Below are 72,089 nucleotides of genomic sequence, written 5' to 3' on the forward strand. Positions count from 1 at the left end.
TTTATTTCCTTGCAAACAGGACATGATGTAAAATGTGCCTGTGTTGTGTAAAAGGACAGCTCTTTGGTTCTTTTCTTTGGCTTTTATTCACATATAGCTGTCATTTCTGTGCCCATTACTCTTTTCAGTGCTTGCTTTGCGCCACCCATTACCACAGGCCTCATCTGTGAAGTGGACTCCTTTCAGAAGGGGAATCTTGCATGACAGTGTTCTCTCCCCACTAACATGCATCATTATCTGTATTACTAGTACATGTCTGGGACAGGTGGCCCTATATCAGAGATCACAAACCTTTCTATGTTGTCTCTTGCGTGTCTCACCAAGTAATGTTTCCTTCCAGGTACTATCCGATAGTAATAGCCATCTGAGGGCGGCACGACTCTTGGAACAGAAGCACAGTGGTTTAGGTAAGTATACTGTTAATTGTATTTATTACCTTTAGGGCTGGGGCAATGCTAACAGGCTGATGAGATGCCGGCAGCTTTCCTTTAACCTGTTACTTTATTAAAAAGTGCATCCAAGCATGGCAGCAATGAGCAACACTTAATAGTTACTGGTAATCTGCTGTGATGTTGATGATGGCATTGTATAATGTAGCTGCTGATTGAGAGGAAGCTCACTCCACCAGTAGCACGTTCTCCAAACTCGCAAAATGCAAATGCCGATATGTTGGAAAAATTTCAAATATCAGTCGGGGTCCTAGAAGAATATTTATAGTAACCTGATTCTGATTTTAACAATTTTTGTAGATTAAAAATTCCAGTGTTCCTGATATGTGCCCTGTAAATGGCCTTGTGTATACAGTCCTTCTTTATACCCATTTTATCCCTCCATTCTGGATCTTGACAATCGAATAGAAAGGGGACCATTAGTTAATTAGAGATAACTGATCTCTTTGAGGCGGGAAGAAACTACACACAGGTACTTTATAGGCGGATGTTGACGTAGGGATAGAGGAAAGTAGATCATAGGTTTTTATTTATTCCCCTTCTTCCTTCATCATTTATCCCCTTTTTATCTTTCCTGTGTGTAATAATGTCTCCATTCCACTGTTTTTGTTATTACCTTGCAAACACAAGACGACATACTAGCATAGAGACACAGACCATGAGCATAGGTAGAATCTCACAAAGGTGAATGATGGAGTAAGGAAGACAGAATCGTGCAGGTTTTACCATCAGTGTCTGTTTTATCAAAATCTGAAGCATAGGGAGACTGATATATAATGATGTGACTGCATGATCTGAAATCATTTTGGCTTTGGTTTTTACTGAAACAAATAAAAAAGTTGGTCTACATCAGTGGTGTCAAACTCGAGCCCTCCAGCTGCTGTGGTTCTACATATCCCAGCATGCCCTGCCACAGTTTAAACATGCCCTGATAGCAAAACTCTGTCAGTGCATGTTGGGATGTGTAGTGCGACTGCACCTGAAGGGCCCGAGTTTGACACCACTGGTCTACATGAAGGGAATTACTGGATAGAGAGCAGGGAAAGCATAGTTGGCCAGGTATACTGGTAGGCACAATGCATAAATTAGTTCAAGGTTTTTATAATGCATAACTGGCCTATAATGCAGTAAGTGCAGCGTCAATTCCATTAACACCTAAGGCATTCTGGGTTTTGAGAATGTTTTATTGGTCCTGGAGCATTTTTAAGTATTTTACAGATTTTTGCTTATTTGATTAATACAATTAAACTATAATACTGTATGTTTACATTAACAGCTATAAATGTTCATTGTCCTGAATATTACAGTTCTCACATAGATTTGTGGGTGTATTTTTTTTTTCTATATGTATTCACAGGTTGTATATATGTTAAGTTTGGGAATCATTTAGAATGTCCCACTTGGTGGTAATCACAGGAGATCACAAAGCATTTTGCATGCACTGACTGTACTACATGCATGTTGTGGTAGTGATAGCCACACTTTGGGTGTGTTGTGTCACAGGAAGCAAAGCTTCATTACAGCACTGCTGTTTCACATAGAGACTTAGGGGTAAATGTACTAAAGGTCGATTTAGATTGTTTAAAATTTGTTCAGATCGATCAACAACTTTGGGCTTTCCGACTGTAAAATAAACATATTTGTCATCCATGTGGTTTCAACTTCAATTGAATTGACCTTTAGCAAATTTTACCCTTTTTTTTTTATAGCTTTTTTCTTTTTTTCTTTTTAATACAGCCATTTTAATCTAATATTCAGTCATTGGTGCCACGAGAGAGATGCCATCTTCTTTTTTTTGTTTTGTCATCTTGTACACTCCATCCCCTTCCCCCTTTTGAAATACTTAAATTGAGCCATTTTGATAATTATTGTGGACTTTTTTTTTTTTTTTTTTTCATCCTTTTACACTTTCATAGGAGTGTCAGTTATTAGTCAGTTCTGTGCTTTAGGTGCCTCTTTTCTCTGCCTTTCTACATGAGAATATTGTATAATAATGCTGAGATGTCATTTTGTGCACATCCTGTCAAGGGTTTTCTTTATTTTATTGTGTAACTTGTGTAGAATTCTGTGCCACCTTCTGCTTTTCACTTGCCTACCTCAACACAACACTAAATACCATTTCACGATCAAGTTACACATTACACAAATGTAGGAGGCATCACCTACACCTAATGGAGGCAGCCATTTTGTGCCAATCTTCACATAATGGCCAATTTCTGCTGTTAGCCTCAGTAATACCTCCAGTTCCTAGTCTCTTCATGGCACATAATAGAGCATGTTTTACTTATTTGATATTGGTTTGGCCAGCAAATTGGCTCCCTTTACTTTGTGAGAATTATGGAATACATTTAGAGGAGTTCTTAAGGTGACTCAGGGCAGGGAATGGGAAAAAGCAGTCACTATGAAACTTTTCCATCTCCTAATAATTGGCATTTTTTTCCATTTTCTCTGGGTTACTACGATTTTGTTAGTTACATAATTCATGACATTCAAGTCTGAACCCATGCTTTTAGTGACTGCAAAAGAGGCGTTTTAATCTTGTTCATCATTCCTGGAACGACGCTGATCCTGTGTAGAGTACACGGGTCAGAATTTTATCCAGTACACCACAATTCGTTTCCTTTAGGGCTGACATCAGATGTGAAAGCAGCACCTACATGTTGGTTCTGGATACACATTCGGGTATTTACAATCTGAATATTGACCATGAAAACCAACATGAACTTGCTTTTTTTTTTTTTTTTTTTAAATACTCTTATGAATGCTCAGGTGCAACAATACAAAATTTGCACAGAGCCTATGAATAAAAATGAACTTATCTATGAGTATTTGTCCAGAAGTATTAAATATAAAATTGTGCTTATTAAGCAGAATGCTAGACTCCTCCTTATTGACTGAGGGGTCTATTTACTAAACCTTGGATGGAGATGAAGTGAACGGAAATAAGGTACCAGCCAATCGGCTCCTAACTGCCATTTTTCAAACACAGCTTGTGACATGGCAGTTAGGAGCTGATTGGCTGATACTTTATTTCCATCCAAGGCTTAGTAAATAGACCCCTGAAATTGCTGACAGATCATTTCTAGCTGAAGAAAAGAATGCAGTGGTTGGATTAGGTCTGGGTCTGTAGAATGGGTATACGATTTATAAATGATGGGGGCTAATGAAAGGGTTTGCTGATATATCAGGACAAGGGGACAAGTATTGGCTTCTTTTAGGAATGACAGAGGAGTGTTTTAGGGGAGATATATTAACATATCGCTTTTCTCTGCCTAAGAAACATTCTGCATAATGTCTTAGTATAGCAGATAGAGTAACTGGAGAGGTGTTACTCCTGGCTTTCTCTGCTTGGCTGTATTACATCAGAATGGTACTGATGCAATATGGATTGGCTCTTTTGTAACCCCTATGCATATATGTGAGGATGTCCAGAGGGGGTTGCAGTGGCCCTCATACTTCTCCGCCATAGCTGGTTGGCGGCATTGTTGCTAAAAGAAGGCAAAGGTGCATAGCGCGCTGGGATATCTGACAGCTTTCAGCCCATTGGCTCTGTATGAAATTGGTGACACAGGACATAAGAGTGAAATACTCTACTTGGTCTGACTCAGATGCAAAATTATTCCCTTAGTCACTTACAACAATGTATTTTACAGAAATTGTGTTTTTCTAAATACACTTGCATATCAGTGTTAGATCTAAACACAGCAGGAGTGGTCACCTTACATATATTCCCCTTGTGCCCCCTGATAGTGGTCCTGACCTGTATATTGTTTCACATGATTTTACTTTCCCTACAAAAACTTAGAGGGTCTATGTACTAAGCAGTGTTAGGAGACAGAGTGAAAAGTGATGAGGTGCCAGCCAATCAGCTCCCAACTGTCATCTCACAGGCTGTTTTGAAAAATGACAGTTGGGAGATGATTGGCTGGCACCTTATCACTTTTCACTCTGTCTCCTAACACTGCTTAGTAAATAGACCCCTATATCTGAAGTGCCAAATACCCTCTTACAGTATATTGCGTCCTCATAGACTTCCCTGAGCAGACTTACACCTTCCCAAGTAGCTGGTCATACATGAATGTGTCTTCCTGCAGACCCTCACTCACAGAAAAAAGAAACCAGGAAGTATTCACATTCTGGGAAGTGTAAAACCAGAAGTCACTATTGGAGCTCTCTACTACGAGGTAAGGAATCTAGTGGTATTCCATCCTGCCTGCAGTAGAGTAGCTGTGTCTTCTCAACCAATTCTTATGTGCACTTACGCCTTTCTCCAGAGTGCTGATTAAACTCCACTACCCTACGCATTTACCTATTGCTTATTACTGCAGTAGCTTTGGTTTTAAATTATTAGCAGTATTATATTTTAGGAAAAATTCCTCCCCTAGATAAATGCTGTTATATCCTTTTACAAGTAAATATTGAAATATCTGCAAAAAAAATACAAAAAAATAAATAAATATATAATAAAAAAATATCTCTCTCCCTCTCAACTCCGGATGTTAATTTTACCAGAATGGAACATGTGGTGATGTCACATCCAGTGGCATCCCATGCGATTTCTTAGACTGGTAGAGTGTTACTGTTATATTAGGTTAGACACACGAAGGTGTACGTTTCTGTTATGCTTCTCGTTGGTGTGTGTTAAGTCCTGAGGAAGATCAGTCCTTGACCAATATGTCCACTATACCTTGATGTGAGTAATGAACTCTTCATAAAAAAAAAGACCCTGGTGAGAGCGTTCCATTGATGTTGCTCCATTATTTTTATTAAATACTACAAATCATACGCTCCCTACTTTCACAGAAAAAAAAAAAAAATATATATATATATATATATTTTGATAGGATCACTGGTAAAGTGGTCTGTGGCTGGGACATTTATCCCAGATTCCTGTCCTATGTGTTTAAAATCCCCAGGAGAAAGTCTGCAGTGTAGCAGGCTTGAGTTTCGGCTTTTTGAAAAGCCGGTTTGGGACCTGGGGGTTGTGGGTGAGAGGAGAGGGAGGGCTCCACCCACGGCCACTCCAGGTTTTGGTTCTCGCAGCCTGGTAACAGGCTTGTTAAGGTTTCCACCTGAGTGGCCAATATAAGCCTAGTGTGTTGAGGGCTGATTGTCTCACCTGGGAGAGCAGACAGGGAGTTTGCTCAGAGACACTTGAAAACCTAACTGTAAGTGTTGTGCTGTGCTTTTGTTGCTGGTGAGGGCATTAGGCCCTGCCAGGTTCTGGTAGTGAGGGAACTACCTGTGAAGTTAGTGCCCCGACAGGGCTAGGATTTACGTTTGTTTTCTTTGTTATTGCTGACATTGTACAATAAAGACTGGCGCCGACCAGCTTGTACTTGCATCCAGTCTGGCGTACTGTTTCCCAGCTGCTGTGTGTGAAAGGAAGGCGTCCCCTACCCAGGAGAGGGACCCCCTAACCTAACTGTCACTATATATATATATATATATATATATATATGATCAAGCTTCAAACTTTGTTTCTAGCCAAAACAATATAAAGACCACGATATAAATGGACGATAACGACTTTGTAATCGTGCAGTGAATATGCCAGCAACTACCAGCTATGCGCACCCCCGCTTGTCATTGTTGGCATTTGTCATTGTCTGAACATACTGCCCAACATGACGATATCGTCATACTGTGAATGTTCGGGGATGAGGGAGGGTGCCTGCACTGAACGATATATCGTCCAGTGTGGGCACATTATCAACTGCACAGTTTAATGAACAATAACTGTGTCATTATCGTTCAATCGTTCTTTCATCGTGTAGTGGATATGCACCTTAAGCCTTGATCGCCATTCCGCTGCCAATCCGACATTTGTATTTAATGGGCACCCGGTCAGGTGCGGGCAATGCAGTCCGGTTAACGCATTCCTGACCGGACGGCCATTAATTACATTGATAGAAAATGTCGAATCTGACCTTTTGCTCTAGCCCCCCTGCGTACACCAATGGGATCCAGCAGATGTAGCTGCGGGTGCTATGTGACGTCACTTGCTCTGCTCCTGCATTGCTGTTGAGTAGGGATGGCCATCGATATGGTTACTATTGATGGTTACAATCTATGGCAAAATAGAAACGGGCCATCGATGCTAACCAACCATGCAATGGATGACCATCGATGGCTTCACCGACTGATGGTCATCCCTGTTCTGTGACTGACTGGCCTGTGGGCCAATCAGTACTGGGGAGTTTGGCTTCATGGGTGTCTAGTTAGGGAGACTGACCATAGCTCTGCCCCCAAAGTTGCTTCAAGCACATGGGAAAGGGAAGACACTTTTTTCAGATCTAAGGGGAGTGTGAACAGAATTCCAGTCAACTACTTCAGGATCTGTTTAAATAACAGATATTGGCGATTATCCTCTTTTGACTATGTTTTTTGTGTGCTTCTGCACGGGTGAAGCATGTACCACTGATTTTCATGTGAATGTGTCCAATAGGGAGTGCTGTGTATTGGTGTAACAACTCTTTTTTGGTTTTATCTTTAAGCATTGTTTGGGTGTTTGCTCCTTTTTGTACCTAATCAGCAGCACCTTTGGATTATTGCGCACATAGCCTATACAATATATTCTACTTTATTTATATCGCCACAAGGGTTCCACAGAGCCTTACAAAGTACATAGACAAATGAGCACACAAGACAACAGTTAACAGTACAAACAATGCAGGACAAGGACATGGTTTATAAACATTGCTGCATAACGCTTAAATAAGCAGCAGGGTGTCAGCAACCAAGTGTTAGGTGTCGTTGTGGGGAGTTAGCAGTAGATAAAAGTATAAGTAATACAAGGAGGTAGAGGGCCCTGCTCGTGAGAGCTTACATTCTAAGGGGGAGGGGCAGACAAACAGGTGTGACACAGATTGGGCAATAGTGAGGAAGCAGTAGTGGGTTAGATTGAGCGCTAGAAAGCTTTGAGGAAGAAATGGGTCTTGAGGGGCCCATTTGAAGATTAGGAGCCAGGAAGCAGTTATCAGGGAATTTTGAGCTAAGGTCAGGCGGACGAAAAAAGGCATGACCTACATGACCTCTAAATCCTAGAATGTTACTTACAACAACTCTAACACAAAGTAAACTTATGCCTAGAAGGTATTTGTGCAGGGGAGTAGGATGTCTCTAAAACAGGGGTGGGTAATAAGTGGCTTTCCAGCTGCTGTTGACCTACACATCCCAGAATGCCCTGCAACAGCTGGGGCGCCACTTATTGACCATCCCTGCTTTAAAAGCAAGTGAGCAGACTAAGGCCCTCATTCAGAGGCGGTCGCTAGAAGCGATCGCTCTCTCTGAATTAGGGATGTGCAGGCTCTGTTTTACTTGGATTTACTCGGTTCTTATCGCCACTTTACTGCAAATTCGGATTTATTATATTGGGTATCCAAAACACATGATAGGCGATAGCCAATAAAATGCCGTTTAAAGATCCGAGTAAAACCGAACCCGCTCACCCCTACTCTGAATAAGGGCGGCCGCTTTTTTATTTTTTTGTGCGGCCTCCTGGTCGCTAGCTAAGCTGTGGGTTAGCGACCGACCAGGGTGATGGTCGCGATGGTCAAGACCATCGGGGCTTGCGATGAGACCCGCCTACAAAAAGGGCCGAGCTGTCGATCAACATCGACAGCCGTCCCTTTTGTAGTGAGCTCCGGAGCGAGAGAGTTTCCAAAACATCGATCCGGTCGCAAGCACTCAGTGCTTGCGACTGGGTCTGAATGAGGTCCTAAGATTCTTCAGCGATCTAAGTGGTTTTTCTTTGCATTATATACATCCCAATATGAATATTTCCTGATATTGTGATTTTAGCCGGTCAATCCTGAAATTCAGCATTTGCATTTTATCTTTCCTAATGGTACACAGTGCCCTGAATTCTATTCTACTTAAGTGCATGACAAGTCTCCACTTTACTTTACTTTTAAGTGAAGTTGTATCGTTGCTATTTTATCTAATATTTTAGTTCTGTTTTGTTTTTCTATTCTATTGAGTGTAAGCAGTGCACATGACTTGCGTGTGTGTGTGTGTGTGTGTAAGCAGTGCACATGACTTGCGTGTGTGTGTGTAAGCAGTGCACATGACTTGCGTATGTGTGTGTAAGCAGTGCACATGACTTGCGTATGTGTGTGTAAGCAGTGCACATGACTTGCGTATGTGTGTGTAAGCAGTGCACATGACTTGCGTATGTGTGTGTAAGCAGTGCACATGACTTGCGTATGTGTGTGTAAGCAGTGCACATGACTTGCGTATGTGTGTGTAAGCAGTGCACATGACTTGCGTATGTGTGTGTAAGCAGTGCACATGACTTGCGTGTGTGTGTGTAAGCAGTGCACATGACGTGTGTGTGTGTGTAAGCAGTGCACATGACTTGCGTATGTGTGTGTAAGCAGTGCACATGACTTGCGTATGTGTGTGTAAGCAGTGCACATGACTTGCGTATGTGTGTGTAAGCAGTGCACATGACTTGCGTGTGTGTGTGTAAGCAGTGCACATGACGTGTGTGTGTGTGTGTAAGCAGTGCACATGACGTGCGTGTGTGTGTAAGCAGTGCACATGACTTGCGTATGTGTGTGTAAGCAGTGCACATGACTTGCGTGTGTGTGTGTAAGCAGTGCACATGACGTGCGTGTGTGTGTGTAAGCAGTGCACATGACGTGCGTGTGTGTGTAAGCAGTGCACATGACGTGCGTGTGTGTGTAAGCAGTGCACATGACGTGCGTGTGTGTGTAAGCAGTGCACATGATGTGCGTGTGTGTGTAAGCAGTGCACATGACTTGCGTGTGTGTGTAAGCAGTGCACATGACTTGCGTGTGTGTGTAAGCAGTGCACATGACTTGCGTGTGTGTGTAAGCAGTGCACATGACTTGCGTGTGTGTGTAAGCAGTGCACATGACTTGCGTGTGTGTGTAAGCAGTGCACATGACTTGCGTGCGTGTAAGCAGTGCACATGACTTGCGTGCGTGTAAGCAGTGCACATGACTTGCGTGCGTGTAAGCAGTGCACATGACTTGCGTGCGTGTAAGCAGTGCACATGACTTGCGTGCGTGTAAGCAGTGCACATGGCGTGCGTGCGTGTAAGCAGTGCACATGACTTGCGTGCGTGTAAGCAGTGCACATGACTTGCGTGCGTGTAAGCAGTGCACATGACTTGCGTGCGTGTAAGCAGTGCACATGACTTGCGTGCGTGTAAGCAGTGCACATGACTTGCGTGCGTGTAAGCAGTGCACATGACTTGCGTGCGTGTAAGCAGTGCACATGACTTGCGTGCGTGTAAGCAGTGCACATGACTTGCGTGCGTGTAAGCAGTGCACATGACTTGCGTGCGTGTAAGCAGTGCACATGACTTGCGTGCGTGTAAGCAGTGCACATGACTTGCGTGCGTGTAAGCAGTGCACATGACTTGCGTGCGTGTAAGCAGTGCACATGACTTGCGTGCGTGTAAGCAGTGCACATGACTTGCGTGCGTGTAAGCAGTGCACATGACTTGCGTGCGTGTAAGCAGTGCACATGACTTGCGTGCGTGTAAGCAGTGCACATGACTTGCGTGCGTGTAAGCAGTGCACATGACTTGCGTGCGTGTAAGCAGTGCACATGACTTGCGTGCGTGTAAGCAGTGCACATGACTTGCGTGCGTGTAAGCAGTGCACATGACTTGCGTGCGTGTAAGCAGTGCACATGACTTGCGTGCGTGTAAGCAGTGCACATGACTTGCGTGCGTGTAAGCAGTGCACATGACTTGCGTGCGTGTAAGCAGTGCACATGACTTGCGTGCGTGTAAGCAGTGCACATGACTTGCGTGCGTGTAAGCAGTGCACATGACTTGCGTGCGTGTAAGCAGTGCACATGACTTGCGTGCGTGTAAGCAGTGCACATGACTTGCGTGCGTGTAAGCAGTGCACATGACTTGCGTGCGTGTAAGCAGTGCACATGACTTGCGTGCGTGTAAGCAGTGCACATGACTTGCGTGCGTGTAAGCAGTGCACATGACTTGCGTGCGTGTAAGCAGTGCACATGACTTGCGTGCGTGTAAGCAGTGCACATGACTTGCGTGCGTGTAAGCAGTGCACATGACTTGCGTGCGTGTAAGCAGTGCACATGACTTGCGTGCGTGTAAGCAGTGCACATGACTTGCGTGCGTGTAAGCAGTGCACATGGCGTGCGTGCGTGTAAGCAGTGCACATGGCGTGCGTGTAAGCAGTGCACATGGCGTGCGTGCGTGTAAGCAGTGCACATGGCGTGCGTGCGTGTAAGCAGTGCACATGGCGTGCGTGCGTGTAAGCAGTGCACATGGCGTGCGTGCGTGTAAGCAGTGCACATGGCGTGCGTGCGTGTAAGCAGTGCACATGGCGTGCGTGCGTGTAAGCAGTGCACATGGCGTGCGTGCGTGTAAGCAGTGCACATGGCGTGCGTGCGTGTAAGCAGTGCACATGGCGTGCGTGCGTGTAAGCAGTGCACATGGCGTGCGTGTAAGCAGTGCACATGGCGTGCGTGTAAGCAGTGCACATGGCGTGCGTGTAAGCAGTGCACATGGCGTGCGTGTAAGCAGTGCACATGGCGTGCGTGTAAGCAGTGCACATGGCGTGCGTGTAAGCAGTGCACATGGCGTGCGTGTAAGCAGTGCACATGGCGTGCGTGTAAGCAGTGCACATGGCGTGCGTGTAAGCAGTGCACATGGCGTGCGTGTAAGCAGTGCACATGGCGTGCGTGTAAGCAGTGCACATGGCGTGCGTGTAAGCAGTGCACATGGCGTGCGTGTAAGCAGTGCACATGGCGTGCGTGTAAGCAGTGCACATGGCGTGCGTGTAAGCAGTGCACATGGCGTGCGTGTAAGCAGTGCACATGGCGTGCGTGTAAGCAGTGCACATGGCGTGCGTGTAAGCAGTGCACATGGCGTGCGTGTAAGCAGTGCACATGGCGTGCGTGTAAGCAGTGCACATGGCGTGCGTGTAAGCAGTGCACATGGCGTGCGTGTAAGCAGTGCACATGGCGTGCGTGTAAGCAGTGCACATGGCGTGCGTGTAAGCAGTGCACATGGCGTGCGTGTAAGCAGTGCACATGGCGTGCGTGCGTGTAAGCAGTGCACATGGCGTGCGTGCGTGTAAGCAGTGCACATGGCGTGCGTGCGTGTAAGCAGTGCACATGGCGTGCGTGCGTGTAAGCAGTGCACATGGCGTGCGTGCGTGTAAGCAGTGCACATGGCGTGCGTGCGTGTAAGCAGTGCACATGGCGTGCGTGCGTGTAAGCAGTGCACATGGCGTGCGTGCGTGTAAGCAGTGCACATGGCGTGCGTGCGTGTAAGCAGTGCACATGGCGTGCGTGCGTGTAAGCAGTGCACATGGCGTGCGTGCGTGTAAGCAGTGCACATGGCGTGCGTGTAAGCAGTGCACATGGCGTGCGTGTAAGCAGTGCACATGGCGTGCGTGTAAGCAGTGCACATGGCGTGCGTGTAAGCAGTGCACATGGCGTGCGTGTAAGCAGTGCACATGGCGTGCGTGTAAGCAGTGCACATGGCGTGCGTGTAAGCAGTGCACATGGCGTGCGTGTAAGCAGTGCACATGGCGTGCGTGCGTGTAAGCAGTGCACATGGCGTGCGTGCGTGTAAGCAGTGCACATGGCGTGCGTGCGTGTAAGCAGTGCACATGGCGTGCGTGCGTGTAAGCAGTGCACATGGCGTGCGTGCGTGTAAGCAGTGCACATGGCGTGCGTGCGTGTAAGCAGTGCACATGGCGTGCGTGCGTGTAAGCAGTGCACATGGCGTGCGTGCGTGTAAGCAGTGCACATGGCGTGCGTGCGTGTAAGCAGTGCACATGGCGTGCGTGCGTGTAAGCAGTGCACATGGCGTGCGTGCGTGTAAGCAGTGCACATGGCGTGCGTGCGTGTAAGCAGTGCACATGGCGTGCGTGCGTGTAAGCAGTGCACATGGCGTGCGTGCGTGTAAGCAGTGCACATGGCGTGCGTGCGTGTAAGCAGTGCACATGGCGTGCGTGCGTGTAAGCAGTGCACATGGCGTGCGTGCGTGTAAGCAGTGCACATGGCGTGCGTGCGTGTAAGCAGTGCACATGGCGTGCGTGCGTGTAAGCAGTGCACATGGCGTGCGTGCGTGTAAGCAGTGCACATGGCGTGCGTGCGTGTAAGCAGTGCACATGGCGTGCGTGCGTGTAAGCAGTGCACATGGCGTGCGTGCGTGTAAGCAGTGCACATGGCGTGCGTGCGTGTAAGCAGTGCACATGGCGTGCGTGCGTGTAAGCAGTGCACATGGCGTGCGTGCGTGTAAGCAGTGCACATGGCGTGCGTGCGTGTAAGCAGTGCACATGGCGTGCGTGCGTGTAAGCAGTGCACATGGCGTGCGTGCGTGTAAGCAGTGCACATGGCGTGCGTGCGTGTAAGCAGTGCACATGGCGTGCGTGCGTGTAAGCAGTGCACATGGCGTGCGTGCGTGTAAGCAGTGCACATGGCGTGCGTGCGTGTAAGCAGTGCACATGGCGTGCGTGCGTGTAAGCAGTGCACATGGCGTGCGTGCGTGTAAGCAGTGCACATGGCGTGCGTGCGTGTAAGCAGTGCACATGGCGTGCGTGCGTGTAAGCAGTGCACATGGCGTGCGTGCGTGTAAGCAGTGCACATGGCGTGCGTGCGTGTAAGCAGTGCACATGGCGTGCGTGCGTGTAAGCAGTGCACATGGCGTGCGTGCGTGTAAGCAGTGCACATGGCGTGCGTGCGTGTAAGCAGTGCACATGGCGTGCGTGCGTGTAAGCAGTGCACATGGCGTGCGTGCGTGTAAGCAGTGCACATGGCGTGCGTGCGTGTAAGCAGTGCACATGGCGTGCGTGCGTGTAAGCAGTGCACATGGCGTGCGTGCGTGTAAGCAGTGCACATGGCGTGCGTGCGTGTAAGCAGTGCACATGGCGTGCGTGCGTGTAAGCAGTGCACATGGCGTGCGTGCGTGTAAGCAGTGCACATGGCGTGCGTGCGTGTAAGCAGTGCACATGGCGTGCGTGCGTGTAAGCAGTGCACATGGCGTGCGTGCGTGTAAGCAGTGCACATGGCGTGCGTGCGTGTAAGCAGTGCACATGGCGTGCGTGCGTGTAAGCAGTGCACATGGCGTGCGTGCGTGTAAGCAGTGCACATGGCGTGCGTGCGTGTAAGCAGTGCACATGGCGTGCGTGCGTGTAAGCAGTGCACATGGCGTGCGTGCGTGTAAGCAGTGCACATGGCGTGCGTGCGTGTAAGCAGTGCACATGGCGTGCGTGCGTGTAAGCAGTGCACATGGCGTGCGTGCGTGTAAGCAGTGCACATGGCGTGCGTGCGTGTAAGCAGTGCACATGGCGTGCGTGCGTGTAAGCAGTGCACATGGCGTGCGTGCGTGTAAGCAGTGCACATGGCGTGCGTGCGTGTAAGCAGTGCACATGGCGTGCGTGCGTGTAAGCAGTGCACATGGCGTGCGTGCGTGTAAGCAGTGCACATGGCGTGCGTGCGTGTAAGCAGTGCACATGGCGTGCGTGCGTGTAAGCAGTGCACATGGCGTGCGTGCGTGTAAGCAGTGCACATGGCGTGCGTGCGTGTAAGCAGTGCACATGGCGTGCGTGCGTGTAAGCAGTGCACATGGCGTGCGTGCGTGTAAGCAGTGCACATGGCGTGCGTGCGTGTAAGCAGTGCACATGGCGTGCGTGCGTGTAAGCAGTGCACATGGCGTGCGTGCGTGTAAGCAGTGCACATGGCGTGCGTGCGTGTAAGCAGTGCACATGGCGTGCGTGCGTGTAAGCAGTGCACATGGCGTGCGTGCGTGTAAGCAGTGCACATGGCGTGCGTGCGTGTAAGCAGTGCACATGGCGTGCGTGCGTGTAAGCAGTGCACATGGCGTGCGTGCGTGTAAGCAGTGCACATGGCGTGCGTGCGTGTAAGCAGTGCACATGGCGTGCGTGCGTGTAAGCAGTGCACATGGCGTGCGTGCGTGTAAGCAGTGCACATGGCGTGCGTGCGTGTAAGCAGTGCACATGGCGTGCGTGCGTGTAAGCAGTGCACATGGCGTGCGTGCGTGTAAGCAGTGCACATGGCGTGCGTGCGTGTAAGCAGTGCACATGGCGTGCGTGCGTGTAAGCAGTGCACATGGCGTGCGTGCGTGTAAGCAGTGCACATGGCGTGCGTGCGTGTAAGCAGTGCACATGGCGTGCGTGCGTGTAAGCAGTGCACATGGCGTGCGTGCGTGTAAGCAGTGCACATGGCGTGCGTGCGTGTAAGCAGTGCACATGGCGTGCGTGCGTGTAAGCAGTGCACATGGCGTGCGTGCGTGTAAGCAGTGCACATGGCGTGCGTGCGTGTAAGCAGTGCACATGGCGTGCGTGCGTGTAAGCAGTGCACATGGCGTGCGTGCGTGTAAGCAGTGCACATGGCGTGCGTGCGTGTAAGCAGTGCACATGGCGTGCGTGCGTGTAAGCAGTGCACATGGCGTGCGTGCGTGTAAGCAGTGCACATGGCGTGCGTGCGTGTAAGCAGTGCACATGGCGTGCGTGCGTGTAAGCAGTGCACATGGCGTGCGTGCGTGTAAGCAGTGCACATGGCGTGCGTGCGTGTAAGCAGTGCACATGGCGTGCGTGCGTGTAAGCAGTGCACATGGCGTGCGTGCGTGTAAGCAGTGCACATGGCGTGCGTGCGTGTAAGCAGTGCACATGGCGTGCGTGCGTGTAAGCAGTGCACATGGCGTGCGTGCGTGTAAGCAGTGCACATGGCGTGCGTGCGTGTAAGCAGTGCACATGGCGTGCGTGCGTGTAAGCAGTGCACATGGCGTGCGTGCGTGTAAGCAGTGCACATGACACGTGTGTGCCTGTGTTCAAAATCCTTTTTCTTCTTCAGTTTGGATAAATTAGAAGTGTTTTATGAAAATTACACCCTCCAATGGTGAGCAGAAGATGGCACAGGATGCTTTATACTGGAAGGATGCTTATTAAATCATCTCTTTATGTAATGCCTTCCATATAGTGACCACAGTTATATTGCATGTTGCATGCAGCTCTTCTGTGTATAGAGGAACACTAGGTTGCTTTATTTTTTCTAACTCCCACTAGGCTCTCACTGCGCTGGTCTGTTTAGTACTACAGTGCTCGGGGCCTCTTCAAGTGCACCTAACCTACTGGACTATGCTCGTGCTCATCGTAAAAAGCTGACTACTTCTGGCTGCATAGATGGTATGTGCACACACTCATGCAACGCATTTGCGAACCCATGCCCCTCATCAGAGGGTGGCACAAAGATCTGACTTTTATTTTTTTAAAACTCAACATCTTATTAAATAAATACTATAACCATAAGTACAATTGAATATGGATTTTTTTTTTTTTAACTAGCACAGGGTTTTTTTTTTGTTTTTTTTTCATGAAATCATTTTTATAGCTTTCATGATTATCATAATTCAGTATATAATACGTACTAAATGTACCCATAATTATTTTTTTTCTGTTTGGTAATTTTTTTTTTTTTTTTTTTTAATTGTATCAAGTCAAGATTAAGGGTTTACACACACACTTGTGCTGAAACAATGGGTGTAAATCTATTATTTGGCGTGTTGTGTCTTTACAGTACAATTTCTTGTACTGGTAACATGCATTAGCACTTTTGAAGTAGGTTAAGCCACATTCTAAAATTTTAAAATCCGTTCTGGGAACGAGCCCATAAGAAATCCATACATCCCATTTAGAAGTCTCTTTACAGGGTGTTATCCGCTAGAAAGCGCATTAACACCGGGTAGGTGTGAATAAGCCCTAGAACCAGAGTAGCCAGCTTTCTTTTTCCTAATTTCAAAATCTTTGGGAAATGTTTTTTAATGGGCATCCAAAATGTTTTCTTTTTTCACCCAAGTTTATACCTTTGCTGTGGAGTGCACTGCATGCTGCTGGATTCTAACACGTTCCAACACGCGGGGAGTTGTTCTTCCTCTCTCTCCTTCCATTTTTACTTTTTTTTTATTTTTTTATTTGGTAGCTGTTATGAATTTCAGGTACCTCTTTTTCTCTTTCTTAGACGCCACACGCAGCTCTGCTGTTAAAAGGTTTTCTATCTCATTTGCCCGACACCCAACAAATGGTATGTTTTGTTTATTTTAAATAATACCCCATGCTTCATTTTTTTTTATTTCACATTTGGTTTTCAACATGGGATACAGGTCCACTTTCCCTCTTTTTTATTGATCATAATCTCCTTGGCTTACACATTTCACAAAAAAATTATATATTTTAGTTTATTTTTGTATGTGCTCAAGTATCAAGCCTTCTCTTCTCATTCATACAATGTATTGTGAAATGCAGTATAACTTATTTAAAAATGTTGTGTATTAGTAAATCAGCTCGAACACGATTTTCTAAGTCATGGTTCTATCTTGATTATGTTTTGGATGATCTGAATTAATTGATAACATTATTAAGTAAAATTTCTCAGCTAATCTTCTGCTTCAGATGTAAAGGTAAACCAAATCAATGCTTATTACTTAGTAATGTAGTGCAACTTTTAATCGTTGTTAAACACAGTAGTTAGAACTATTATGTATGTGTGTATAATATATATATAATATATATTTGTATATGTATGTATAATGTCTGTGTACAGTATGTGTTTTATGTGTGTGTGTGTGTGTATGTATGTATGTATGTATATATATATAATATATATATTCACACCTATACCGATCAGCCATAACATTAAAACATCCTGCCTAATATTGTGGAGGTGCACCACTGCACCCGCTGCCAGTGTCCTCCAGCCCGGCGCCACAGGGAGACTCAAAGCTGGACGCCTGCTGAGACTTTATTACCAGCGGGCGCCCGGCTCCTTCCGTGCAGCGTCACGGTAGCCGGAGGCTGGAGTTCTCTCCTGAACTCCAGCTTTCGGCTCTCCCCATGGCCCGGGCACTATGGGAGAGACGTCATGACGTCTTTCCCATAGTTCTGAGGAGCAGCCGGGCAGACCGGACGGTGGCGAATGCAAGGTAAGTATTGCTTTATGTTTGTTTGTTTTTTTTTTTGTTTTTTTTTAATGTAAGCGGTACTACAAGGGCATTACCATATGGGCACTAGAGGGGCATTACCATATGGGCACTACAGGGGCATTACTACGGGGACATTACCATATGGGCACTACAGGGGCATTACCATATGGGCAATACAGGGGCATTACTATGGGGACATTACCATATGGGCAATACAGGGGCATTACTATGGGGACATTACCATATGGGCACTACTACAGGGGCATTACTATATGGGCACTAGTACAGTGGCATTACTATAGGGGCATTGCTATAGGTTCCCTGCTGAAAAGCACATTCCTATAGGGGCACTGCTGCAGGGGGCATTACTATGTGGGAATTACTAGGGGGGGAGCGCCAAATTACTGTCTTGCCTCGGGTGACAAAAATCCTAGTTTCGGCCCTGTCCTAGTGCCACCAAAACGGCTCTGACCCATCGAGACTCCGCAAGTCCTCTGAAGGTGTCCTGTGGTATCCAACACCAAGATGTTGGCAGCAAATCCTTTAAGTCCTGTAAGTTGCAAATTGGGGCCTCCATGGCTCGGACTTGTTTTTCTACCACATCCCACAGATGCTTGATCAGATTGAGATCTGGAGAATTTGGAGTCCATGGCAACACTTTGATCTGTCATGTTCCTCAAACAAATTCCTGAACATTATTTGTTGTGTGACAAGGCCCATTATCCTGCTGAAAGAGGATCCTGCCATCAGGGAATATAATTGCCAGGGTGTACATGGTCTGCAACAATGTTTAGGTAGGTAGTACGTGCCAAAGTAACATAAATGGCAGGACCCAAGGTTTCCCAGCAGAACATTACCCAGAGCATCACATTGCTTATGCCAGCTTGCCTTCGAAGAGAAGAGAGACAGGGACGGGGGAAAAAAGTTTAAAGTAAAGGGCAAAGATTATGTTGAGCATTTAAGTTTTTTTTTTTTTAACGTTAAATTTGGTTCAAATGAATTAAACTCAAGAGGGAAATTGTTTACTTTTTCTGTTATGACTGTTTCTGTAAAATTGGAATGTAAATATATATATATATATATATATATATATATATATATATATTTTTTTTTTAATGTCAATTTTTTGTTTAATATTTTATGCAAAATGGCTGCAAGTTTTAATTAAAAAAAACATGTCCGGCTTGCCTTCTCTTCATAGTGCATCCTGTGCCCTTTCGTCCCCAGGTAAACGGTGCACACATTTGGGCGTCTACATGATATAAAAGAAAAGGTGATTCATCAGGTCAGGCTTCCTTCTTCCATTGCTCCATGGTCCAGTTCTGAAGCTTATGTGCCCATTGTAGGTGCTTTTGGAGCTGGACAGGGGCCAACATGGGCACTCTGACCAGTCTGCAGCTACGTAGCCCCATACGCAGTATGCTGCGATGCACAGTGTGTTTTGACACCTTTCTATCATTGGCAGCATTTCATTTTTCAGCAATTTGTGCTACGGTAGCTCTTCTGTGAGATTGGACCCGGCGGGCTAGCTTTCGCTCCCCACACGCAACAGTGAGCCTGTCGCCGGTTCATTGGTTGTCCATCCTTCGGGAACTTTTGATAGGTACTAACCACTGCAAATACCCCACAAGATCTGCCATTTTGGAGATGCTCTGACCCAGTCCTCTATCCATCACAAGTTGGCCATTGTCAGAGTTGCTCAGATCCTTACACTTGCCCATTTTAACGGCTTGCCAAAGCATCAACCTGCCCAATATACCCCACCCCTTGCCATTTGCTATTGTAACGAGATGGTCAATGGTATTCACTTTACTTCACTTCTCATCAATGGTTTTAATGTTATGGCTGGTCATGTGTATGGCTGGTTATGTACGTATGCTTGTGTATATTATATATAGCCAACGTTTCAGGGCCATGCAAGACCCTTTTCTCAAGGCTGGTACTGCAACATTGTAACTATCAAAGACAAAAAGAAACACACTTGTTTCTTACCTTTTAAATAGAAGAGTCCTTCCTGCACATTGTAGCAGACCGGGGCAGGCAGGCGGAGGGGATGACGTGCACACGGCAAATCTGTCCCCGTCTGATGATGTCACTCCGATGCTGGTGGGCTGTCATGGAAACCGCACACGAGTCGGGTATGCGGTCTCCCTGGCCCACTGACAGCTGCACACAAGGAGAAGGAGAACACATTAGAAACATAACAACAGATTAAGGGAAAATCAATAAACACAGTTAGTTTGATGCAGGTTGAAATATCATAACTTGAATGCTGTGGCTCCAATCTGACAGTGTATATTACCGTGATAGGATACTGAAATGAATAAATGGTTACACTTTAGAATGTGAATTCCCTATGTGTATAACAGATCATCCAGATGCGCCTGTAGATGCCCTAGATATACATCAATAAGGGGTACTATAGACTGAGAAATCAGATTGTAACTATCAAATACAAAAAGAAATTTACTATGTTGCAGTGCCAGCTTCGAGAAAAGGGTCTTGCATGGCCCTGAAACGTCAGCTGTTAGGCATGCATTACGATCAACGATTGTGTTATACAAGTCCGAGAGTGCCGCTGTCGTCTTGTTAGTGAGTGTATGTATGTATGTGTGTATATATATATATATATGTATGTGTGTGTATGTGTGCATACACTTATCTTAATAAGACACTAACATGCAGGAATTTAATGAATGAGCTTAAATATTACTGACCTAATTAGTCTTGACTCGCATTTTTTTTTTTAAATAATAAAGAATTTTTAATTTAACAGTAATTGGAACATATGGCGACATAAACAATTTATCTTAAGGAGTTTGATGTTTTTTTGGAGGTGACATAGTCCTAGCTTTGATAGATAATGAAGGTAAGTATACTGCAGCAGTAACAGACACCTGTGAGTGGTTGGCTAGAGATTTAGAATATGCCATTGTTGCACAAGGTTTCACCCTTAGTAATGTTGATTGGTGCTACAAGTTGTTTAAGCATCATGAAAACCAATATGATGTGACTTTTTTTGTTTGATTAGTGTTGTATTCAGAAATTGCTTTAGGTTTCATATGTATTAAAGTGTAACAGTGTATATACATATTATATGTATGTCTTTCAGGGTTTGAGCTGTACTCCATGGTACCTTCCATATGCCCCTTAGAGACTCTCCACAACTCCTTGTCTTTAAAGCAGGTGGATGAATTCCTTTCTGCAATTGCGGCTCCTTCGAATGACTGTCTTCTGGATACCCCAACAGCGTCTCCTTGTAGGGTGGCTTTGTATATTCTTATCTGTGGCTTGTAGTACTAGTACTGCGTGGCTGTTCACACTTACTGTATGGAAGGAACACCTTCAATAATTTTCACATGTTTTACTATAATGTATATAAACCATAGAAACACATTTGTGGGAGGGCAGGGGCCAACCTCTGACTATATAAATTGTTACGCCTTGAGAAGTGGTTATCAGTAACTGTACGTTGATATGCAAAATATAATGTACTTAATGTTAATAATGGATCATTTATTCTGAGCTTTTCTTTACAGCTACTCCTGGATATCACAGTTATGTTGGCAGGAAAGTATCATTAAATACATATTCTCCCACGAAAATACTTCCAACTCCGTTTTTCCTTGGTACGGACAATTCCATATCTGACACCGCTGTTCCGGGTAAGTGAACTCTTCTATGGCTGGGAAAATAGCACATTTCTGTTTGTAACCCATAATATCCTGAATCAGCCGCTTTAAACTTTTATTCAATGAGACATATCCAGTTGGTGGAAAGATTTCCTATTGAAAGATCACCCTCTATGGGGGCGCAATGATAAAATTATGAAGTGCGTTTGAGGAGTAAAATAGGCGTTGCTGCCACCAGCTGAACAGGGAGCATGCCTATAACTGTTCTCTGTCCAGCTCTCATCCCTGTAAGAGACTTCTCTATGCTCATGTGCTGCAGTCTGTACAATCTGTATTAGTGCATTTAATACAGGGAAATTCCAAATTCATTCAGTTCCTCCCATGAAAACCTCCATTTTGTAACGCCACAGGATACACCATCTACACCCACTAATCCATGCACAGTTCTATATAAATGGATGCATTTTTAGTCAAATTACCTCGAAACATGTCATTCTGTGATTTGTACTGTTTGCATTTTCAAAGCTTCATAATTACTTTTCTACTTCAATACACCATGGCAACCCCTACTATGGATCAACTCCTTTTCAGATAGGCAGAGACAGGTAATGACCCCTTGGATGGCATATAACGGAAACACTCTTCCCTGGTGTCTCTTCCTCTCTCTAGATAGACAGACAGTTTATTTTTTCTCTGATCAATGCAGATCATATGTTTACGGCAGAAGACAGTCTCATACCTTTTTTATGGAGCAGTTCTGGTAGTGAAAACTGAAATGACCGGTGTTTTGAATGCAAAATGTCTTCTTTGCATGCTTGCACACCATCATAATATTTTTAAGTGCCGAGGACGGACCAGCCAAGCTTAGGGGGAAACCAGAACTACTTCTCAGCATTCCACCTCTTGAGAATGAGATTTCCTACACCATGAAGGCAGCATCTGGACAACAGTCTGAACTTGATTTCAAACAGTCGAAAAAAGACCTGCTTAAGTTAGGGGTGGGATTTTTCACACAGTTACGATAAGTTTTTCTGTTTAGTTTTTTTTAGATCCTGTGGTAAAGAACACACCAGCTCATAGATCATATGTGGTGAACCTTTTTATTTGGAAAAAAATTCTAAAGTTCTATATGTAGCTCTAGGAAAATAATTCAGCCTACTGAATAATTTACAGTTTTTGTTTCCTGGATGAAACAGACCCATGTTGCCAGGAAAGTACTCAAGCCAAGATGTAACCCCCCGCCCCTATTCGCATGCCATTGTTGTTCATTATTTCATGCCGGTATGCTTAAATACTTACCTGTCCCGACAGGTCTTCCAGTATAGAGACCTGTCCTGGCGAATCGGTGTCTTCCGGTGTTCTTTTGCATAAAGAAGCCCATCGGCTTCTATAGGCAACTCCATCTATACAGTGCATCCGGAAAGTATTCACAGCACTTTTTCCACATATTATGTTACAGCCTTATTCCAAAATGGAATAAATTCATTTTTGTCCTCAAAATTCTACACCTCATAATGACAGCGTGTAAAAAAATATTTTGAGAATTTTATAAATTTAATTAAAAAATAAAAAATAAAAATCACATGTACTGTACATAAGTATTCACAGCCTTTGCTTAATACTTTGTTGATTCACCTTTGGCAACAATTACAGCCTCAAGTCTCTTTGAATGGTGCCACAAGCTTGGCAAACCTATCTTTGGGCAGTTTCGCCCATTGCTCTTTGCCGCACCTCTCGAGCTCCGTCAGGTTGGATGGGAAGCTTTGTTGCACAGCCATTTTCAGATCTCTCCAGAGATGTTCAATCTGTTTCAAGTCTGGGCTCTGGCTGGGCCACTCAAGGACTTTCACAGAGTTGTCCTGAAGCCACTCATTTGATATCTTGGCTGTCTGCTTAGGGTCATTGTTCTGCTGAAAGTTGAATTGTCGCCCCAGTCTGAGGTCAAGAGCGCTTTGGAGCTCGTTTTCATCCAGGATTTCTCTGTACATTGCTGCATTCATTTTTCCCTCTATTCTGACTAGTCTCCCAGTTCCTGCCGCTGAAAAACATCCCCACAGCATGATGCTGCCACCACCATGCATCACTGTAGGGATGGTATTGGCCTGGTGATGAGCGTTGCCTGGTTTCTTCCAAACATAACGCCTGGCATTCACGCCAAAAAGAGTTCAATCCTTATCTCATCAGACCAGAGAATTTTGTTTCTCATGGTCTGAGAGTCCTTCAGGTGCATTTTGGCATACTCCAGGCGGGCTGCCATGTGCTTTTTACTAAGGAGTGGCTTCTGTCTGGCCACTCTACCATACAGGCCTGATTGGTGGATTGCTGCAGAGATGGTTGTCCTTTTGGAAGGTTCTCCTCTCTCCACAGAGAAATGCTGTAGATCTGACAGTGACCATTGGGTTCTTGGTCACCTCCCTGACTAGGGCCCTTCTCCCCCGATCGCTCTGTTTAGATGGCCGGCCAACTCTAGGAAGAGTCCTGGTGGTTCCAAACTTCTTCCATTTACGGATGATGGAGGCCACTGTGCTCATTGGGACCTTCAAAGCAGCAAATGTTTTTCTGTACCCTTCCCCAGATTTGTGCCTCAAGACAATCCTGTCTCGGAGGTCTACAGACAATTCCTTGAACTTCATGCATGGTTTGTGCTCTGACATGCACTGTGAAGTATGGGACCTTATATAGACAGGTGTATGCCTTTTAAAATCATGTCCAATCAACTGAATTTACTACAGCTGAACTCCCAATTAAGCACTAGGAACATCTCGAGGATGATCGGTGGAAACAGGATGCACCTGAGCTCAATTTTGAGCTTCATGGCAAAGGCTGTGAATACTTACAGTATGTACATGTAATTTCTTAGTAGGTTTTTTTTTTTGTTAGGTTTTTTTTTTAGATTTTTGAAAGTATTGGAACAAGAGGACATGTTCTGAAATTTGAGGAAAAATTACTTCACAGAAAGGGTAGTGGACAAGTGGAATAGCTTCCTGTCAGAGGTGGTAGAGACTAAGCGCCGTATTCAATTTGAGGCGAAAAGTCAGTTTCCACGTGTTTTTGGCGGAAACTTTTCGCCGATGACGTCATTTTCACCTGTTTGACTTTTACCCCGTATTCAATTTGAAAGACTTTCCAATGCAATGTAATAGGCAGAAAAGTTTTGCCTATGAATGGGAGGCGGAAAAAAGTGTAGAATTGGGATTTTTGGGGTACAACGTTGCGGGAACCCCCCTGCAGTATTCAGACAGTCCCCCAAAGGTAATCTGTGTCAAACAATTTTTAAAAAACACTTAAGGACACCTCAAAAATTACTTTGGAGAAGGGGGTGGGAAAAAAATGTGGGAGTACAAACTTAAAAACTAGCGTACTTGACTCTGGGGAGGGTCCCCAAGTATGCCCCAAGTGTTTTTTGGATTGCAGGTGCTTGCGGCAGGTGGATTTTTCACAATTTTTTTTCAACTTCACTTAAGCAACTTTAAAATATGCTGTCCCCCATTTTCAAGTACCCCAAATTTGCTGGGATAACTTATTTTCTACAAAAAAACCTCCAAAATACTATTCTGCATCACTTATAGAAAAACGTTATTTAGCAGCTATTGAGCCCGTTTAAAAACATCAAATACCTTCAGCAAGCCAAATCGGGGGGTACCATACCTAACTCCCATGTCAGAGCATCATTTGGGGGTGTCAGGCTGATTTCCCCAAAACTGACAGTACTTTCCGCATGTTCAAGTTACGCCGGGTCCCGTTTTCGCGTACTTCCATATTGAATACTGGGTAAAGCTGGGACGGCCGCGATACTTTTCCGCCTACAAAAAAGGCGAAGTAGGCGGAAAGTCCGGGCCGCGAAAAAGTATCGCGGCTCGGCTCATATTGAATACGGCTCTAAGTCAGTAGAGCAATTTAAACATGCATGGGATAGACATAAGGACTCAGAAGAAGGTAAGGATCAATAAGGGTTGAAGTAACAATATGTTTAAAAATGGGGCTGACTAGATGGTCCAAGTGGTTCTTATCTGCCATCAAATTCTATTTTTCATTGCCTATTTGGCACAAGCTCAGGAAAGTTATGCTTGCTACATATGGGCACATCATAGCCCCACAGAATTCTATAGTGACTGCTGTGCCATATGTCTGCAGCAGATATCCTTTTTAATACATATGAAGATCCATATGTAAATTCCTAAAATGACAGTTTTCTGAGATTTGGCAGCATTTTTTTGGATTAATAATGCTAAACAAGGAGTTAAAAGGGCAAGATCATTAGGTGCAGATGTTTACAATAGATGTTACCACTCTGAAGGAATTTCCCACAGCACCTGAAGAATCCCATTCTGTGAGATTTCTGGGGAATTTGTAGAAGGAGCTTGAAAACTGCATTTGGATAATGTTATTCGGTTACAATACACATGTAACCTTGGGGCTGAATGAAATGGTAACAGCCATGTCTCAATAAAAATACCTTTTTAAAGAATATAGTTGCAAAAATAGTTTATTACATGCAGGTTGGGTACAGGATCCCGGCTGTCATGGTACTAACAGTCAGAATACCGACAGAGGCATCCCTACATTCAGAATACTTAGTCTGATAAGTATCCTAACCCTGCCCCTAAACCTAACCTACCTTTACTGCAGCCTAACCATAACCCTCACCTCCCATAGCCTAACCCTAACCCTTCCCCTAGTGCCTAACCCTAATACTCACCATCGGGATGTCAGGGATTGGGATTCAGACTGTTGTCTGGATTCCAGTGCCGGGATTCTGACCCCCGGGATGCCTCCTACATCCCTTCCCTGCAGATCAAGCGATTTCAAGATGTAACCCTAAATATGTGGGCACAGTGAGGAAACATCAGTATAATGCTAAGATTTGTGAGATATGTATGTATGGCCATAAGGTGACAGTCAAGACAAACAGTAAAAGCCAGGATATCACAGGCGATAACTTTTCTGCAGACACCTGGTTGGATTGTGAATCAGTCACCACCATCTGACTCCTTCACAACAAATGGTCCAGAAGTAATGTATTCTATATGGTACATTGTAAATTTTTCAGTGGAAAGATGTTTTAAGATACAGTGCTTGGTTCATCAAGATATATTATAACAGCAAGAAAGTTTCTCAAACTGTAGTACTACAATCTGAAGACAAAAGTGATTGGACACCCCTGCGTACGCGAAATGCATGCCACTACACACGAGTTCCAAATGGCCACTAATGAAATGGTTCCGACAAGAACACTTCGTAGGGAGGCCCATGCACTTGCAGTTCTACGGAAACAACAAATGTTTTTATCAGGACAATAATGCCACCTGTCATGTTTCCAGAGTGATGCTGGACTGATATACAGAAAATTCAGTAAGCCTGATGGACTGGCCAGCTCAGAGTCCAGATCTTAACCCCAGTGAGAACCTCTGGGACGAATTGTAACGACTGGTGCGTTCTAGGCCGTCTCGACCTTCTTCATTTGGTCACTGTACTTAAAGCAGAATGGCAATACATACTGCCTGCTATTGTCCAGGAACTTCTCGACAGTTTGCCAGGAAGGATGGCTGCAGTAATCACTGCACGTGGTGGACCTACAAAGTACTGATGTTAATAAAATCTCGTTGATCTATTTGCTGTCGGTGTACAATCACTTTTGCCTACATAGTGTAGTTCCCAGGTCAAGATGGTAAATGCACGGTAATCTGCTACGGCTCATAACGCTGTGAGGATAATAAGCAGACAATTTACATTACAACATTAGGTTAACAAGAAACCCTAAGAACTGGTATGGTGGCAAAAAAACACCTCTGAATCCAGAATGGTTAATATAAACAGCAGACTCCAGTTCGTATGGGTAGGACACCTCACCTCCTCTTGATGACAGAACAAGGGGCATAGGGCCTGATTCATAGTTCTACGCAAATCCAATGGTTCGCGAACAACTATGAAACTATGATGGTGGGAGGACTACGCATGCGCAGGACCCTTTCTGGGTCTGAGGGGACGGCCACATGGTCTGTTTTACAAAACTAGTATGTCACCCCTGTTTTGTAGGCATACTGAATCTTGGGCCTGGGTCTTCTGACGCAGATTTCCTGGCCTAGGCAGAAGAATTCCTGCAGCCAGTCTGAGAAAGCTTAGGCATCCTCAGGTACCGATGGCTAAGAACATCGCTGCCAATGGTGATTTGATGTTACATTTACAGACATTCGGATCTGCGATGCTGGCAGGTGGCGTGTTTTTTTTTTTTTTTTCTCCAGACTCCTACTGTGCCCCAGGCCACAGGCCTTCAGTTGTTCGTTTGGTGCGGCAGGGTCAAGACGCACCTTTGTAACAGGGGACTGCTCAGGCAGTCCTAAGCTGTTATTTAATGTTTTTGGGTTGGTAGTACTAAGCTGCATATACTGCGACTCCATCTACCGCTGCCAGGCCGCAACACCAGTAACTGGGCTGGTGATTTCAGTGAGTCATGGTTGAGCTTTGCTAGTAGCAATGCTGCGACCTAGACTGCAACCAGAAGCATGGAGATGTCTGGTAAGGAGGTTCCTCGCTTGTGGGGAATCGCACGTGGCAGTTCTTGCTTCTGGTGTCAGGGACTCACCAGAAGAGGCTGCAGTCAGTGCCCGGGATTGTCCGCATCCTCATTACACAATCAGGGCCTTATCTGACGCTGGGGATTGGCAGCAGAAACTTCTGCTGCCATGAGGCCAGCGTACCCAGCAGGTTAACGCAGCTTAGGGGGAGGTAGGCGCTCCCCCGGCATCTCCTCCCCCGACCAGATGCTGTCCCTACGAAGGGTTTTGCGCGTCTGAGTTGCTCTGCCTACCCTCCACATGTGCATGAGACACAAGTGCGCTGCTGTAGCTGTTGGTCTCAGGAGGGTTTGGGTCAGTCTCCTTGTATACCTCTCCTGTGGTTAAGGTATACAGGGCTCTATATCCTACCATTCCTGGTGTTTGTGTAGTTGATTTAAAGTCCATTGTAATTATAGTACATATGCATTGTATGTGACTGTTTGCTAGCTGCTAATGACACTCTTTTATTACTGTCTGTCAATTATAACTATCACTATTTTTTCTCTCCATCCTTTGGGGTGGAGGTTTTTTCTTTGAGTACTTAGCATTCATTTGAGATGTTGTGAAGGCTGTCACATAGCATTGCATTTATTTTCTGAACATGTCTAAAGATAATGGGAAACAGGAGGGGGAGCCTTCTGTGATGGTTCCATGTAAATTATGTATGACCTATGTGGCCCCTCAGGACGTAAAGGATGGTTTGTGTGTTGTCCGTTTTATAAAGGGCCACCTCATCAGTCCAGTTTTCCTGTCTCTGGACAAGAGCCATCTTGGGTATCCTCTTTGTCCCAGGTAATGAAGCAATTTGTGGATCGTATCGCTGCTCCCACAATGTCTCCTTGGATGCGGTATCCACAGCATGCTGTGTTTGCACCGCCTATTCATCCTTCCTGGAAAGATGTTTATGGCCATTCTAGTCAGGATATGGCACCATCTAATGTTGAAAGCAGACCGGTAGTTACTAAGGCGCCTAAGCGCAAATGATCTTTTTATCAGTCGGCTCAACATATGGATTCAGACGCATCATCAGAGGAATCAGATGATGCGCAGGGTTCTTCTCTAGGGTCTAGCTCGGGGGAAGAGGACCATCCGTCCACAGTGGATGTTCCTTCTTTGGTGAGGGCGGTTAAATCAATCCTAGATATTCCGGATGATGAACCAGCTCTACTAGTAAAAAGGCTCCAATGTTTAATCGCCACCAGAAGGTGGTCAAGACGGAGTTTCCTGTATCTGATCAGCTCATTTTAGCTTTAGGCATTGGGGTAACCCAGATAAACTATTTGTGAATAAAAGAATAACATCGTTGTACCCTTTTCCAGCTTCTGTATGTACTAAGTGGGAGGTACCTCTTACTGTGGATGCTCATGTAACGTATTTAGTCAGAAATGCTACATTGCCTATTCTGCCAGCAACTTCTCTGAAGGATTCCACAGATAAAATTGAAGCATGTCTTAAGGCAATATTTTCATCATCTGAAGCTATTACTCGTCCAGCTATAACTGGAGCCTGGGTAGCCAAAGCTGTTGAGGAATGGATGGGGGCATTGGAAGACACTCTACCAGATGCTACCAGAGAACTCCGCATGTATATCTCCCACATACGGGAAGCTGCTTCTTATCTGGAAGGAGCTGCAGTAGATGCTGGAATTTTAGTTTCTAAAGCCATCAGCAGCTTCAATAGTGGCACGCAGGGTCTTTTGGTTAAGATCATGGATAGCTGATAAAGGATCAAAGAGGCGGTAGAAGTCTTGCCTTTTTATGGAAAGGTACTTTTTTGGAGCAGCGTTGGATAAAATTTATAGCTACTCTGGCAGCTTCAAAATCAGCAGGTCTGCCATCTACGGCGGTTTCTTTGAGGTCCTTCCGTCCTAAGGGATGAACAAGGAAACAGTCTTCCTCTAGGTCGACTAGTTTTCGCAAGACAACAAGGCGACAAACTAAGAGGTCTAGACCGCCAAGACGTCCAGCTTCTAAACCGGATGACAGACCTGCGGCCTGATGGGGCGAGCTTCCTCCTGGGGGATCCCAGGGTGGGAGGTCGACTTCTTCAGTTTGCGGATTATTGGCATCAAACAACAACTGATGCCTGGGTCCAAGAAGTGGTGTCTCAGGGGAATGCCTTCACTTTCAGGAGGCATCCTCCCCAGAAGTTCTTTAGCATAGATCCTCCATCAGATGCGGTCAAAGCCTTGGCCTTTCAGGAAGCCATTAATTCCCTGCTACAGGCGGGGGTAGTAATCCCGGTTCCTGTGTCGCAACAGGGACCGGGTTATTCTAATCTATTTCTGGTTCAGAAACCGAATGGGGCTTATCGCCCTATACTAAATCTACAAACCCTCAACAAGTTTATCAATGTTTTCGCTGGACATTCAGGATGCATATCTGCATGTTCCTAGTGGTTTTACAAAGCCATCTTCAACTCACCATAGCCTGCTTACGAAAGCACGGCTGGATAATCAGTTGGAAGAAATCGTCACTTTCTCCAACACAACAACAGATGGTACATCTGGGAGCGTTGCTGGATTCTCGGGCACAAACGGTGTTTCTGATAGAGGACAAGATTGTGGTGCTGTCATTATGAATATGCAAGCTGCTACGCAAGCGAAGGGTATCCATTCTGTTAGCCATGCAGGTCCTGGGATCAATGGTATCCACCTTCGACATCGGGGGGAGGGTATGCTCTGTTCCATTCCAGGCCTCTGCAAAAGTTGATTCTCTCCAAGTGGAAGGGACAGTAATAAGGTCTCAGAGGATCATTCTGACTCCAGGGGTTCGTCACTCTCTCCTGTGGTTGCTGAGAAAGGATCATCTGCACAAAGAGCGCATATTCTGGATTCCAAATTGCGTGCTTCTCACCACAGACGCCAGTCTTCGTGGATGGGCGCAGTGACAGGTCATCACACCTTTCAGGAAAGATGGACAAATCAGGAAAGTCATCTGCCAATAAACATTCTGGAACTACGAGCAGTGTACAGGTAACTTATCCTGGCACAGGACCTGCTCCAGGATAGGCCGGTCCAAATTCAGTCGGACAGTGCGACTACAGTGACCTACCTCAATCATCAGGGAGGCACGAGAAGCTACGCAGCCATGAAATAATTGACACAGGTTCCAATTTGGGCATAACGTTATCTTCCGGCCATCTCGGCAATATTCATACCAGGAGTACTCAATTGGGAAGCCGACTTCCTAAGTCACCAGGACATACACGCCGGAGAGTGGTCTCTCCATCCGTAAGTGTTTCTGCTCTTGGTAAACAAATGGGGTCTACCAGAGAGAGATCTCATGGCGTCGCGTCACAACCGCAAGGTCCTCGGGTATGGATCCAGGTCCAGAGACCCATCAGCAGCCTTCGTGGACGCACTGGGAGTAAGATGGGACTTCAAGCTGACTTATCTCTTTCCTCCGATTTACTCCTTCCAAGAGTTCTCAGGAAATTCAAGCTGGAAGGCGGAACAGTAATACTGGTGGCTCCGGCTTGGCCCAGATGTCATAGTTTCACAGACATACAGAATCTGTCCATAGACTGTCCGTATCCTCTTCCTTTATGGTAGGATCTGCTAATGCAGGGTACCTGCTGGCATCCGGACTTCCCTAGTCTGGCTTTGACGTCGTGGCTCTTGAATCTTCCATCCTAAAAGCAACAGGTTTTCATAGTTCTGTAATTCAAACGATGCTTAGGGCACGGGAGCCTGCCTCTGCCCGCAACTATTACAGAGTTTGGCATTATTTTGGTCAATGGTGTTCCCACAGGAAGTATGATCCTAAGGTGTTCAAGATTTCCAGAGTACTGGATTTTCTTCAGGCGGGGTTAGACAGCGGTCTACGTCTAGCCACTTTGACAGTGCAGACAGATTGCCTCATTACCAAATTTAGAATTTTTTTCCAAGGAGTTCTGCGAGTTCAGCCTCCTTTTGTTCCACTGGTAGCAATGTGGGAGTTGTCTTTGGTTCTTAAGAGGCTACAAGCTTCCCCATTTGAACCTCTAGACTCTGTAGATTTGAAGTAGTTGACAGCGAAGACACTTTTTTTTTTTTTTTCTTTTGCTATCTCTTCTGCTCGCAGAGTCTCTGATTTGGCAGTGCTTTCTTGTAGTTCTCCATTTTTGGTTTTTCTCCAGGATAAAGCTGTTCTTCGTACAAATGAGGGGTTCCCTTCCTAATTGTATTTCCAGCTTTTCAAGCTTCAAATCTTTCTGTAGGTGAATCCTTCCTTTATGCAGTTTGTGCGCTCCACATAGATATGGAGAGCACGAACTCTGTTAGAAAATCAGATGCTCTTTTTGCATTATATGGTTTTCACAAACGAGAATGGCCAGCTAATAAGCAGACTCTGGAGATGGCTATGCCTGACTCTCTCAGGTGCACATACAGGCTGATCTCCCTGTCCCAAGCACTGGACAGCTCATTCTATGCGGTCTGAAGGGCCATCGTGGGAATTTATAGTCGTGGCACCCCTGCTGAACAATTGTGCAAGACAGCCACGTGGTCTTCTGTCCACACTTTTCTTAGCTTCTATGCCTTTGATACTTTTGACTCTCGGGGTCCTTCCTTTGGGCGACGAGTTCTCCTTTCTGCACAAGGGGCGTCCACCATCCAGGGGAACTGTTTTAGGACATTCCCATGTTATCCTTGTGGATCCCTATGGACCGTGAACAAGAAAATTAGAGTAATGGTAGACTTGCCTAGATATAACTCCCTTTTTTTTTTTTTTTTTTTTTTTTCACGATCCACATGGCACCCACCCTGACGCACCTGCCTGCATGGATAGCTTTTTCTTTCAGTACAGATTCCCTCATTTTGTGTAAGAGTGTTTCTGGTGTACAATTGCTTCCTTCTCTTTCCTGCTCCTGCCTTGAGGCTTATTAACTAAACTGAAGGTCTCTGGCTAGGGGTAGGGTATATATGGAGGAGGACCCGAGGCATCCTGGGAGCTGAAGCTTTAACTGTTTGGTGCCTGGATCTCTCAAACCATAACATCCCAATGGTATCCCTGTGGACCCTATGGACCTCCATGAAAAGGAGTTATCTAGGTAAGTCTACCATAACTCTTAATTTTTCCATCACTGCTGTGTCCAAAGATTCAGCAGCGATGCGTACAACTCTGATTCAGGGCCCCATAGTCAAGGAATGAAAATAAACTTCACACAAATATACTGTAAATTAGAGTGGTTTGGAAAGCAATTCAACAGTTTCATCGATTAGTTAAATGAAAAATGTCAGCTTTAATCTCTGACAATAGAACTATGGTGGCCTTCTTAAAGCTGCAATGGGCACAAGAAGCAAAGCAATGATGGTGGAAATGGCAAAACTATTACCTTGGCCAGAAAGAAACTGTAAGGCGCTTTGTTATATTGAACTACTTTGTGTGATTAGTTAAAGGAGAATGTATGGCAGGCTGTTTGAGCCTAAAGCAAGTAATTCGGAGTCAATTGTCACTAAATCAGAAAATCTTCCAGCTACTGATAAAAAGATTCAGCCTTCCCCAAGTGGACACTATGGGTCAAAATGTCAAAGTACCAAGATTCTTCTTTTGCCATAAGTTCATGGGGTCAGATGGAGTGGATACATTGTCAATCTTATGGTTTCAGCTAGCCATTTCTTTATATTGGTTAAGGTGTCCGTGGTTCCCAGTAGTCTCCGAAGTACTTCAGGAAGAACCATGGCATCTCTAAATCCAGATTTTTTGTTTAATGGTCCAGTCGATCACCCAAATATAGAGCAGCTTCATTTAGAAGCCTGGAAATTCAACAGGTGCTGCTTAGAGACAGAGGGGTATCCCAGTCAAGCTCAGGGTACAGGTAGTTTGAGGACCAAATTCACTACAGAGGAACTGATGATTTGTTTCTTTCAGTAGTGAAAAAAAAAAATGTTGACACATCAATGTAATACGTAAGGCATTCCTGGGTGCATTACCTGAAACCGTGTTGGATGTTCCTCTGAGATGGAGGACATTGAAGTAGTTTTATTAATGGCAATTGCCTTTGGGAGAAGGGTTGGAAAGTTAGGCACTATGGTGCAAATAACCCTTGTCATATATTGGTATCTAGTCAGAACGTCTACACCACGATGTCGACCAGTGGTGGGGCTGCAGTGCAGTCCAAAATTCAAATAGGGGAGCCCACACCTGGGCCTGCAGCTGATCTACCAGCACGTATTTAAAATGTGACAGTAATTTATGATATTGTTTTTATTCCCAATACTTTGCTGCTTTGTACAGCTCTTAGGTGACCTCAATACAAGGTTGTCCTTGATTTAGTACAGAGGTATGCACTTCAACTGCAGTGGAACTACACAACCCAACATGCCCTGCCACCAGGGGCGTATCTATAGTGGGTGCAGGGTGTGCGGGGCATACGGATTCAGGGGGGCCCCCAATGCACACCCATACTTCCTAATACTTGGCTCTCCGAAGTCCCAACTCGGCTGGAGAGGCGCTACACAGAACGCCTGGAAAGTGGCTGCAGAGGCCGCTTTTCCGGAGTTCTGCGCATGCGCAGTAGGGAAATCGCTGGAAAAATGACTTCCGTCCCATTTTCCCGCTGTCCTGCGCCTTTCGCAATAGACTTCAGGCACAGGCTAGTGCCCGGAGTCTACTGAATCTGTCAGTACGTCGTGGCTGCCGGAGAGTGTGGAGAGGGCCACGGATGGTGAGTGAACACATGCCCCTTCTTCTCTAAATACGCCCCTGCCTGCCACAGTTTAGCTGTTAATGCATGCTAAAACTATGGCAGGGCATGCTGAGATGCTGCTAGAATGGCAGAGGTTGTCCACCTGCTATTGTCCATGTATTGAATATTTTTAGAACTATTTAAAGGCAAATACACATATACATAAACTGTTTAGTGTTGGGTAGAGTTCACAGGCCTAATAAAACACAGGCTGATATTGCTATGGTTTGCCAGTCCTGTGATCTAGTGGGACCCCTCCAAAGGCTCCTACTGTACAACGCTACTCTGCTACACTGGCAGTCCCTCTCCAGCGCTGGGTAGTATTTACACCACTCTCCTATAAACTTTAATTTGCATAAATGAGGATTTTACATAGGAGAGCAATGTGGGCAGGATGGAGGGATCATCTGGATCAACTGTACTTTGCATTTTATTAACAGACTAAATTATTTCACTCTTGTCTATATTGAGTGTTCTGTCATCTTTGTGTCACTGGTATATTTTGTCACTTGTTTTGTCTTGTTTCAGAAAGCAGCAGACCATCAAGCACCATCTCTAAAGCTACAGACCTCACCTCAGAAGATGAGAAACCAAAACCTTAAGGTCAAAGTGGGGAAACTTCTTCCATAGCAAGAATCCTGTATGCAAGCAAAACTGAATCTGTGTTGTCGAATAGTTCTACTATTTCAAAATTAGGGAATTGGTTTTAAGCAACATTGTATCTATATCTGAGATATTTAAATATTTTTATACTATATATGTACTTACTGGCAAAAGAGATTAATTTAAGTTTGCAGGCCCGGACTAAGGCTTACAACTGAAAATGCACCATTGCCCAACAAACTCATAAGAGACTTTGAAATTTAAAAGAGATCAAACTGTTTTTATTGGTTTCAAAAAGCCTAATCCGTACTAGGCAACCTCAAATACCAGAACTCTTCCACTCTCCTTGAATCCACAGAACTGCTAATTATTTTAGGAATCTTTTAATTAGGCAATAAGTCGCATGACAAAGGTCGTCCATTGGCAGAAGGAGCTACTCTACACAATGTGCTGGTGCACACGCTTTACCATTACATGTAGTGGTGGTCATGTTTGAATTTAGTGCACAGGTAATGTCACAAAAAGGGTGCTGTAACCTATAGCAACTAATGAACTCTTGGCTTTCCATTAGTAAACTGCCATGGTGACAGGACCTTTATTTTACAGGTATCTCTTGCCAGTTTTCTTCAATTATTTTAATCTGTTACTGACCATCGGCCTACTCCTCTGAGGCTACATTTCTATATCTGTCTCCAATACCAGGAATATAGGTTGACATCTCCTGTTTACACTCCATGCTAAAAAACGCTGCAAGATGTTTACACAATGAAGTAATCCCCTGAAGCTACATCCTATGATTGGTCAGTCGCAACCTGCAACAAGACCCGTTATTATTGGCAAGTACACTGCGGCAGGCTCACAATAATGTTCAGGTGATATGCCAAAATAACTCAAGTAGAATATTTAATACATTGTTTCAAGGTAACCTGTTATTGGCACCAATTTACTAACATACCTCCATTTGCATGGATTATGTCTATATTGGTATAATGTTTTAGATTTGTTAAGAAATCCATTTGTAAGGATAATTTAAGGAGCCAGTTTCTATAGCAAATACATTCTATACTTCATTCCAATATATGTGATTGCATGGCTTCTGAAATGTGAGAAATAAAATAATGCATATAGCTAACAGTCACTTATATTATATAGGCGTTACATTCCTTTATGTAACAGTTTGCAGTTTGCCAGAACTGATTGTTGTGGTTACTGCAGTATCAAAGTCATATAGACACAACATTATCCACACAGGACCGTTTAATGATAGATACTGTAATATATGCACGGGTCAATTTACCCTCTTATTAGTTTCAGGATTTACTCCTTGTATTAATTTTATCCTATCCACGTGTAAAGTCAAAGATGGCAAAAGATACACCCGGATTTTGCTAAAAACAATTTAAGGGACGCTGAAGAAATACTGTCATTTTACTGTGTTTGTAGATAACATGTACCTGTTACATATATTGAAACCAGAAACAAGCAATGTAAGTTGTACTTTTCCAGCATACCAGCTAGGCAATAACCAAATACTTCAAGTCTTTATAGGGGAAAACCAATTTGCCCAATACGGTTTAGGTCACGTTTTTTGTTCTTTTTCCCCGTGGTTTCTATTTCCACTTAGTTGAAAGATATGTTTAAGACCGAGTTTCCCAAACTCTACCATTAGAGTCCAGGTTTTAAGGATATCCATGCTTGACCACAGTTGACTTAATTAGCACATGAAAAAACTGTTGCAAAGGGCAACAAAAGACAAAAACTACCTTTTGGGGCACTCTTGAAAACTTAGTTATTGAAAAATTTATTATATATGATAAAAATAAAATTTAACCTTTATTAAATTCCCTCTAAAAAGAGTGATAATAAATACACTCCAATTAATTAACAATATCACTAAGCATTAGTAATATCACTCAGATCATACTGAAATAACATATATTAATGTATGTTTGGTGGCGAAAATTTCTCTCTAATAAATCTCTCTAATGAGCCCAGAGGCAGAAATAATAAATAAATAAGGAAAATATATGAATTTTCTCTAGCCCTAGGCTAGAGAAAATTCATATATTTTACTTATTTATTATTCCTGCCTCAGGGCTCATTAGAGAGAAATTTTCGCCACCAAACAGATCATACTGAAATAACATATTAATGTATGAGTGATATTACTAATGCTTAGTGATATTTGTTAATTAATTGGAGTGTATTTATTATCACTCTTTTTAGAGGGAATTTATTAAAAGTTAAATTTTATTTTTATCCTATATAATCAATTTTTCAATAACTAAGTTTTCAAGAGTGCCCCAAAAAGAGAGTTTGTCTTTTGTTGCCCTTTTCAACATTTTTTTCATGTGTATTACACAAATTTTTTGGGTGCACCATCAATAGACTGTCATCTAATAAATGAATACTGTATGATTGACCATAATTTTGGTTTCTTTATAGATCTGTTTCATATCATTCATTAGTGCGGACTCTTCATATTTATCAGACTTAATTAGCACCTCAGTCAATTTTATTTAACCGTCTGGGCTCAAGCATGGATATCCTAAAAAAAATGGACTGTAATGGTGGAACTTGGGAACCTCTGGTCTTAGGACATTAAATTCCTGGGAAAATTATCTGGGATCATGCTATTCATGTACTGCAGACAAGGCTAAAAAGGATTTTATTAGCTTACATTGATTGTATAAAGGTATGGATGTCAATTTTTGTTTTGCAAATGCAATTTTTTTTTTTCTCTTTGTGTTTTTATATGTTATAGCAATGACATGCTTTATTTTCTTTTACATGTATGTTCCAAATATAAATTATTTTGTTAACCTGGTCTCTGAGTGGTGATTTAGGAAAAAAATACACCGCTAGCTGATGCAATTGGAAAGCTAAAAGAGAATATGTAAACATAATGTATTGATGTATACAAATGTTATGTCCATTTTTATTTTCAGTGCAGCTGTCTTTCAAAGTAGAATTTTTAAAGGTTTCTAGTCCACAGTTAAATGGGAGGGTACAAAAAGCCACATTCGGCATTCTCTCCATCAATCCCTCACTGGTCTCTATAGGGGAGATATAGCAAACCTTCTAAAGTGGACAAGTTGCCCTCAGCAACCAATTAGCTTCTAGCCATCATTTATCTAATACATTCTATAAACTGATAAGTACAATATTATTGCTACGGGAAACTACACCATTTGTCCTCTTCAGAAGATTTGACACAACTCCCCCAAAATGTAGTGAATTCAACAAAAGCTCTCTTGTTAGCTGATGTCCACCCAGCTATGCTGCTGCTTGTGGCAGCAACTGAAATGGCAGCCTCCTCATCCATTACACATGCACCCATAAATATTTCTGCTTTGTTTTATGCTTTAAAAAGGAACATGTTAGAATTTATGAGCATTAATAAATATACCTGCCAGGTAAATTACATAAAGATAGGCTTTTGGATCAGAAGAAATAAATAAATAAATAAAAAACAATTTCTGTTCCCCAAAACTTACTCCACAAAAGAGGGTCTGTTTGGATCAGCTGTTAAGGTAGTAAGGCTTAAATGATATCCCCATACACATGGTAGTGTGTGTATGAAACTCATTGTTGGATAAAACCGAATTACAATTACAACACCAGTGTCACCACTGTAGTACTCCATGATCTATATTGATGAGTCATAAAAAAACATAAGAAACAAGGCTTTAGATAGGAAGTGAAATAGAATAAAATTAGTTTAATAAAACTGACTCCGCTGCTGGTTTAGAATTTAATGCCAAATCCTCACTAATAAAAACTAGAAAAACAAAAAAGTATACAGAGAAAATGTTGTATACTGTATAATAAACCTAGATGAATCTATACATAAAAAAAAAACAAAAAAAACTTGAACTATACATAAAATTACTAGTACCCGATAAAAATGAATAAAGACACACTGCACAACTGGAGTGTAGTCAAAACCTCTACAATAAAAACATTGACAGTCAAATGGTCAACATAGATTTAAACTTTCATAATATAGACATTACAAAATGTCGACATCCAAAATATAGATTGGTCGTAATGTCAACTGATATATATAATTATTTTGGCATGTCGGCAGTTCAACCATCGATAATTGATAGTCAATCATTTATTAAACAAAAACCACACGATTGTAATCATGAGAACAGACCATCGATCTATTTCAAATAATTATTGTAAACTTTGTGTAACTCTATTTCCTAACATTATTAATAATTGTAATGTCTAGATTATGAATGTCGACATTTTAACAATGTTGACCTTTGTCTATATTTCAAACAAAGTATTGATTGTCTAACTTTTGAGTTATGCCCGAGTCGATATTTTTACTGTTGACATATCAGCCATGTTGTTGAATTGGTGTTGATGGGGATGCTGTCAGAATGCCAACGACGGAATACCGACACTCGTCATAATCCTTTCGCCGACATCCCGAAGACAAGAACTGGGGTTAGGAATTATAGGGGGAGGTTAGGTTTAGGCATCGGGGAATTAGGGTAGGGTTATAGGTTAGGTTTGGCTTACTTACCTGGGGGTGTCGGCATGCTAACCTGGTCGGGATTCTAAACGATGGGAGCCCGAACGCCGGCATCCCGTCTTGATGTTTTAACTGTCTGTTATGTACTTGGCTCACACTACCAAATACTGGGTCTTGGCTCTAGTTGACAATTAGGAGAACAAGACCCCACTGATTTAAAGCCGTTGTATCCAATTTCCACATAATGCTCCTACTGAAGGTGTTTATACATATGTGTCCTCTTGCATCTTTGCCAATCACGCTGCAAACGTGCGCACGCTACATCATGCCTCGTGCTGCGTTCGCACTATGCAATCCTATGGAGTCGCAGGTGCAAACGCAGCATGCATACCCGTTTGCGTGTGCGCGACTCGCATGAGATTTACTGCACAAGCAGCAAAGATGCAAGAGGACATATCTGTAGCAGACTTGCTAAAGGATGTATTGGTGCAAGTCTACAAATATTTGAGTATTAGTTGGCATAATGCAGCTACATACTGCTTATTTCACAGGTTCACAAACTGTCCTCAGAGAAACATGAAGTGTTTGGAGGACACTGAAACTGGGCACCAAAGAGTTAATTTTTGAAGCAGTGCAGGCCAGTGGCGGCCCCCTCCCCAGCTGTGATACCCTTTGCGAGGAGAGTTTTGCGCACTGGCATAAAAAGGGGGTGTGGCCTCGTGGACCAAACACCTGTTTTAGTTATCCCTGAGGGCGGACTGCCCCCAGGGACCACTCCGTGTGCAGTGCTGGTTCCCTCATTGTGTCAGGAGCCGAGTGCTGCACGTAATACTACACTTCAGCACTTTGACAAACAGGTGTGGCCCGCACCTCCCTTGTGACGCCACTGTTGCAGGCTACTCCTGGCACATATATATACATATATATATCCCATCCCAGCAGCTAATTATCTTTATCACTATAATGTGTGGCTGGTGGTGCAGCTACACACGCACTCAATGCACTGCTCCACAAGGCTCTGGTAGCTGGAACACTGGTGACCGGGTCAGTGATACCTGCTGGTCCCTAGTCACACAGCAGGGACCCAGCCGCAGCAGGTAAGTGGCTCTGCACACTGTTTAGACAGCCAGATCTCAGCGGCTGTTCCCCTTTGGCGGGGGAGGCCACTGGAGGGGCTGACTCAGTGGTGGTATCTCCACTATTCTACTGGTCAACCAGGGATAGTTTGTAATGGGAATGCTGTAAAAACATTGAAAAGTCCCTGAGGTTTGCATGGTTACGTCCTCCCCCAACATTCGTTGTATTTTACTTTCTTACCTTCCCTCTTGGTGCTGGTAGCTGGAAGTGACTTCTAAAATTAGTATTATTGAGTACTTGAATTTCTTCGGTGTGTGATTGCTGCTGATTGTATGTTAGGTTTTTATCTCCGTCCCATACGAAACTTGAAAACCCTCAATGTTTTTCTCGCCGTCCCAAGATTCGGGATGCAATCGTAGTGGCAGGGATCCAGAGCGAATTCTTATCGAGAAGCGTGAAGTCGCTCACTGGGATGTCATTAGCAGCATCTCTTTTGTTGAAGCCCTGCTCAGCGGCCGACTCACAGAGTGGCCCTTTCCCTGGTCAAGCGTGACACAGTAACTAAGGCTCCAACCTTAAGGGATCACTGATCAGAGGTGGAGGGCTCCCAGAGCGTGGCTAATACTACTGGCATTTCTACTTCATGGTCCATAGGGTATCCACAGGATACCTTGGGGTATAGGCGTGACGTCAGTCATCGGGCACCATAGAGTTAAGCTTTCAGCCTCCCAGGATCCACTAGGGTCCCCCTCCTATACCCCGCCCCCGAGCCAAGGCACCTCAGTTTAGTTTGGTGCCCGGCCGGAGTCGGGTGCACCTATTGGAGTGGGGGCTAAGAAGAGCCCCTGAAGCTTTCCTGCATGCAGCTGTGGCTGCACATCTGGATGTACAGCATGGACAGTCAGTCCTGACGTCCATTCTGTCTTCCCTACACCCCAGCCGGTACCAGAACGCCGGTACCGATCCGGGGATGCTGGTGAGCATCTGGGGTCACAGCTAGCGGTGACCCCAGATGTTCCGGACCATGGCCGGATTCAAGGGGGACAGCAAGGTAAGCAGCGGGGTCCCGCGGTGGGTCCCCGCTGTTACATGGTCCAGAGTCCCCAGGCAGGGGGCTCCCTGGGGACTGGCTGCAGCGTGGAGCCAGGTAAGAACCTGCGCTTCCACTACCCCCCTGGGACAGCGGACCGCAGCAGAGCGGTAGCGCTGCGGCGTCCCTGGGGTTAAATGCATGCCAGGGGAGCGCGCCTTCCCTGTCTCACAGCTGGTACCTCCCCCGCTGCACACAGCCCTCTCTGCACTCTTCCGTCTGGCCCTGTGGCAGCGCTCCTTCCCCAGGCCAGCCTCCTCTCTGCTCCTCGGTGGCCATCTTCCTGAACGCATGGTGAATGCTGCTGGAAGCCTGGAAGGAAGCATCTTGGTCTGGGTCTCCCCGCATACCTCTCCTCCGCTGTGGTCAGGTCTGTGTATGCAGCGCTGTGTCCTACCAGACCCTGTGTCTGCGTAGTTGAGTGATCAGCGCTGGTTAGTGCAGGAATTGATTTTTCTTTGCAATGTATGTGACTGCTAGCGCTGCTGCCTGTATCTTCTATTCTGACTGTCAGCTTTATTACTGTCCCTGTTCTTTCTGCTAAGCCCTTGCGGTGCGGTGCTGCAGGGTGGTCTCTCACCTCTTTAAAATACAATTGGTGAGAGGGGTCACATACTTAGTACCATCATGTCTGACAGTGATTTTCCTCTCCGGCTACAGTGTACTACGTGTAAAGTACCTTTAGTGGAGGGGGAGGGTAGCGCGAGGGCCTCTGCCGGCAGTGTTAGTCAATGGTGCGGCCGTGTTTGTCAATGGCGCGGCCTATTACGGTTACAGCACCGGTACAGGAGCCGCCCTGGGCTTATTTCGTTCAGGCGCTTACAACCTTAGTGGGCCAGTTAGCTCCGCAGCCCGCGTTTACACAGATGGGTTTGTCCCAGCAGTCAGTGGTGTCGTCACCCATGCAGGGTTTCCCAAGACAATTGGTGGTACCCCGCAGTCTCCCTATTTCCCCTCTCCCGGTTTCTCAGGAGCCGGCGTGGGTTAACTCCCTGATGAGTTCTGTACAGCACTTGTCGGATGTGTTGCAGGGGGAGACTGTGATGCGGCCACATAAACGGCCGGTGGCGTCTCTGTCGGCTCCTTATGAGGATGACGAAGGGACGTCTGATGATGGGGAGATTCTGGATCCTTAGTATGGAGAGGTTCCTGATCGTAAGGACGCTGACGCTAGGTCCAAGGTATATATTCCTGGACTTATTCGGGCAGTCCGCACAGCCTTGGTGATTGAGGACGAAGTTCCCCCAGCTGCTCAATCCAAGTATGCCTTTTTTAAGGATGTGAAGGGTGATGCCACAGTCTTTCCTCTTTCGGGTCAGTTAATGGACCATTTAGAGGAGGCGTGGAAACAGCCTGGCAAGCGATACCAGCCGCAGAGGCGCCTGGCAGTGGCTTATCCGTTCGCGGATAATTATTTTGCTAAGTGGGAATCCTCTCCACAGGTGGATTCTCATGTGACACGTCTTGTCCGTAGTGCCACATTGCCGATGCCATTCATGTCCTCCCTTAAGGATGCTACGGACCGCAAGGTGGAGATCTGCCTGAAGTCCGCTTATTCCCTTGCGGGGGGGGCAGCGCGGCCGGCTATGGCCATTTGCTGGGTTGCCAGAGCGATGGAGCGCTGGGCGGATTCATTGGAGGCGTCCTTTGATTCCGACTGTCCGGCCGAACAAACGGAGTTGATTGGTAATCTCCGTGATTCGCCCACTTATATCAACGAGGCGGCCTTAGACATTAGTACACTGGTGTCTCGAATTTCTTCAGCAGCGGTGGTTGCTCGTCGCACCTTGTGGTTGCGATCCTGGAAGGCGGACGCTGACTCCAAAAAGGGTTTGGAGGCGTTGCCCTTTAACGCAGAAGTTCTCTTCGGTCCAGATCTGGACAAGATTGTGGCCACGCTGGCGGCAGCCAAATCGGCATGTCTCCTGTCGGCCGCGGCTCCTTCTGGTTCAGGACCATCGTCCTTTCGGTCTTATAGGGCCCAGGGCAGGCCCAAACCACAGTCTTTTCCCCGACAGGCTGGTCCCAAAAAATCGGCCAAGCCCCGGAAGCAGGCATGGAGTACCAGACGTCCGGCCCCTAAGCCTGATGACAAGCCTGCGGCCTGACTGTCCAGGCCTCCCGTTGGGGAATCCCAGGGTGGGAGGCCGCCTGCTGCAGTTCGCCCGGTGTTGGTCGGTCACCACGACAGACACTTGGGTTCTCGAGGTGGTCTCCCACGGGTACGCCCTCTCTTTCCGGCACAGACCCCCGGCTCGATTCTTCACCACGGGTCTACCATCAGACCGGAACAAGGCCACGGAGCTGCGGAAGGTCTTGCACACTATGCTCCAGGCTGGAGTTATAGTGCCTGTTCCATTCTCCCAGAGGGGCCAGGGTTTCTATTCAAATCTTTTTTTGGTGCAGAAACCCAATGGGTCGTATCGTCCGATTCTCAACCTCAAAGCTCTCAACAAGTCTTTGCGGGTGCCGAAGTTTCGGATGGAGACCCTACGGTCCATCATTCTGGCGCTGGAACCTGGGGACTACATGGTGTCATTGGACATACAGGACACTTACCTGCATGTCCCTATTCTTTTGCGCCATCAACAGTTCCTCAGGTTTGCAATCCGCAGCGACCACTTCCAGTTTCGGGCATTACCTTTTGGCCTGGCGACAGCACCGTGTGTGTTCACCAAGGTGATGGCGGTCATGGCGGCTTCTCTGCGGCTGCAGGGAGTCCGCATGTTGCCGTACTTGGACGACCTGTTATTAATGGCAGGATCTCCAGAGCTCCTTCTACGCCACTTGGACCTGACCATTGCGCTACTGCAACGGCACGGCTGGTTAATCAACTGGCAGAAGTCCACTCTAATCCCGTCTCGGCGGATTCTGCACCTCGGAGCCTTATTGGACTCGGGACAGCAAAGGATCTTTGTGACGGGGAAAATGATCTCTGCTTTACAGTCGAGGGTGCGCAGTTGTCTGCACAGCCGCCGGGTGTCTCTACACTCGGCGATGAGGTTACTGGGCTCCATGGTGTCGGTGTTCGACATGGTGGAATATGCCCAGTTTCACTCCAGACCTCTGCAGCACCTGATCCTGTCCAAGTGGAACGGGCTGCCTCAGTCTCTAAAGTCCCAGACAATCGTGCTCACCCCGGAGGTTCGCCTGTCCCTTGCCTGGTGGTTGCAGACGACCCATCTCAGCAAGGGACGTCCGTTCTGGGTACCAAATTGGGTCCTGTTGACAACGGACGCCAGTCTTCGGGGCTGGGGAGCAGTTTCGGGTCCACACTTGTTCCAGGGCAGGTGGACGCCGACCGAAGCAGAGCTTCCAATAAATATCTTGGAATTACGCGCTGTTTTCAATGCTCTCCAGCAGGCACATCGGGTTCTCCAGGGTCGCCCGGTGCAGGTCCAGTCAGACAACGCTACCACCGTGGCCTACATAAACAGGCAAGGAGGAACCCGAAGTCGGGCGGCTCTCGTAGAGGTGTCTCGGATCCTGGTATGGCGGAGCGCAATCTTCCGGCCATATCAGCGGTCTTCATCCCGGGAGTGCTCAATTGGGAGGCGGACTTTCTAAGTCGCCAGGACGTTCATCCGGGGGAATGGTCCCTGCACCCGGACGTTTTTCAACTGCTGGTGGACAGGTGGGGTCTTCCAGAGATCGACCTCATGGCGTCCCGGCACAACAACAAGTTGCCGGTGTACGGGTCTCGCACAAGAGACGAAGAGGCGTCTCTGGTGGATGCTCTGTCCATCCGGTGGATGTTCCGGTTCGCGTACCTGTTTCCTCCTGTTTCCCTTCTTCCACGGGTAATCTGGAAATTCAAACAGGAAGGAGGGACGCTCCTGTTGATAGCTCCCGCCTGGCTCAGACGGCACTGGTTCCCAGACCTTCAGGGTCTGTCCATGGACAGTCCTCTGTGGTTGCCGTTACGACCGGACCTTCTGTCGCAGGGTCCTTATCTTCACCCGGACCTGGCTCGGCTGTCTTTGACGGCGTGGCTGTTGAGACTGCCATGTTGAGGTCCAGGGGGTTTTCCAGCTCTGTGATGCGTGCCATGTTGCGAGCTCGGAAACCGTCGTCCGCGAGGATATACCATCGCGTGTGGCATACGTTCTTCCAATGGTGTCGACCGAGAGGTTATGCACTGCGGGAGTTTCGTCTGTCTAGAATACTTGCCTTCCTACAAGCGGGACTAGATCATGGGCTTCGCCTTGCTTCTTTGAAGGTACAGGTTTCGGCCCTGTCTGTCTGGTTTCACCGTAGGATTGCTACAATCCCGGATGTGCGCACCTTTATGCAAGGTGTTTTCCGCATTCAGCCGCCCTTTGTTCCACCTGTGGCGCCTTGGGATTTGGCGGTCGTCCTGAGGGCTCTCCAGGGACCGCTGTTTGAACCACTGGGCTCAGTGGATCTTAAATGGCTAACAGCTAAGACTGTTCTCCTTCTGGCCATAGCTTCGGCCATACGTGTTTCTGATTTAGGGGCTCTCTCTTGTAGACCCCCTTTCTTGATTTTTCATGGGAACAGGGCAGTGCTCCGCACTCAGCCTGAATTTCTTCCCAAAGTTGTTTCCCAGTTTCATGTTAACGAGGAAATAGTTGTTCCGGCCTTTAACTCACCTGGTCTTTCAGTGGGTGAGGCCACTTTGGATGTTGTGCGGGCCTTAAGGACTTATGTTGACCGCACTTCTTCGTTTAGGAAGTCGGACGCCTTGTTTGTCCTCTATGGTTTCCGTAAAAAGGGTTGGCCTGCTACAAAGCAAACTTTGGCAGCCTGGATCCGTATGGCTATTTCTGAAGCTTATCTTCATGAAGGTCTGCCAGTTCCTCCTTCTTTGAAGGCTCATTCCACTAGGTCTGTGGGTCCTTCGTGGGCAGCTCGACGTGGTGCCTCTGCAGTCCAGATCTGCAAGGCTGCTACGTGGTCCTCTGTCCATACCTTCGTGAGGTATTACAGGTTTGACACCTTCGCCTCTCAGGATGCTTCCTTCGGGCGGCGGATTCTCCTTTCAGAACAGGAGCGTCCCCACCCTTAAAGGATTCTGCTTTGGGACATCCCCAAGGTATCCTGTGGATGCCCTATGGACCCTGAAGTAGAAAATATGAGATATGGTAAGAACTTACCTTTGTTATCTCTATTTCTACGAAGTCCATAGGGCTCCACAGGACTCCCGCCCTGTCATACCTGTGCTGCAGATGGGCTTTGGTCTGGTCACCGGTTTTCCCGTCTCCTTCTCGTGAGAGTGTGATTCTTGTGTGTATCCAGATCTTCTTTCTCTCTTCCTTCCCCTCCTCCGACCTATGGCTTGGTAACTGAGGTGCCTTGGCTCGGGGGCGGGGTATAGGAGGGGGACCCTAGTGCATCCTGGGAGGCTGAAAGCTTAACTCTATGGTGCCCGATGACTGACGTCACACCTATACCCCAAGGTATCCTGTGGAACCCTATGGACTTCGTAGAAATAGAGATAACAAAGGTAAGTTCTTACCATATCTCATATTTTTTGTATTTAGTTGTAGTTACTGTTTTACATTATTGTATGCTGTGTAAAATAGTGTCTTTCCTGTGTGATGCAGGGACTCTTAAAGGAACCTGGGTACTGTGTGGGAGTCATAACTGCTACCTTTCTCAAGGTGGTGACTTGTAATCTACGAGAATACTGCACACATAAACCCAGTGTCGTTATACAAGGTTATCATTACTCACGCTGAATAACGTTAGCTCATTGCTACATAGATTTTTTTTCTCTTTTTAATGTTTTTGGTACTATACCAAGTAAGTTTTGTACACTAAAGAATAACATTTTGTTTCAATTGAATCACACTTTTCACCAATAATAGGTAAGTTTGTATTTATGCTATATAGATGAAAATACTAGTTAGGGACAGTACATACTACAGTATACACCTTTCCAAGACCATAAATATTAGGCAGTATGTTAATGGTGATACTAATTCCAAGCCAATACATATACTGCCTACACTGTTCACCCCACAAAATGATGTTTCCACTGTGTGTTGGTGACAGGTCCACTTTGCATAAAAATGTTTTGTGTATTTATCGGTTTATCATTTGTAGGTGTTAAGTGATGTTACAATACTATTGTTGGTTTTTGAAAATGAAGTTAACTACTATGGTCAGAGCTGTAGCTAGACTTTTTGGTGCCCTGTGCTAGAAAGAGCATTGGCGCCCCCCTCATTTTTCAAAAGGACATGATGCACCCAAAAAAGGGGTATTGCCTCATGGGGAAGGGCCAGGCAAGAGATAGGAGAGGCCAGGAGATGCTGGGGATGAAAAAAGAGAGTTATAAGTGAGAATGTGGTGCCCTGTGCGATGGCACCGGCCGCACTACCCTAGCTACGGCCCTGACTATGGTTAATACATACATGTGTTAAGGCTTGAAAATGGCCCTGTGAGTACCAAGAACTGCCTGTGTACAGGGATTGGTGAATAAAATCCCCTGGCTTGTATATTATGGTGCTATTCCATACCCCAGAATCCAGACTGGGTGAGAAGATCACTTGTGCTGGAAAGTGTCCCATTAGCCTCAGCCACGTTAATAATATGAGGGGGAATAGATAAGTTCACAATTCTTTCTTTACCTAATTTCACTAAAGGCATCAACCTAAAAAAATAACATCCCTAATTTTATTCTGTTACCTACTATTTTGGCGGATTCCTTAAGGGGCCATTACAGACGGTGTAATGGTTAGCGTTACTGCCTCACAGCAATGAGGTCATGGGTTCAATTCCCACCATGGCCCTAACTGTGTGGAGTTTGTATATTCTCCCTGTGCTTGCGTGGGTTTCCTCCGGGTACTCCGGTTTCCTCCCACACTCCAAAAATATACTGGTAGGTTAATTGGCTCCCAACACAAATTAACCTGTGTATGTATGTGTGCGCATGTGGTAGGGAATATAGATTGTAAGCTCCATGGGGCAGGGACTGATGTGAATGGTCAAATATTCTCTCTGCGTAAAGCGCTGCGGAATATGTGTGCGCTATATAAATAACTGGTAATAAATAAATAAAATAATGTAAATCCACAAAGTCTCTCTTTCTTAACCTCCACAGCTCTAATAAAAACAAGCCCACTATTAACGATTAAGCATTTTATCAAGGCAGGATTGAGTTAATGTGTACATACAGTATATTTCATATGTCAGTATTATATTTTATATTCTTTTGGTGTTTATAAAATCTTTGTAACCACCATGTACCCAAGCATCACACAAAAGCCCTACACATTTATAAGATTTTACCATTAGTATAAAATAAATTCCCATATTAGGGCGAAACATGTTATTTATTCCACACTAACACTATATACTGTGCAGTGCATTATTATTATTCTTTATTTATATGGTGTTATAAAGTGTCTGTAGTGCCGTACACGTAAATTACAATACCACATAAACCATACAGTAAGTTCAGACAGTACATGGGTACAGTAGTGTAGATATTATCCATATACTTTTATATAGATCTACTTACCAGTGTCTTCAGGGGAAAATAATGTTTCCAACAAATGTTGGATTTTGATTACATCTTTGTACATACAGCTTTCAAGTATAGCCAAGATAATTTCACAAATAAATCGCTCCTGGAAAGTGCAAAAACACCTCATTGGAAGTGGAGATAAGTGATTCAGTGTCAGAGAAATCTGACACAACGGAGCATTGGGGCACTGATTAGAACAGAATAGATATTTGCGACCTCCCGCCAGAATCCAATCTCAAAATGACGCAAAATCATAGTTGCTTACCCTCCCGGATCCTGTGGGAGAGTCCTGTTTCAAGCTCTAATCTCTCACTGCCCTGCATTGTAATTCAAATCTGCCGGATTCTTTAAATTCTTCACTGCAGCCAGATGACCACCAAGGAATTTCTGGGCAAGGACAGTGATTTGCTATAATCACTGTGACTGCTGTCTGGGTTCATCAGCCTCTGCTGTTGACTCTTGGCATATCCCTGTTGGACCCCCAGGAGGATGGAACACTGCTTGCCTGACCCCTGTGAACGGGAGTCTTCTTAGCTCAGCGCCTCCTTTCCAGACCACGTGAGGGCCACCTACTCGTCCAGGGGACTTCTTCTGTAATTCGGGAGTCTCCCGCAACTTCCGGGAGAGTAGGATACAGCTCCCCTCCCAAAAAATTAAGCATTTTTATTTATTTTTGGAATTAAATACTAGTGATATACTGTCAAGGGTGTTGAATGTGTGAGGTGCATTGTTTACTGTCACGACTGTGCTAGGCAGTGGTAAAAAAATAAAATAAAAAATAGGTGTCAATTTAATAAACTGAAATCCTATCTGCCACTGCTGTGCCAGCATGTTCCTTAAGACATATCCACTGACCCAGGGATCTGCAGACCGAGAGTCAGATTGGTTAGTATGTTTGTTTTACCAATCTGCTGTTCAAGATTTCTGCGCTGAGATCCCAACTGCGCGGGGATTTAAATTTGCAGCAAGTTTACAAACGATCTATGGGTCGCCCCCATACACAGCCAAATATGCCGATATATCTGCAAGATGCATCGGCTGTGCTGGTGGGCCGATGCGATATGTCTGTAAACTACTTAGTACTTGGCATGTGTGGACAATATGTCTGAGAACTATCCATATCACTATTTAAATTTCCATGTTAGGCTGCAGCTGAGACTGACTGTGAATTGACACCTCTCTTCATCACAGACAGGTAATCTAATTTCCATCATTGCTGCAGAATATCTTATTCTGATCTATTTGTACAGTGTATTGTATATTAGGTAATCTAATTTCTATCATTGCTGAAGAATATCTCATCTGAAATATTTGCAGTGTGTATAGATAACTAGACCTAGTTCTTCTTAGCCTTGTGGTATTCCTTGTATATTTTAGGAAATGTATTGCTAGCCATTGTAATGGAAGGGTATTTGCAGGGGCGCCGAGAGGGGGGGAGTGGGTACTAATTGCCCGGGCTTGCTGGAGGGGACTAGTGCTCACAGCGCCCCCCTCCCCAGCGCGCAGCAACAATGTTTTTTCTTAAGGGGACGTAGTCACACCTCCCACGGTTAGGCCACAATCCCTTCACCCGGGCCCGGCTCCTGCCAGCCCTGGGTATTGGGGTTTGATAGTAATCATTGCATACACATGTCAGCAATCACTATTTAAGTTTCATTGTTAGGCTGCAGGCCTTTGGCTGCTGGTGCGTAAAATTAAAATTTGCACTTTACATTTCTAACCAAATTTCGGCGTTATACTGATGTTAAACCAAAGTCAAACAGAAGAACACTCTAACTTCAAACTGTTCTAAACCAGAACATTTGGACTAAGTATAATCAAGAAATGTAAGTTCACAATCTCTTCACTGCAAGCAACTGCTGTCTGCATAACCAGGACATTCATCACTGGACTCTGTTTGCTCACTAAGAACTTAACACTTTACTTGCTAATATTTGTGCTGGCTCTCTCCACAAACACCTCAAAGCATACTGTATTCTGTGCCAATTTCAGTTTATCTCTTAAAAATAACGTCTTCCTACCTTAGTTCTTTGCCTAGCCTGTCATCTATCTTCTAATACAGTTTACTTTCATATTCAATTTCTTCACAAATCTCCACTTTTCCTCCACTCAATAATAAACTTTGGTAATTGTGCAGACACCTTTTCCTCCACTGTACTTTTACTTGCTTCTCTGCCAATCCCCTGCACTTTCTCTCACATTCATACTTTAATCCTACATCTAGTTTTCCGGCCCCTATTCATCTCAGCCACACCATTACCATGTGTTCTTCCACTGCCCCCTCCACTCAGTGTCTACCTAATCCTCTGCTCTGCGCCCTTCTACCTTTATAATTTCACCCTAGTCTCGTCCACCTCCTCCTTTCTTTATCTCCCCTCTGCCTTCCTCCCCTCTCCTATTACTCAATTTTCATTCTCTTCTACCCCTCCTGGTCCTACTACCCCACTGCTAATCCCTCCTCCAAACCACCTCTCCATGTCAACCCACCCCACATCCAACCACATCTCATTAAACTCTCTCCCTGTCCACCACCTATAGGTTCCCTTCCCAGCACTGGTGTCCGCACAGTCTCTCCATTACATTCATCTCGGTCTCGGTCACCCAAATTAATCTCACCATCTCGTTACAACAACCCTGATAATCTCGTTCACATCTCTCCCACAAACACTGTCCCTCTAACCTGTTCCCTCTGGAATGCCAGATCAGTCTGTAATACACTCGTTCCCACCCATGACCTTTACATCTCCAAAAACTTGGATCTCCTAGCCTTTACTGAAACCTTTATTTCACCCTCTGACACCACTTCCCCTTCAGCTTTCTCAAGGGGTGTGAGAGAAGCCTTACCTTCTCTCACACCCCTTGGCCCAGGGATCACCATGGTGGTGGTGTGGGGGTCCTATCCCCAGGTTACTCCTACCAACTCGTACCCTCTGAACCATCCCTTACTTTCTCTACATTTGAGATTCATGCTATATGCCTCTTCTAAACAGTACACCTGCGAGTAGCTGTCATTTACCGTCCCTGTGGCCCTCCGTCTAAATTCCTTGACAACTTTGCTTCCTGGCTCTCTCTCACTTTCTCTCCCCTGACCTTCCCTACATTATCTTAGGTGACTTCAATATACCAATTGATATCCCCACAGAACCCTCTGCCTCTAAACTCCTTACCCTCACATCTTCATTTGGTCTCTCCCAATGGACCTCTTCACACTCCCATGTGAGTGGGCATCACTTGATCTGGTCTTCACTCACCGTTGTGATATTTCTGATTACTCCAATTCCCCATTTCCCTTCTCTGCCCACCACCTTCTCTCTTTTAACCCATCCCTCTCTCCTTCCCCTCCTCTATCTCCTAAGGCCACCATCACTAGGTGTAACATTGAGGCTATTGACACCAGGTTTTTTTTTTCCCTGCTTGACTCACTTCTCTCCCCTATCCTCTCTCTCTCTCCTGCCCTGAACAAGCTGCTTCCCTATACAATGCCTCCCTTATTTCTGCTCTGGACTCTGTTGCTCCAGCGACCACTACTCACCTCGCAGATCCACACCTCAACCCTGACATTCCAAATGCACCAGATGCCTGCAAAAGTGTTCATGAACCACCAAGCAACAGTGGAGAAGATCACGCTCTAAGGCATATTTTCTCCATTTCAAATTTATGCTCTCATCCTACAATGCTGCCCTTTCCCTCTCTAAACAGTCATATTTCAAGAACCTCATCTCCCAGTCTTTAAATCCCCAGTGTCTCTTCACCACCTTCAACTCCCTCCTCTGCCCATCCCCTCCTCACTCTCTTCCCTTGACTTTACTACTTACTTTACAGCTAAAATTGATTCCATACATCAGGACATCATATCCCACCGGTCCACCAGCTCTCCACCTCCTCCTTTATCTTATCACCCCTCCCCATCCATTTTACCGATGGCCCTCATTCGGTCCACCTCCCCACTTGACTCTATCCATTCACTTCTCCATTACATCTCTCCTTGTGCCTATTCCCATCTTGCCGAGGTCCTCAATCTCTCCATCTCATCTGGCACTGTCCCTTCCGCATTCAAACATGCCTTTGTCTTCCCCATTCTTAAACTTACCCTTGGTCCTAACGCTCTCTCCAACTACCGTCCCATCTCTCTCCTCCCTTCTGCCTCCAATTCCTTGAGCGTGTTGTTTACAACCGCCTTACCACCTTTCTTTCCTCCCACTCCCTCCTTGACCCTTTTCAGTCTGGCTTCCGTTCTCTCCACTCCACTGAAACTGCCCTCACAAAAGTCAGCAATGACCTTGCCGCCAAATCCAAGGGCCACTACTCTCTGCTCATTCTCCTTGGCCTCTCTGCTTCTTTCGACTGTGGTCCACCCTCTTCTGCTGCAAATCCTTCACACCCTTGGTCTGTGTGAGTCTGCCCTCTCCTGACTGTCCTCCTACCTCTCTGACTGATCCTTCTCTGCCTCCTCTCATGACCCCTCTTCTCCCCCACAGCCTCTTACAGTAGATGTGCTCCAAGGTTCTGTTCTTGGACCTCTCCTATTCTCCCTCTATATGTCCTCTCTAGGTGAACTCATCAGCTCTTTTGACCTCCATTATCATCTCTATGCTGATGATATTCAGATCTACCTTTTACTACCCTAAACTCTCTCCTCACTCATATCTCCAACTGTCTCTCTACTATCTCTTCCTGGATGTCCCAGCTATTTCTTAAACCTAATCTCTCTAAGACTGAGCTGATAATTTTCCCTCCTTCCAACATAACCTCACTTCCCACCATTTCTTTATCAGTGGATGGCACAACTATCGCCTCTATCTGCAAAGTGCACTGTCTTGGAGTTAACCTGGATTCCTCCCTCTTCCTCAAACCACATATCCAGAACCTCTTGCAGTCCTGTCATTTACATCTTAAAATTATTTCCAAGATTTGACCCTTTCTTACCCAGGATGCTGCTAAAACCCTGATCCACTCACTGGTCATCTCCAGATTGGACTACTGTAACCTCCTCCTATCTGTCCTACCCAACTCCCATCTCTCTCCTCTCCAATCTGTCCTCAATGCTGCTGCTCAGCTCATCTTTTCCTAATGCTCTACATCTGCCTCCCCTCTCCTACAAGCCCTCCACTTGCTGCCCTTCCCTTTCAGAACCCAATTCAAGGTTCTCACACTCTTACAAAGCACTCACCCATTCCTCTCCCATTAACATCTCTGACCTCATCTCCCTTCACTCTCCTGTCTGCCCTCTTCGTTCAACAAATACACGCCACCTCTCATGCCAACCGATTACTTCATCCCACTCCCGCCTCCAAGACTTTGCCCGCGCTGCTCTCCACCTTTGGAACTCTCTCCCTCTTCCCATCAGACTCTCCGCCTCTCTACAATCCTTCAAACTGGCTCTAGACCCACTATTTCATCAAAGCCTTCCAGTTCTCATCCTAACTTGCTGCTACATGCTCCCTCCTCCCTGTCTACACCATCTGTCACACCTGTTTGACATGTGTGCTGTATCCCACTTTGTTTGTGTTTGTTGATATGGAGAACAATCAGTTGAGAGGAGAGCAGGAACCACATATTAGTGCTGGAGCTGCTGCCAGTGCCATCAGTCATGATGATATTAGTCCGTCTACGTAATCTACTAAAGCCGATCCCCAAGGGCAGTGGTTCTCAAACTCTGTCCTCAGGACCCCACACAGTTCATGTTTTGCAGGTCACCCAGTAGCTCCACAGATGTACTCATTACTCACTGACACATTTTAAAAGATCCACAGGTGAAGCTAATTATTTCAATTGTGATTCTGGCAGGAGACCTGCAAAACATGCACTGTTTGCGGTCCTGAGGACAGAGTTTGAGAACCTGTGCCCAAGGGCATACAGGGCTTAAGTCAGGGCATCTAAAATCAAAGAAGCAATATTTTACATTGGTAAAGAAAAACACATTAATGGGAAAGTTAGCTGCAGAAGGACATAAAATTGACATTATGCCTTTCACCACACGAAGTGCCAAGGAAAGACTAAGGCCTTGGCCTTTATCTATGACTGGTGGTTCTGCCTCTTATGATGATGTAAGCCCTTCTCCCTGTAGACGTTTCAAAATGAAAATTGTTAAGGTACAGGAACCAATTGTGCGCTCACAATCACAAATCCCTGAGGAGAGTCTAAGTTTGTCAGTGGGTGCAATGTGTGAGCATGACCTTTCTAAAACTACTGGAAGAGGAGCCTCCTTCGCCAACTTGTGCATCCTCTGCAAATTTGGGGATGAGCAGCACAAGTCAACATGCTGACATAGAAATTGAGGAAGTGCAACAGGATGATGATGTTGATGATGAGGATGTTGTTTGTTAAATCATGCCCGAGTGGAAACAGTTGTAGACCATGATAAGTAAAAGCCCATAGTCATGTTTGGGCATAAAACAAAAAAATCCACTTCTTATGTGTGGAATCATTTCTACTCAAATCCGGACAACAATTGTCAAGCCATCTGTACACTTTGTCACGCCAGAAGAAGTAGAGGTAGGGACGTTAACCATTCCATCTAGGAACCTCCTTCCTGTTAAACATCATCTACAGTGCATCTATCCAAAGTGTTTTCAAAATTCTGAAACTTTGGCTAAAAAAATGACAACAAGCAGTCTGGCATCAGCTAACTCAATTCTCTCTGCTAGATCCAAGCACCTGGCATCTTCACCACCAACACCTTCATCAACAATTTCCTCAATCATGATTGGAATTAGTCCTGCATCCAATTTGATAAGGCTAACTTAGTCCTCCCCTATCCTGGATTTCTCTGAAGAATCCTTGAGCACTATGCCTGCTACTGGGAGTGGATCTGCATCCCAGAAGGGGACCAGGAAGACTACAAGTAGTAGTTACAAAAAATTGACTGTTAAACAATCCTTTGCAAGGGGGGAGCAAGTATGACAGCAGTCACCCTGTTGCACAGCGGATCACTGACACCATAACATCTATGCTGGTATTAGATGTGTGTCCGATATCTGCCATAAGTGCAGTGGGTTTTAGACTGTTAATTGAGGTCCTGTGTCCCTGCTACCAAATCCCATCTTGGTTCCACTTCACTAGAAAAGCAATTCCCAGCCTGTACTGGGACATTAATAAAAACTTAATTAGTGTCCTCCCAAAATGCCGTTGTACCCAATGTCCACTTAACCACAGATATGTGGACAAGTGAAACAGGGCACATGCAAGATTACATGACTGTAACAGCCCACTGGTTGGGTGTATTGCTTTTAGCGACACCAACAGCAGCAGCAGCTAAGAAACAGCTCATTCAAATATAGACTACTCTGTGTAGCACTGGTTTCACTAAGAGGCATACAACTGACAACCTCTTAGAAAAACTCAGGGAAGTCATTGCAAACTGTCTATATAAGGTCCCACACTTCACAGTGCATGTCAGAGCACAAATCAAGCATGAAGTCCAAGGAATTGTCTGTAGACCTCAGAGACAGGATTGTCTCGAGGCACAAATCTGGGGAAGGGTACAGAAAAATATCTGCTGCTTTGAAGGTCCCAATGAGCACAGTGGCCTCCATCATCCATAAATGGAAGAAGTTCGGATCCACCAGGACTCTTCCTAGAGTTGGCTGGCCATCTAAACTGAGAGATCGGGGGAGAAGAGCCCTAGTCAGGGAGGTGACCAAGAACCTGATAGTCACTCTGTCAGAGCTACAGCATTCCTCTGTGTAGAGAGGAGAACCTTCCAGAAGGACAACCATCTCTGCAGCAATCCACCCATCAGGCCTGAATGGTAGAGTGGCCAGATGGAAGCCACTCCTTAGTAAAAAGCACATGGCAGCCCGCCTGGAGTTTTCCAAAATGCACCTGAAGGACTCTCAGACCATGATGAGACAAAGATTGAACTCATTGCCAGGCATTATGTTTGGAGGAAACCAGGCACCGCTCATCACCAGGCCAATACCATCCCTACAGTGAAGCATGGTGGTGGCAGCATCATGCTGTGGGGATGTTTTTCAGTGGCAGGAACTGGGAGACTAGTCAGGATAGAGGGAAAGATGAATGCGGCAATATACAGAGACATGCTGGATGAAAACCTGCTCTAGAGCGCTGTTGACCTCAGATTGGGGCGACGGATCATCTTTCAGCAGGACAACGACCCTAAGCACACAGCCAAGATATCAAAGGAGTGGCTTCAGGACAACTCTGAATGTACTTGAGTGGCCCAGCCAGAGCCCAGACTTGAATCCGATTGAACATCTCTGGAGAGTTCTGAAAAGGGCTGTGCACTGACGCTTCCCATCCAACCTGATTGAGCTTGAGAGGTGCTGCAAAGAGGAATGGGCGAAACTGCCCAAAGATAGGTGTGCCAAGCTTGTGGCATCATATTCAGAAAGACTTGAGGCTGTAATTGCTGCCAAAGGTGCATCAACAAAGTATTGTGCAAAGGCTATGAATACTTATGTACATGTGATTTCTGAGTTGTTTTTTTTAAATTAAATTAGCAAAAATCGCAAGAAAACTTTTTATACGATGTCATTATGGGGTATTGCGTGTAGAATTTTGAGGCTAAAAATTAATTTATTCCATTTTGGAATAAGGGGCCTATTCATTAAACCTAAAAATTCTCTGGAGATAATTAGCTTTAGAACTCTCATGGAGTTCTAGCTAATTATAGGTGGAATGCATCATTCCACCTCTCCATAAGTATCTATTCCGAAAAGCTGTCATTTTTGCGATGACAACTTTTTGGGAAATAGATACTTTTCCCTGCCTACACTACCTTATCGCATCTGGAAACAGTGCTGCGCATGCGCTGTTACATCTGTAAAACCAGCGCATGCGCAGCACTGCCTACAGATGCTTAAGTTTGTGTACCCCCCCTGACCCAACCCCCACCCCCCTCCGCTCACCTCCCCCCCCCGACTTACCTGTCCGCGCAGCAGCCTCCTGATCTGTCCTGCTGGTCTGTCATGTGGTTTCCCAGCAGACCACATGACAGATTAGAAAAAAATCTAAAACTTTTTTTTTTTGTCTAAACTTTCTTGTGCTCTGCTGGGGAGCACACATGTCCGATCAGCCTCCGGAGCCTGAGGACGGAGCAGAGCGCCGGAGGGACTCGTCGGGGGACCTGCACACGCGGATACAGGTAAGTTTCACCTGTTATTCGCCACCTCACCTCAATAGTAACTGCATCAAATTCCGAAAATTGATAATTTTCTGAATTTGATGAATACCACAATTTCCACATCCCCATACTAATGTATGGGGAGTGTGGAAATTAACGCAGGGGAACTTAGCTCAGGAGATATCACAGATATCTCCTTGCTAAGTGGCTACATGAATACCAAAATAACGTTATTTAAGGAAAATGTCCTTAAAAACGTTATTTTAGTGTTGATGAATAGGCCCCTAAGTCTGTAACATAACAAAATGTGGAAAAATTGAAGCGTTGTGAATACTTTCCGGATGCACTGTATATGTGTGTGTTATGTATGTGTGTGTTCTGTGTGATATGTGTGTGTTATGTATATGTGTGTGTGGGAAAGGGGAGGATCCTTTAGTGTGGCATTTGCAGTAATGAATGCAATGTCTATACTTTATGTGACACAATGTACTGCATGGATACATTTATGGTTTCTCTGTGTTTTGGGGATCAGAGGTCTGTGTGTTTATGGGGCTCCTTTGATATATATTAGGTTGTATATGCATTATATGTGTTACAGAGATGTTGTTAGGCTGGCAGTACTGGTATCTGAGTAGAGTGCAATGTCCAGAAACAGAGCAATAGTGTACAATAATGTATTCTGTATCAATTAATGTTCTCGGGTAATGCTTATTTGGGTTGACAGAGTTCCCACTGGTAGACCAAAACTGTTGAAATAAATAAGTCTAAAGTCGGTAAATGAGTTTGGGACGATTCAAATGTTTTTTGGGGGCCCTGTGCAGCAATTCAATTGTTGCTCTAATCAGCCATGCATGACATGTACGCTATTATTTCTGCTCACCCCCTACTGAATAGCACAAAAAAATTAGAATCCGGCGCCTGAACAAACATTTGCATATTGCACTCTCTAAAGTGTCAGATGATATGCAAATATCGGCTTCAAAAAAATATTTGAATTATCCCCTTTGTGTATTATATTTTCATGCACCACAGAAACTCACTTTGGGGGCAGGACTATAAGTGGGAGGAGCAATCATTAGAAAGGGGAGGAGTCAGTATTAATTCTTAAACCCCCCCCCCCTAAAAGTAAAGTCTAAATCCGCCACTGCTTGGTCCATAGTACCAAATGCTGCAGAGAGATCCAGAAGGATTAAGACTGAACAGTCACCTCTGTCTCTTGCCATCAGAAGATTATTAAGCACACATACCAGGGCTGTTTCTGTGCTATGTCTTCTCCTGAATCAAATAATCAAATAAAATCTGTCCATGTCAGCTATGTTCTGCAGTACACCTAAATTATAATAAATACAGCAGTGTGGAAGTCTTTAAGATGATCAGATTCAAATGAACATCTTTTAAGACATGGAGACACAGCATTATTGCTTTCCATCTGGCCTCGGCCCCACTGCAGTGCTCTCTGGAGCCATAACAGCACTTGAAATGGGGACCACTGATCCTTATTGAAAATAGACATTCTGGGGCTGATTCAGCGTTGAACATAAAGCCCGTCTGCATACCTTATCTTACGTGAATCTGCACTGCGCCTGCTGAGAAAATGAGCGCATGCAAATGTGTGAATGTAGAGTCAAACGAATTGTGATGGTATCTATACTCACAATCAGGGAGGCAGAACGTGGGTGAGAAGGTGTACTCTCATCAGGGGCATTTCTAGAGAGGAGGGGGCCCATGTGCAGTCTCCAACACGGGCCCCCTCCTCTCTGTCCGGCGGCCAGCAGCAAACTGAGCTGTTTGCGGCCAGCGCCCCGGAGTTATAGACTCTGGGCACTAGAGTGCGCCCAGAGTCTATAGAGTATGTGCAGGTCACCGGGATAATGGCCACGGCGCATGCGCAAACGACCATTTTCCACTAGTTTTTACAGCACCAAACCCCCACGCCAACGTGGGATTCCGGAGAGGTAAGTAATACTATGGTGCAGGGTGTGCAGTGCGGGGCCCCCCTGGACCCATTATAGTTACGCCCCTGACTCTCATGTAGGTACAATTCAGCAAGAATGTGCTCAGAAAAAAGCTGCCCAGATCAATATGCAAGCATGTACATACGCCTGTTAGGAGGTGTATATCTTGCACCTAGTAGGGCAGGTGCTAGTACACACTGAAGATGATTTTTATGAAAACAGATGCATATGCTTCCCAGGCATGTTACACTCTGATAGGTTTGGGAAGGAGATAGGTGAAGGAGGACAGAGGAGAGGAACGTGGATGGGCATTTGAAAAGGATAATATTGGTGATATAAATATAAATATTTGTTCATTCCATTTTAAGAAATTATTACTCTTTACACTCAAATTTAGCATTCTTTATTTTTCTTAAAAACATATAGAAGACACTTTATAAAAAAGAAAAAAGTTGTGTTAGACTTTATAAAGTAACAGCTATATAACACACATTACATTACATCTCAGTGGCAAACGCAGGGTTTTAAAAGGGGGGTTTCCTATACTTGGTTTCAAAACCAATGGCAAAAAACCTAACCACATACAGGCAGCACTCCTCGGGTACTCAATAATCCAAGCTTGTTAATCCATTACTTTGAAACGTTTCAGATGAATTTATTACATATTTTGGCAAAGTCTTGACGAAACATGTAATAATTGCATTAACAAGCTTGGATTATTGAGTGCCCGAGGAGTGCTGCCTGTATCTGATTGTATGATCAAGACTGAGCGGTCTGCACCCCGCCTGTTGAACTTTGTTTGGAGTGCCGTCTACTTGACCATACCGTATTTATGTGGAGCTTTTCAGCTCCTCGAAGAAATAAAAAAGGCGGCACTGCAAACGTACACTGTGACATATACACGCACACACACCCACTTACACAGACACACACTGACAAAGCCTAAACACACACACTGACACATACTCACTGCACTGACAAAGCCTACACACACACTGACACACACTCACTGCACTGACACGGCCTACACACACTGATAAACACTACACACACATACACACTGACACACACTGCACTGACAAAGCCTACACACACACTGATAAACACTACACACACATACACACTGACAAAGCCTACACACACACTGATAAACACTACACACACATACACACTGACACACACTCACTGCACTGACAAGGCCTACACACACTGATAAACACTACACACACACATACACACTGACAAAGCCTACACACACACACACACACTGACTGCACTGACAAGGCCTACAGACACAAACACTGATAAACACTACACACACACACACACACACTGACAAAGCCTACACACACTGACAGTCACTGCACTGACAAGGCCTACACACACACACTGATAAACACTATACACACTGACACAGACAAACTGCACTGACAAAGCCTATACACACACATACACACACACTGCACTGGCAAAGCCTATACACAGACACACACACAATGACAGACACATACCATACTTGCCAACTCTCCCTCATTGTCAGGGAGGCTCCCTGAAATAGCAGCAATCCTCCTGTCTCCCTGAAGAGTCTACCAATCTCCCTCATTTCACCTTACCCCCATTATGACACTTATATAAAATAAAAAACAGAGATATATACATTCAAATGGGATCATTAGTATAATTTCCCTGCATTGGTTATAAGGCACAATGATCCCTACGGTTACATGTATTTTCTGAGAAGTATCAGTGTATTTTCATCAACAAGAAGATCTTACTAACTGATTTGGGGCTCATATACATGTGGTTGTAAATCAATTTTATGACACTCCTCTCAGATGTAGCAGTACACGCCCACTTTACCGCTGCGCTCATAGATGCTGCTTTCACAATCTCCCTGAAATGCTTTTTCAAAAGTAGGCAAGTATGACACATACATGCATACATACACACACACACACACACACACACATACACACACACACAGACTGACAAAGCCTTTACACATATACACACTGCACTGACAAAGCCTAGAGTCACACACATACACACTGACAAAGCCGGCACACACTCACTGAAATACACACTGAGACAAACACACCTCTCACTTGACACAAATTCAGTCATATAAATACAGCGCTGGCATGGCTTATTAAAGATCGGCTCCCCCCACATGTCATACATTACACCCACCTGCGGGAGAGAGCGCCGGTCACTGTCACTGGATCCGAATCACAATCTCTCAGCCTCCTACAATGCGGTGCCCCCATGGGAATTGGAAACTACCCGGGAGGAGCTGCGCGCTACTGCTGCAGCTCCCCCTACAGCCAGCTCAGCCAGGTACAGTTGCCGGCTCACTCAGATCGCTTTACAAAAAATATATATATATATTGCTAAGCTGCGCTGCAATGTAGTGGCGGGCAGGGGGGGTTTCTAGGTACTCGGAAACCCCCCCTGCGTGCGCGTATGCATCTGCTAAAGTTACTATACAAAATGAATCCATGAACATGTTTTAGGGCTCTTTTTACTACAATCCACATTTGTAATGCAGATTGTAGTGTGATATTATCGATTGAATTCAAATTGCGAATTCAGGCAATATCACAGGGATTTACTACAAATCCCTTGCAGAGCTTGCGAGAAAGCTCTGTCCCTGCGAATCCCCTCCGCACCCTAGTCACGATATTTTCGCAAAAAAAATACCGTGACTAGTGCCCCACGCATGCGCCGACCGGCCACCGCTGCTACCCCCGGTGCTAAGCCCCGCCCCCGACACTAAGCCCTGCCCACGGTGATCGCGGAACCCCCCGCAACCCACTCACTTAATAGCACTTATCTGCAGTCATCGGTGCTCCGGTGATGTCTTCCTTGCCTCCAGTCAGTTGATATCCCATACTGCACTGGGACCCGATCACCTGATGACCGGGCCGCAATGCAGCATGGGAGACCAGCTGACCGGAGGGGGTTTATCACCGGAGCCCCGACCACCGGTCCCTGGAGTCAGGTAAGTGAATTTTTTTTTTGCAGTGTATCAGCTGCACACAGCTGTTCATTGGGGCCGGCTCCCGGCTCTGCTCTGCCTTTTAGAGCAGAGTAGGAGTCCGGTAACCGGAGGTGACCCTGGATAATGCCACCTCCAGGTGGCGTAATTATCACAGGGCTTTCCCCGGTATTTTTTTACAATTTATTTTTAGTAACTTTGGTCAGATCACATTTCCCATTACAATTATGGGAAATGCGATCTGCTTACTAAAAATAAGTAAGGGGTTGGAGTAGAATTTTACGAATTCTACTCCAATTGCCCTGTAATAACTATAGGTGATACTAAAATAATGTGAAAAAGGTGTGAAAACACCCTTTTTCGCTTTATTTTAGTAAAAATAATGTTAATAAATAGAGCCCTTAATGTCTCATTTCTATATCCTGATAATTTTTTCCCATATTTTCCTATGTTTTACCTCTGCGGTGTTTGTTCCAGCTAGTGCTGGGGTCTGTCCGCACTGTGACCGCACATCATTCCCGGATGATGCAGAAGTCTGCCTCCACTGCACGTCACATCCAGCTGGCTATGAGTTCTGGGCCCGATCCAGACCCAGTCGCGAGGCTGCGTTCGCACGTACCTGCTTGGTGCGAAAGTATGCCCATTAATGCAATCACACGGCAACCGCAGCACTATACCAAGACGCCCATCACTGTATAAAGCCTGCCCTCTTCCCATGACATGCATCCACAAGTCAGCGGTAACATCGGAACCATTCGCACCGATTGTGGTTGACTTAACCCTGCCGCACAAGCTGCTAAACTTCCTGTTGCTTGCTAGACCTCTGCAGCGTATGTTATCACAGGGGCTTAATTATGCACACTCCTGTAACGGTGTTCAAACGCACAGGCACGTCTGTGTTTCTTTGACCACCCCTCGTCATCACCCTCAAACGGTCACTTCATGTCAATCACTGTGTGAAGATTCTGCGTGCTTACTGTGATTGCTTCCCGATCGCAGTGGCCGGTTCACACACACGCACTGCGAAGCATATGCATGCGCAGATTGAAAACATCGGCTGGCTAATTGCAAACGCAGCCTTGCGACCGGGTATGAATCGGGCCTTCTGTCCACACTATCCCTGCTTTGTCCTTTCTGTGTGTTTACCCAGCATGCTAACACTCATGCTGCACACGACATTGCAGCGGTCATGTGGTGTTTTTGTTTACATCACATGACTGGAGAGATCGGGAAATCACTACTCCAGAGGGTAATAATAATTACTTCTATATTATTATTATTTACATTATATTATATATTAGATCATTTGGTTCTTTCCCTTGGTGAAATTAGAACCCATATAATAGATCTGCTCCTTTGTACAAAATTTCTAATTGTGTAATCATGAATTAGAGAAAGGCGAGAATCAACTTTCCCTCATGTGTGCTAATCAGCAGCCATTCAGTATTGGCCACAGTATAAATATCAAGCTTTGGAACACCTCAAATCACCTTTGATAAAGCTGTGGGGAGCACAGTGAAACGCGTTGGAGACTGCACCTCTGAAACCTACCATTTGACTAGGATATTTAAGAAACCGCTTAATACCTGAACCAAACCTCCGGATTGCTTTTCAACACGATTTATAAGTGCACTTACTCTCTGCCCACAAGATTGAAGGTGTCCACAACCAAAGGTTTGCCGACTTCAAAGGATCGTCTATTCACAGCTACATGCGCAATGCTATCCGCTAATATACAGGACCCTATGCCGGACGGACGGTAATTATAACCATCTCATGTTGGACATCCTTTCTAGAGGCTATATTTCCAATTGGAGGTTACTATAGGAACAGGACATACTTCAACAGTCAATTATCCATTACACAGTGGACTGATCAGGGGTGATGATATTCATAACTTAACATATTTTAAATAGAGTTTGCTAGAACCATCTAGTATTTTATACTATACTTATGTATACTCTGTAATAAATAGATTTCATTTATTTTTACCAATTGTTATATATTAGCATCATCCTTTCCTCAAAAGTGCTCTCATTGTATATATTTTTTTCGAATTGGTATTTGGGGACTGATTATCTCCATTGTATAACAGCTGCTTCAGAAACACAGCCCTGTTTAGTGCCTGTATTAGGAATTTAATTATTCCTATTTCTATTCTGTATAATGCAAAATAACCTTTGCATTATGTTATGTTATAAACTGACCTCCTACAGTGTTGTGAAGTATTGCTGCATGGTCATAAGCCGGCACAGGGGGTGCTATTTCGGCACCTGGCCTCCCAGGTGAGTAGTGTATGTCCCAGAAGCAGGGTGGAAGGGGGTCGAAGTAGTCCATGAACCGGCCGAGGGGAAGTGCTTCTGCGCACACCTATGTACGTGGCACACAAGCATGTATAGCAAAGCCTGTTTTTAAAGGCACATGGGACAAGAGTTGCATACAATCCTCATGAGGAGCATCCAATTGAATTTCCGTAAATGGCATAGTAATATAACTAAATTGTCTTATGCAGCTCTCCCTAATTTGGGTTTATTTTATACTCTCATTTTTACAGGTGGCAGTGTTTTTTTTGCGTTAAATCCAAGTATGGTCTTTGAAGCCTCAGGTGTTTATACTTCACAGTCCTGACCATCAATACCATAGCTACCATACCTGTAGTATTTGCCACTATAAAGGTATTATTGACAGGTACATGCACAGTGTAGCATTTAGATGAAGCTCATACTCTCTCTGTCCATCTCTATTTCAGAACTACAGTATTCTTAATGTAGCAATTTCAAATGAAGCTGGAAAAGCAGAGCACCTTTATATCTCACTGCTTATATTGGCCTTGTCACACAGTAACACAAATATAATTGCAACTGGAGAGGTTTTTTCCTTCACATTTGTCTGAAATGCTATTGTCAACAATCAAAACCGTCTTGAGTAGTTAAAGTGCTCCTGTGGCTTTTATTCATTGAAATCAATTTCATATTGCAGCAATTGGATGTTATGCTTTAAATGAGGAGTTAAAGACGTCTGTTTGTCACCACTCTAAAGCCGGGTACACACTAGACGATATGTTGTCCGATTGGGCAGATCAGATGACATATCGTCCACATTGGGCAATGTGTACCCACACTTCATCAGCGATATCACAGGTCCAATGGACGATATCGTCAGCGGGGGTCATGCTGCTTAATGCAGCATGGCCCCCGCTGTTACGCCATCTCTCCTGGCATCTGCAAGTGTGTATTAACGGGGGGGGGGGGCGACAGGGGCGATCGTCCCTGGACCCCCACACGTTTAGGGCCCCCACACCCATCGGGGTTAAAGTGGACCGGAGGAGACGGAACCAGTTCTGCCTCCTCCGGCCAACCTAACCGTGGCGCCGCAGGGAGGCTCCATTTACCAGGTGCCCGCTGTAACCAGCGGGCGCCCGGCTCCCTCCCCGCAGCCGGAGTCAGAGGCTTGAGCTCACGTGAGCTCCAGCTTCCGGCTCACGCAGTGCACTATGGCAGAGACGTCATGACGTCTCTGCCATGGTGCAGAGGAGCAGCCGAGCGGACTGCAGCGGACGCAGGGATTAGTTTAAGGTAAGTATGAGCTTTATTTATTTATTTTTTATAGTGCAAGCGGCCTACTGGGAGCATTACTGGCGGGGGCATTACTACAGGGGACATTACTCGGGGGGGCATTACACCTGGGGTATTACTACTGGGGGCATTACTGGCGGGGGGGGCATTACTACTGGGGGCATTACTCAGGGGGGAGCATTACTCGGGGAGGGGGGAGGCATTACTGGGGGGGCATTACTACTGGGGGCATTACTTGGGGGCAGGCATTACTGGGAGGGGCATTACTACTGGGGGCATTACTTGGGGGGCAGGCATTACTTGGAGGGGGAGGCATTACTACTGGGGGCATTAATCAGGGGGCATTAATCAGGGGGAATTACTATTGGGGCTCTACTAGAGAGGGAGAATTAGTATTGGGGGCACTACTAGAGGGGCATTACTACTGGGGGCATTTCTACAGAGGGCTCTACTAAAGGGGGAATGACTACTGGGGGCATTACTATTGGGAGCACAACTACATGGGTATTACTACTGGGGGATTTATACAGGGGACATTACTACTAGGGCATTACTATTGGGCACACGCCCAATTACTACTGGGGGGCATTACTATTTGGGGCACAACTACAGGGGTATTACTACTGGGGGCATTTATACAGAGGGCATTACTACAGGGGGCACTACTAATGGGAGTATTGCATAGGGGCACTGCATAAGGGGCACTACCACTGTGGGCACTGCATACGGGGCACTACCACTGTGGGCACTGACACTACTGGGAGCTCTGCATAAGGTCCCCATTGCTCATACCCCCAGTTTGTAACATTTAATAGGGGCCCCCACATGTTTGTTGCCCAGGGGCCCCCACAGACCTTAATCCGGCCCTGTGTGTATGCACTTGCCGATGCTAGCACCCCCACCGGGAACCACCACACGATACATCGGCCGGCTACACATGGTTAAGTGTGTAGCCAACCATCTACAATGTTTATTTTCCTGAGCTGTTCCTAGCACTCTTTTCAGAACTCAATACCACTGACCCAGAGGAAGGCAAGATTCAGCCAACAAGAGTTTATATTTATTACTGGACCAAGAGAAGGGGAATTGTGTTTTTTTTGTTTTATGCAGTCTGTTTTTATTGAGATAATAAAGTTGCAACGGAATGAGCAAGTAGGGAGCAAATATTAGGTAGGTAGCATAAAGAAACAGTATAGTTCCACACCTACAGTAATAGAAAGTTTACCACTTAAGGCCAAATTCAATTATCTTCTAAGTTAGGATTCGCTGCGATGCAATGTTCTGGGCTATTCAATTACAGCCCACAGATGGCACTTAACGCAGATTTCTGTTCACCTCCTCCTCGGATTCGAACAAAAATCCTGACTTTCTGCCCCTATCACGGCTGCCGCGAACATGTTAACCTATAGCTACTTGTACTTATACTAGAATATTTGGGTTAACACACGTGTTAGCAGCATGCTTACCGTGTGAGGAAAATTACTTCTAATTGAATAGCTCAAGGCTACATCCCTTTTTCTCATGCAGGAACATCGAGGATAATTGAATTCGCCCCTTAATTGGCTAATATTTTTTACAAACATGTCCCCAAAAATTTTAAAAATAAATGATCAAATTACGTAAATAATATGAGACATGGTAAGAACTTACCCTTGTTATCTCTATTTCTACGAAGTCCATAGGGTTCCACAGGATACCTTGGGGTATAGGTGTGACGTCAGTCGCAGGGCACCAAAGAGTTAAGCTTTCAGCCTCCCAGGATGCACTAGGTCCCCCTCCTATACCCCGCCCCCGGGCCAAGGCACCTCAGTTAGTTACCAAGCCATAGGCCGGAGGAGGAGAAGGAAGAGAGAGAACAAAGATCTGGACACATACAAGAATCACATTCTCACCAGAGGGAGACGGAAAACCGGTGACCAGAGCAAAGCCCATCTGCAGCACAGGTGCGACAGGGCGGGAGTCCTGTGGAACCCTATGGACTTCGTAGAAATAGAGATAACAAGGGTAAGTTCTTACCATATCTCATATTTTCTACTTCAGGGTCCATAGGGTATCCACAGGATACCTTGGGGATGTCCCAAAGCAGTATCCTTTAAGGGTGGGGACGCTCCTGTGCAGAAAGGAGAATCCGCCGCCCGAAGGAAGCATCCTGAGAGGCGAAGGTGTCAAACCTGTAATACCTCACGAAGGTATGGACAGAAGACCACGTAGCAGCCCTGCAGATCTGAACTGCCGAGGCACCACGTCGAGCTGCCCACGAAGGACCCACAGACCTAGTGGAATGAGCCTTCAGAGAAGGAGGGACCGGTAGGCCTTCATGAAGATAAGCTTCAGAAATAGCCATACGGATCCAGGCTGCCAAAGTTTGCTTTGAAGCAGGCCAACCCTTTTTACAGAAGCCATAGAGGACAACAAAGCGTCCGACTTCCTAAACGAAGAAGTGCGGTCAACATAAGTCCTTAAGGCCCGCACAACATCCAAAGAGGTCTCACCCACGGAAAGACCCGGTGAGTTAAAGGCCGGAACAACTATTTCCTCGTTAACATGAAACTGGGAAACAACTTTGGGAAGAAACTCGGGCCGAGTGCGGAGCACTGCCCTGTTCCCATGAAAAATCAAGAAAGGGGGTCTACAAGAAAGAGCCCCTAACTCAGAAACCCGTCTGGCCGAAGCAACGGCCAGAAGGAAAACAGTCTTAGCTGTTAGCCATTTAATATCCACTGAGCCCAGTGGTTCAAACGGCGGTCCTTGGAGAGCCCTCAGGACCACAGCCAAATCCCAAGGCGCCACAGGTGGAACAAAGGGCGGCTGAATACGGAGAACACCTTGCATAAAGGTGCGCACATCCGGGATTGTAGCAATCCTACGGTGAAACTAGACAGATAGGGCCGAAACCTGTACCTTCAAAGAAGCAAGGCGAAGCCCGTGATCTAGTCCCGCTTGCAGGAAGGCGAGAATCCGAGACAGACGAAACTCCCGCGGTGCATAACCTCTCGGTCGACACCACTGGAAGAACGTATGCCACACGCGATGGTATATCCTCGCGGAAGACGGTTTCCGAGCTCATAACATGGTACGCACCACAGAGCTGGAAAACCCCCGGGACCTCAGCATGGCCGTCTCAATAGCCACGCCGTCAAAGACAGCCGAGTCTGGTCCGGGTGAAGACAAGGACCCTGAGACAGAAGGTCCAGTCGTAGCGGCAACCGCAGAGGACTGTCCACGGACAGACCCTGAAGGTCTGAGAACCAGTGCCGTCTGGGCCACGCGGGAGCTATCAACAGGAGCGTCCCTCCTTCCTGTTTGAATTTCCGGATTACCCGTGGAAGAAGGGAGACCGGAGGGAACAGGTATGCGAACCTGAACGTCCACCGGATGGACAGAGCATCCACCAGAGACGCCCCTTCGTCTCTTGTGCGAGACCCGTACACCGGCAACTTGTTGTTGTGCCGGGACGCCATGAGGTCGATTTCTGGAAGACCCCACCTGTCCACCAGTAGTTGAAAAACGTCCGGGTGCAGGGACCATTCCCCTGGATGAACGTCCTGGCGACTTAGAAAGTCCGCCTCCCAATTTAGCACTCCCGGGATGAAGACCGCTGATATGGCCGGAAGATTGCGCTCCGCCCAAACCAGGATCCGAGAGACCTCTACGAGAGCCGCCCGACTGCGAGTCCCTCCTTGCCTGTTTATGTAGGCCACGGTGGTAGCATTGTCCGACTGGACCTGCACTGGGTGACCCTGGAGAAACCGCTGTGCCTGCAGGAGAGCATTGAAGACCGCACGGAGTTCCAAGATATTTATTGGAAGCTCCGCTACTGTCGGCGTCCACCTGCCCTGGAACAAATGTGGACCCGAAACTGCTCCCCAGCCCCGAAGACTGGCGTCCGTTGTCAACAGGACCCAATTTGGAACCCAGAACGGACGTCCCTTGTTGAGGTGGGTCGTCTTTAACCACCACGCAAGGGACAGGCGAACCTCCGGGGTGAGCACAATCGTCTGGAACTTCAGAGACTGAGGCAGCCCGTTCCACTTGGACAGGATCAGGTGCTGCAGAGGTCTGGAGTGAAACAGGGCGTATTCCACCATGTCGAACACCGACACCATGGAGCCCAGTAACCTCATCGCCGAGTGTAAGGACACTCGGCGGCTGTGCAGACAACTGCGCACCCTTGACTGTAAAGCAGAGATCTTGTCCTCCGTCACGAAGATCCTTTGCTGTCCCGAGTCCAAAAAGGCTCCAAGATGCAGAATCCTCCGAGACGGGATTAGAGTGGACTTCTGCCAGTTGATTAGCCAGCCGTGCCGTTGCAGCAGTGCAATGGTCAGGTCCAAGTGGTGTAACAGGAGCTCTGGAGATCCTGCCACCAATAACAGGTCGTCCAAGTACGGTAACATGCGGACTCCTTGCAGCCGCAGAGAAGCCGCCATGACCGCCATCACCTTGGTGAAAACACGTGGTGCTGTCGCCAGGCCAAAAGGTAACGCCCGAAACTGGAAGTGGTCGCTGCGGATTGCAAACCGAAGGAACTCTTGATGGCGCAAAAGAATAGGGACATGCAGGTAAGCGTCCTGTATGTCCAATGACACCATGTAGTCCCCAGGTTCCAGCGCCAGAATGATGGACTGTAGGGTCTCCATCCGAAACTTCGGGACCTGCAAAGACTTGTTGAGTGCTTTGAGGTTGAGAATCGGACGATATGACCCATTGGGTTTCTGGACCAAAAATAGATTTGAATAGAAACCCTGGCCCCTCTGGGAGAATGGAACAGGCACTATAACTCCAGCCTGGAGCATAGTGTGCAATACCTTCCGCAGCTCCGTAGCCTTGTTCCGGTCTGATGGTAGACCCGTGGTGAAGAATCGAGCCGGGGGTCTGTGCCGGAAGGAGAGGGCGTACCCGTGGGAGACCACCTCCAGAACCCAAGTGTCTGTCGTAGTGAACGACCAACACCGGGAGAACTGCAGCAGGCGGCCTCCCACCCTGGGATCCCCCAAGGGGAGACCCGGACCGTCAGGCCGCAGGCTTGTCATCTGGCTTGGGGGCCGGACGTCTGGTACTCCATGCCTGTTTCCGGGGCTTGACCGATTTCTTAGGGCCAGCCTGTCGAGGAAACGACTGTGGTTTGGGCCTGCCCTGGGCCCTAGATGACCGAAAGGACGATGGTCCAGAACCAGAAGGAGCAGCGGCCGACAGGAGACAAGCAGATTTGGCTGCCGCCAGCGTGGCCACAATCTTATCCAGATCCGGACCGAAGAGAACTTCTCCGGTAAACGGCAACGCTTCCAGACCTTTCTTGGAATCTGCGTCCGCCTTCCAGGATCGCAGCCACAAGGTGCGACGAGCAGCTACCGCTGCTGAAGAAATTCTAGACACCAGAGTACTAATGTCTAGAGCCGCCTCGTTGATGTAGGTGGCCGAATCACGGAGATTGCCAATCAACTCCGCCTGTTCG

General features: G+C 45.9%; 1 protein-coding gene across 1 annotated transcript; it reads left to right on the forward strand.

Moving 5' to 3' along the window:
- The first annotated feature begins 370 nt into the window (after window positions 1–370).
- LOC148518080 (inositol hexakisphosphate and diphosphoinositol-pentakisphosphate kinase 2-like) lies at window positions 371–36,614 on the forward strand. Its single transcript, XM_088477661.1, has 6 exons — window positions 371–407; window positions 15,525–15,619; window positions 16,452–16,514; window positions 20,525–20,671; window positions 20,952–21,077; window positions 34,799–36,614. The coding sequence occupies exons 4-6, from the start codon at window positions 20,542–20,544 to the stop codon at window positions 34,870–34,872; spliced, it is 330 nt and encodes a 109-aa protein (XP_088333787.1). The 5' UTR covers window positions 371–407; window positions 15,525–15,619; window positions 16,452–16,514; window positions 20,525–20,541; the 3' UTR covers window positions 34,873–36,614.
- The last annotated feature ends 35,475 nt before the right edge of the window (window positions 36,615–72,089 follow it).

Source organism: Taudactylus pleione, unplaced genomic scaffold (assembly GCF_031769625.1).
Source record: "Taudactylus pleione unplaced genomic scaffold, aTauple2 ptg000202l, whole genome shotgun sequence".
Taxonomy (NCBI): Eukaryota; Metazoa; Chordata; class Amphibia; order Anura; family Myobatrachidae; genus Taudactylus; species Taudactylus pleione.

Excerpts from the sequence above, each read along its gene's own strand:
- LOC148518080 (XM_088477661.1), top strand. The coding sequence starts at position 20,542 with ATGGTACCTTCCATATGCCCCTTAGAGACTCTCCACAACTCCTTGTCT. Across the intron at positions 20,672-20,951 it reads TACCCCAACAGCGTCTCCTT|CTACTCCTGGATATCACAGT; the intron begins GTAGGGTGGCTT and ends TTTTCTTTACAG. Across the intron at positions 21,078-34,798 it reads ATCTGACACCGCTGTTCCGG|AAAGCAGCAGACCATCAAGC; the intron begins GTAAGTGAACTC and ends GTCTTGTTTCAG.